General features: G+C 32.1%; 1 protein-coding gene across 1 annotated transcript; it reads left to right on the forward strand.

Moving 5' to 3' along the window:
- The first annotated feature begins 7,885 nt into the window (after nt 1–7,885).
- Nucleotides 7,886–56,447, forward strand: LOC142326469 (acyl-CoA Delta-9 desaturase-like). The gene is made up of 6 exons (XM_075369074.1): nt 7,886–7,968; nt 21,864–22,019; nt 24,411–24,541; nt 34,431–34,636; nt 48,769–48,954; nt 53,480–56,447. The coding sequence occupies exons 2-6, from the start codon at nt 21,866–21,868 to the stop codon at nt 53,790–53,792; spliced, it is 990 nt and encodes a 329-aa protein (XP_075225189.1). The 5' UTR covers nt 7,886–7,968; nt 21,864–21,865; the 3' UTR covers nt 53,793–56,447.
- Nucleotides 56,448–64,679: the final 8,232 nt, after the last annotated feature.

Consider the following 64,679-nt stretch of genomic DNA (forward strand, 5'->3'; position numbering starts at 1 on the left):
CAATTAGGAAGTCACATTTTTTTATACATCTGTTATTGATATGTATTATTAGTAATGAAGAATAATAAAATTAAACTTTTATTTCAATAAAAAAAAGAGTAATTAATAATAAAAATAAAGAAAAATTCAAATAAAAACAATTTCTGATAAATTCTATAAATCAAATTTTCTACTAAAATATCTAAAAACAAACTATATCAAGTTAAAGTTAAGAAATAGTAGTAAGAAATGAATTTAATAATAACTAACGTATGTAAAACTCGCATAATAACAATATTTTTAGGAATAATATTATGTCAGTTATCATCACAGATTGTTCAGGTACAATGATTCCTCGAGGAACAATAAACACTTACTAACACTCGATTTGGGCATCATCATGTAAACTTACTATTAGTATCACGTTTCTACTTTTTCTGGGCATGTAAGAAACAAGAGTAACTCTTTCTTGAAAACCAAAAATGCTAGAATAGGCATTTTGGTTTTTAAAATTTTTGAATTCTGCTGAAATTTATTTTTTCCTTTTTTTCATAGTTACCAAAAATGAAATCTTCTTTTCTGCTAAGTACTTTACTACATTGTAAGTGAAAATCCAGTTATCGACAGTTATATTCCTTCCATTCCCAAATATTGGGGCAGCAAGCCTTTTAACTATATCTGAGGGGGAGTTGCTAATTTTCAAGGGTCCCTTTGGTTTTTCTCTAGGATATATTTCAAGATTGTAAGTTTAAAATAAACGAGGGTCAGTGAGTCCATAAATTTTGATCCCATACTTATTGGGCTTGGATGGAATATACTAGATGAAACTACAGCATCCACGGAAATTTAGTTTTTCATCAGTAGTGGTGTTTTCTCCAAGAGAATAACACTTCTGGCAGTATGCAATGAAGTTCTCAAAAATCTCTCGGGTGGGAGCTATCATATATAATGCGATCTGAGCGTGTTTCTATAGTCATCAAATCTTAGTGATCTACAGAGAAAAGAAAACTTCTTCACATTCATTACCATTCTAAATTGATCAACTGACTGCTATAACTCATCATGATTCATGTGGTTTGCTTTGAAGACTTCACCCAGATAGAGTAGTCCAATAAAGGCTTTTATGTTGACCAAATTGGTTAACTTAGAATCTCTTGGTCTAGAAAACTTTGCCTGTATTGAAGATATGTATTTATTAGTACAAACCAAAATTTTATTGATTATATAATTGTTAATGAGATAGCTTCACAAATCTAAGATGCTCGAGACATCTTTTGCTGGAGCGATGGCACCTGGGAAATGTATTAAAAATGCAAAAATAGGCAAATAAAAATTAAATTACATAAAAATTAAAAATGCAGATACCTATGTAATGCAAAAAAACCCATCAAAATCCACCCACCCAGTTTTAAAGAAACACATCTACTGAAAATTAATAAATATTAAAAAAATAAAAGTTCGGTTATTTTCTGAACAGACCTCGTATATAATAAAACTTGTAGATACAAGTTGTAGATGGGGGGGTAGATACAAGACACTTGTAAATATACAAGTGATGTGTTGTGTTTTCTACATCGTTTTCTAGTGTTTACTGGTTTTTATTCCATTTTCATTACTCTATCACCTTGCGTTTTTTCTTCTCATAAGCAATGTAAAAGGTTTCATCGCTAGCATCTTCTTCCTCACAGAAATCTTTACTCAACTTCGTTTGAGAGTCTCCTTCCAACTTTTCAATTTTTTCACACTCATCCGTATCACTGTCTTCATCAGATGAAGGATCTATGACAATTTAAAGTATCGTCACGAAAAAGAAGAACATGCAGGAATTGCACATCATCAGGATTCATCAAATTGAATGCTTTTTTCTTACCAGCCATTGAAAATGGAAAAATAAGAATACTTTTAGTAGCACGAAAGGGCACAAGTATCAATTTGATACTGCCTGTTTTAGAAACGGATACAAAAAGAAACCTTGACATCTATTATTATATATTACTTACCAGTCAAATAGTAAAAAGTTGAAGAGAAAAAAGTTTGATTTTTGAAGTTATGAAATATTACACCATCAGGCGCAAGTATCAGTTTGATACAGACAAGCATCTATTTTGAAAACAAGTCACTGACATCTTCGGAGGCAAACATTCGGATGGTAGAAGGAGGACAGTCCGCCTTTCAACTGTGCCCTTTGCAATCAAATTTGCAATCATTGTTCAAATTCTTTTTTCACCCTTTCAAAGTCAATTTAAAAAAAAAAAATAGAATTAGTTTTTAGATATTTACATGAAAATTAACATACAAAAAGTCAACTTGATATCTTTATTTATCGAGAAATTAAAAAAAAAAAAAAAAAAAAAAAAAAAAAAATAGCGGGTTTCATAAAAAAATTCAAAAATTCTTTTTTACTCTTTAAACTAGGAATTTCAATAAAACCTTCCTTAGTGTACGCATTACACCATAAGAAAAACATATAAACAAATCTTCATCAATTTATCTTCAGTAGTTTTTGCTGCGCGTTGATCAATCAGTCGGACAGGTTGCTTTATAGGTACAGATATAAACCGCTGATTTATTTAAAGTTACTTTATTAAAAGAAATGTTAATGTTATGATAAAGAAAATGACTGCTTATTTATTCAAATCCGTTCATAAATAACAAAGTTATGGCAAAAACTCTTGAAGTGAATCACTCTAGATTAAGAAACCAGTTTTCATTTCCTTTTGAATAAAATTAAATAACCGGATACGATCCCAACTGGAATAATTTTATTAATGTTATCATATAATAAAATAATAATATTGAAAATATTACAATAAAATAAAATATTATTGAAATCATGTTAAATAATATTAATTTAATATTAAAATAAGGTTTGAAATGGATTGAGAAATCAGGTTCATTATTTTTGTACAAGTAAACAAACCTCTATGTACCGTAACAGTATACGAAATTTCAGCTCGATAAGAGTAACCATTTCTGAGAAGTAAATTTTTATTTTTAAAATTCAAAATGACGTAGAGTCGGTAAAATAAGCGTTTCCTGACATATGTGATAATTTTTTTTAATTTCGAACTTTGGAACCATCCCCTGAATTCTGAAACGATTTTTATAAACACTCTATAAATAAGGAAATAAATAAATATATATATATACATGTGTATTTGTATATAATGATTTGTATCAGTATGTTCTGTAAGTTTTTAATAATATATATTACTTACATATGTCTGTGTAAGGTATCAGCAAATTCTGTATGTCTTTATAGCTTCTGTGTAGTAAATGGTACAATATAATTACATACTTATTTTATACGTCATACATCCAAAATATTGAGGAAGAAATAAACAAATTACCTTTTTTTATATGCTTTTCTTTAGCTTACAGTGGTTCAACCGTGTCCTCAAATCTTGCAACCTCAATTAAACTCATTTCCCGACGACATACAATAATGAGATTTTACACAGAGCGACGTAAGTCGGGTGATAATAGAATATTACATTGTCAATTTCATATATTTCTATATTTTATACATAATACAAGGGGGGAACATTCTGAGGAAGGAAGCTGTATCTATAAGTTGTAGCTACTGAACTGATTGTTTTTGACTGTCGATTCAGTATGAGTAGATCAGGTGGCTGTTGATGCGTATTTTAATATAGCTAGTGAAAATTTACTTTCTAAAATTTATGTACGCTAATCATCTGATTTAGTTATAAACTTTTGCGGCTGGCCTGCCGCGAAAATGTTATATGATTTATGTTTAACTAGCTCTACTCGCCACGCTTCGCTGTGGCACGTTGTGGTTGCATGGATGAGAAATGAGAAACAAAACAAAGCATACGTTTCATAGAAGTTTAATTTTGCAATACTTGTGGATATACAATATTTTTTTTTGTTTTTCCACTGTCTGCGTAGATATAAAGGCTATCTGGTTTGCCGACTCGGGAACACGCAACATACAGTTGCCCATGTGAGAAGCAATCCGCATCTAAATCTAAACCACACAATTCTAAAGATTGACTTTGAGCTTTATCGATTGTGATTGCAAATGCCAATCGAATTGGGAATTGCAATCTTTTAAATTAAAATGGTGTATCGGTCGGGATTATGGGTATTCGAGGAATGAGGACATCTTCACCTTTGAAAGGCCCCGTTAAAATAGTTGCTTCCACTACGTTATTCATCAATTTCTTAACTCCAAGTCGCGTGCCGTTGCAGAGTTTTGGCTGATTAATATTCCGCAACAGGATAATTGTCATTTTTTTATCGAACCGTTGCTAGAATCAATCTAATGAGGAATCTTTTCCCAGTTCCTCCTGGCGCATCCAAGAAGATGGTTCCCCTAACTCCGTCTGTTCATGTTCTGTTCACGCGTTAATTTGGGAATGTTTGATTGGACATATGACTGAAGATCACCCATGTTGTAACTCTGTTCACGGCGTAAATCCACATCAAATGAAGCAATCGCATCTCGGGTGGGTGCCGGCATTCCCGATTGACTAAAAACTTCATTTGCAATAGCTAAGCACTTGTCTTCAATATTTATCAATGCTTCGTTGTAAATGCCTTCTGTAAATTCCACGGTCATATTGTTATTTTCTAGGCGTACGCTATGCAAAATATCCTCAGCCATATGCGATCGATATCTTCCCATAACTCTGTGGGAGATGAAGGGAAGCAAGCGGTCAATATAATTGCAAATTTGGTTTGGATGTACAGTGTTGCACGCGTCATTAATACATATATCCCACTGTTGGTCGTTTTCTAATAAATTCAGAGCTTGGTGAAAGGCGCAGCTCAATCACGACACGATCACACAAAAGTACCTCGATTAAAGTGAATATTTAATTCAGATTGTACAATAATCTGAATCAGATGCAAGTGGATAATTTTTTTTTTAATAAACAATGTAATTGGGAACAGGTATTGTTTCACATGTGACTGTGGTTGTCGTTAGCTAGTATGGCGAGTGTTCCCCTCGCTTCCGGCAGATGGCGCGGTCACTGGTACACAACTGACCGTTAAAAAAACTGTTTTCTCGCGGTCACGGATATGTGACTGATGCGAAAAATAGATGAAAACAATCTTTGATGCGGGTTATATATCGTGCTAAAATTTGAGCTCAATCGGTGCAGAACATTTTGAGTTTTTGAAGCCGTACACAAACGAACTTAACATTTTTATATATATAGATTACACATGATTTTTTTAAATGTTTTTGCCAACTGTAACTAAATAACGTTCATTAATTTAACGTAACAACAACGAAAAGCTTCAAAAAATTGAATATTTTTAACCGTTTCTTGAATTTTGTTTTTTTAACACAGCTCTAACTCCGTTGTATTCCTTTTATTATCCCCAAAACACAAATGTTAGATATATCGTTCGTATAAAGAAGTACAAATCGTTCGAGCGCTGCGTGCAGTTGCCCAGCTGCCCGATGCAGGGCACGTGGTCCTCTCTGCGCCAATAGCAGCTAATATAAAAATGTGAGCACGTACAGTACATCAGACAAACCAACCAAACCGCGCACCATCGTTTTTTAATAGAAAGTGGCAACTGGTATCATTTATAATAATGAAAATTAGTTATCTAGGCTATAATATAGAATTAAACTGCACGTAAATATTTCTTAGTTTGCTAAAGAATTAAAACAACTAAAAGTAAAAACTTGTCAGTTTAAATACTTGTACAATTAAAAAAAAAAAACAAAAAATACACAGTGGTCATTTTAAAACAAAGACACCGAATTCTCGGCAATCATGTATAATACGAAACAAGCAAAATTCTACAACGATGAAGAAAGCGACAGGGACTCAACGAAAGAGACGGTTAGAGAAACCGCATCAAAAATACCAAGAAAAGAAAGCAAATGAAGATAAAGAAACCAAGCGAGCAAGATTGAATATTCACAATCAATACAAAGCGCAGTTGAGAGCTACCGAAACACCAGAACAGCTTGAAGTACGATTGGCATTTCGACGTCAGCGCGAATTGCAACATCGTCCAATCGTCACCTCAAGACCGCGAAGCTCGCTTAGAAAGTCAACGCCAGCGCTATTTAGAATGTAGGGCACTAGAGACGACACAAGAACATGTTTAGAGCATAGGCGTCAACGACTTCGTGAATGGCTTACTGATCTTAATGCATTGGAGAACGCAATCGGCATGTTTTGTGATAGAATCCGTGAAATTTGTACAAAACGATGCTATGCTAACCAGGATTCAATAAATCGATACATAGTAACAAAACCATCATATCTGCCAAAAAATTAAAACAAAGAAATCAATCGCTACTGAGAATTACGTTGTGAAATTCTTACATCAAGCCGAGAAACGACAACACCACTTAAGGCCTATTGGAACTATCTTCAACCAGGGCCAATATCAAACGTGATTGAAATACTCTCGCTATCAGAACAGCGATTACTGTCACGCGTAATACCATTCGTCAAGGTCATCAAATCGATACTGTTTTCAGGCAGTATAGCTTCAAAGGACAAAGGGCAAAGGTCGGGCGAATCATTATACACTCATAGACTTCCGACTGATCAGTATACATACCTAATCTCTTAAACAAATCACAAGAACAGGTACATTTGACTGGCTGGAAAAGAAATATATTACACCGCAGGAATACATTTACACCGTTGTAATAGGTTTTGTCCTATTACAACGCAGTTCATTTCAACCGATTGTATTTCCCCAGTTTTACGGATTAGAAGAATGAATACTTCTGACCAATCGGTAAGAACTAAATTTAAACCGATCGCAATACATAATTCCGTTCACTGATCGTGATACTAAACGATGTTACTGCTATATCCTAACAGATCAGAAAATCATTTTTTTTTTATTAATCGTAATACATAACTTTCACGTATGGTTTAATCATTCAGAAAACAGAAAATTTCGACTGACCGCATACATTATCTTGATAATTACTAAAGTAATATTTCCGGTAAGAAGAAATAAAAACCGTCTTCATTTCAGTACGCTCATAACTCGTTAGAATTTCGTTTACCTTATAAGTCTCGAAATTTAAAACACGAACACATATAAGTGCACGCATAAATTATGTCTTTTTCTTAGTTTAAAGCACGACGATACGGTGTAGTAAATCTTAAGTTAACATTTCAGCGGATTGAGTTTTCTTTATTCCTTACTTTGATTTTAAGTAAGAGAAATTTGATTACCTCAGGGTTTTTATCGACATTTACTTTTTTTATAAGTAACCGCAGGCAATTTATTTAGTTTAGGGTGTAGGAAATGTAAAGTAGATTTTATGTGTTAATCGCATAAAATTTTTAATTTTACCTTTTTTGTTTCATGAACCTCAGAAATCTACTGGAAAATCGATATTTAACTTAGTCATTTACCCGAAACGGATGTTATTTGCACAGGAGGTCAAAGATAAATTACCCATGTGACTTGCAAATTTTTATCGCTTCGACGTTCTTATAAAAAATTGGAGCTAATATGGTGGCAAAAAGTGTAGTCAAATTATGTAAATATACATGTAAGCGCACGCGCACACATAACACACATGATATTCATACATTGTGAGAAAAGCTGACAGGGAAATTACAGTTTTATGAGCATTAATTTTTTAAAGTTTTTTAACAAGAATTTAAAAAATATTTTACTTAATACTTATTATTAAATTTTTATTAAACAATAGAAACATTTTAATACTTTAATAAGTTTTGTTAAATAAAGTCAGTTAATTTCAAAAAGGACACACACACACATACACACACACACACACACACACACACACACACATATATATATATATATATATATATATATATATATATATATATATAAGACAAAAACTAAAATTATAATGATGAGAACTTATTATTATGCACCTTCATTGTTTCATGTTCAGTACTAGTAATTCAAACTTCAGCCACCAATGTTTGTATACGAAAGAGTGCTTGGTAGAATAGAGAGGTGGAATCTGTAATATCTTTCTTCTTTTTACAAGTAAGTTAGTTTTTATTTTGTAATGTATTTATTTAAATATTTATTTTCAACAATATATTTCTTAAACATTTTATTTATTTTATTTCAGTAAAAAGAAATTCAATCTTATTGCACGATTTTAATAAAATATATATATATATATATATATATATATATATTAGAGTGGTCCAAATAGGGCAAAATTTTTGTCGAAAAACGTGCACCCCCTGATTTAAAAGTACTCTCAAAAACAAAATTTTTGACGCGTTGATGAACCCTTTCCGTTCGAAAAAAGTCATCCCCCACTCCACTTGAATTTTAAAGGGGATTTAACATGGGTTTTAGGTTATTTTCAAGTCGTGACGATATAGCACTAGCATGTTTCATCACAAAACTTCAAAAATAACGTATATAAGGGTTTTTGGGGTCGGAGAACACGAATTTGAAGTCAAAAACTTATTTTGGCACATTGTAACTGTCAAAATCGCTGTCAATCAATTGACAACTAGCGTTCTTATGAAGGAAAATCAATGTTAGACATTACAAACAACGTTAATTAGGGTTTTTGGGGTCGGAGAACACGAATTTGAAGTAAAAAAACTCATTTTGGCTAGGTACGCTAGCTCTTTTTGATGAAGACATCTCAACTGAATTAAAACTGAAAATGGTTGAAAAACTAGCAATTTCGGGTGAAACTTACGAAAATTTATTATCTGCGACAGATGATGATTGTGATTATGATAACGAACCTGCTCACACGAAACGCTACGAAACTAAAAATGTTAACGAATTTTTAAACAAAGAAATCGACTTTTTTGTCAACACGGAGTCCTTGAATTTTTTTAAACGATTCGAACTTGCGACTAGCTTTCTAGAAATTGATCCATGTAAGTGGAGCGAAAACGAAGATTATTTGGCTGCTTTGAATCGTGTTAAAAATCTAAAGGTCGTCAATGACTGCTCAGAAAGAATGGTTAAGTTGGTGAAAGAATTTAGATGTAAATTCACTAGAGATGAAAGTCAATTGCAATATATACTACAAATTGTAAATGATCATCGCAAAAAACATCCAAATGTATATAATTACATTACATATGTAACGTAATATAATAATAGAAATAGAAATCATAAAATTTTAACAACTTTATTTGAATAATTATATACACGAATATAAAATTTTTTAAATAAAATGAGAGTTGATCTTTTTGAATCTATCCTTCGGAGTTTTTTTAATTGACAACGACTTCAATAGTTTTAATGTGTCAAAACAATTTTTACACTTCAAATTCGTGTTCTCCGACCCCAAAAACCCTAATTAACGTTGTTTGTAATGTCTAACATTGATTTTTCTACATAAGAAAGCTAGTTGTCAATTAATTGGCAGCGATTTTGACAGTTTTAACTTGTCAAAATAAGTTTTTAACTTAAAATTCGTGTTCTCCGACCTCGAAAACCCTTATTAACGTTATTTGTAATGTCTACCATTGATTTTTATACATAAAAACGCTAGTTGTCAATTGATTGACAGCGATTTTGACAGTTACAATGTGCCAAAATGAGTTTTTTTTACTTCAAATTCGTGTTCTCCGACCCCAAAAACCCTTATATACGTTATTTTTGAAGTTTTGTGATGAAACATGCAAGCGCTATATCGTAACGACTTGAAAATAACCTAAAACCCATGTTAAATCCCCTTTAAAATTCAAGTGGAGTGGGGGATGACTTTTTTCGAACGGAAAGGGTTCACCAACGCGTCAAAAATTTTGTTTTTGAGAGTACTTTTAAATCAGGGGGTGCACGTTTTTCGACAAAAATTTTGCCCTACTTGGACCACTCTAATATATATATATAATTGTTTTCTAATTATTAAACTTCTTTATCAGTTTATTAAACATAAAACAGTTATTTGAAGTTTTACACGAGCAATTTTTTACTTGCAAAACAAATAGTTATGCGGAGATTTATGTGTACGAGATCTGTAAATAAGCTAATGAGACTCGTTCAAAAAAACTTTTTATTTACAATCCAATTATACATGGACTCTATCACCTTCGAAATAGTTTTTTTTGGGAAGCCACACAACGCTTCAAACGGTTTTCCATTCTTCATAGCAGTGTTGGAACTCAGAAACCGGAATATCCTTCAGATGGTCGGTTACATTTTTTAAAAATGTTTTCTACTGTTCCAAAATGCTTTTCTTTGAGGTATTTTTCTAAAGTTGCGAACAGGAAAAAGTCGCAGGGACTTAAGTCAGGTGAATAAGGTGGTTGAGGAACTACAGGAATGTTTTTCTTTGCAAAAAACTCATTAATTGAGAGTGCAGTGTGACAAGGTGCGTTGTCATGATGTAGCATTCAGTTGTCTTTGATGGCTGGTCTCACGCGAGCTACTCTTTTCCGCAGTCTTTCAAGAATTTCTCAGTAAATATATTGATTTACAGTCTGTCTTGTAGGTAAACCCACCGGGTTGGTCTAGTGGTTAACGCGTCTTCCCAAATCAGCTGATTTGGAAGTCGAGAGTTACAGCGTTGAAGTCCTAGTAAAGCCAGTTATTTTTACACGGATTTGAATACTAGATCGTGGATACCGGTGTTCTTTGGTGGTTGGGTTTCAATTAACCACACATCTCAGGAATGGTCGAACTGAGAATATACGAAGACTACACTTCATTTACACTCATACATATCCTCATTCATCCTCTGAAGAATTATCTAAACGGTAGTTACCGGAGGCTAAACAGGAAAAAAGAAAGAAAAGTCTGTCTTGTAGAAACCCACCGGGTTGGTATAGTGGTGAACGCGACTTCCCAAATCAGCAGGTTTGAAAGCAGAGAGTTCCAGCGTTCAAGTTCTAGTAAAGCCAATAATTTTTACACGGATTTGAATACTAAACCGTGGATACGGTCTTTGGTGGTTGGGTTTCAATTAACCACACATCTCAGGAATGGTCGAACTGAAAGTGTACAAGACTACACTCAACATATCATCCTCATTCATCCTCTGAAGTATTATCTGAACGGTAGTTACCGGAGGCTAAACAGGGAAAAGAAAAGAGTCTGTCCTGTAGGCAAAAACCCCTTATGGACAATGCCATTACTATCGAAAAAACAAATTAGCATGGTTTTAATTTTAATTTGCTAATTATTTATTTTTTGGGATGTGGTGAGTTTGAGGTGTGCCACTCCTTGATCTGGCGTTTTGTTTCTGGGTCATACTCAAATATCCAAGATTCATTACCAGTAATAACATTTTTTTAAAAATCAGGATCAGCTTCAATTCGCCCTAGTTGTTTCACTTCCACCCTGTTGTTTTTCTATTCAACAGTGAGGTTACTTGGGACCAATTTTGTACAAGCTTTTTTCATGTACAATTTGTTTGTCAAATTTGATGGACTGTGATATGGTTCAAATTCAATTGTTCTGCAATCATTCTGACAGTTAATCGTACTGTATCAAGTCTCTGATTCGCTGAAAATTGTCGTCACTTTTTGACTTAACGGTTTTCCAGAGCGTGGATCGTCCGCAACTGATTCCCAGCCGGTCTGGTGGTAAACGCGTCTTCCCAAATCAGCTGATTTGGAAGTCGAGAGTTACAGCGTTCAAGTACTAGTAAAACTAGCTATTTTTACACGGACTTGAATACTAGATCGTGGATACCGGTGTTCCTTGGTGGTTGGGTTTCAATTAACCACACATCTCAGGCATGGTCGAACTGAGAATGCAGAAGACTACATTTCATTTACACTCATACATATCATCCTCATTCATCCTCTGAAGTATTATCTAAAACGGTAGTTACCGGAGGCTAAACAGGAAAAAGCCATCTGAAAATGCTTTAAACCACCTGAAAACTTGGGCTTGTGACAGAGGGTCATCTCCGTACGCCCTTTTCAAATTTGAAAAAGTTTCAGTAGCATTCTTACTGATTTTAACACAAAACGTGATTGCACAACATTGCTCATAATTAGTATCACTCATTTTTGTAAAGCACAACAATAATTTGTTTCACGAAAATTTTGTTTACTCTAACATGAAAACAATGGACTAAAAATATTAACACCTAATACAAATCAGCTGTTTATATAACCATATGTTTATTAGTAACTTTACGGCATTGCCACTTTGGTTGCAAAAAAAAAAATAGTCTCATTAGTTTATTTACAGACCTCGTATAATATACAATATGAAAAAATTAGTTTAACTGACCAAATTTAAGTATAAAGTTGAAATTATGTCATGATTGTTTTGCTATTGTTTGGTTTTTTGAAGAACTTTTCCTTTGAAACAAGGAAAACTCTCTATTAATATGCTTTTTAATTAGTCATACACCTATTTATATTTTGTACATCTGTAAGAACATTCATTATCTTCAAACAACTTTAATAAGGTCCATTTCCTGTTAATGATAATTCATTTATAAGACAAGTTTGCTTTTGTTTAAACTGTATTATTTGCTAATTCTGTGTATAAATGCATAAAAATCTACAACACTTTTTGTTTCCAAGATGTGCTAATCCTGTTTATGTAAAAACTTCTTAAATTCTAGTTTGCAAGGATTTCTATAGCCAGAACCTCTAATTGGTCACATAAGATTGTAGTTGTGTACAGATAATATGATTTAAGATAAATAATGATTTATGGATTTTTAATAAATTGAAGATCTGTTACAATTAATCTATTACTATTAAAATTTACATTACCATCAGAAAGTTTCTTGTCATCAGGATAATGACCTCCTATGATTAATATTTTTTTTTCGGTTGCTTACAAAAAATTGAAGCATATTTTTTAACTGGCAAATTGGTAGTTTAACATCAACAGGCCTTATGTTAGTGGACTTTTCTGTTATACTATGGAACTCCATCAAATCCAAAGAAAAATTATAATGACTTTTTTAATTAATTTTAATACTGCAATTAATGTTATAATATAGGGATGGCATTCAGTTGACTGTACTCTTTTAGGACCAGTCGGTACCAACTGGATATATATCAACTGAGTTTCGCTTACTGCTAATTATAAAACTACATCATTATGATAATAAAAATAAATATATTATGTAGATTGCATTAAAATATTTGATAACTGTTGGTGTCTTTTTTTAAAGAATTTGTGTTTGGTGTTTACTTGATTTTAATTTTATTATTAGTTCTATTATTATTATGTTTAGGAAAATTTTGTCGCCATCAGACCATAGTTATTAATCTGAGATTACCACTGAGATTGTCTGAAGCATCCTAATTTGGTGGTAGTAAAATAAAATCTCACAGTAGGTGAGCTGTTATAACCTAACCTGGAAACACAAAGAAATCAGAAATGTAACATGCCTTCTTTCATTTCTAGCTGTATTAAATATATTTATATTTTGTTTCTATCTGATGTTCTTTCACTGGCTGTTGTTTTCTTGAATTTTGAGTTTTTCTTTCTTTTAGACATGGTGTAAAGAATTTAGATTTATTTTTAATCATTGTTTTCTAACAGATCGATGTTATCTAGAAAGTAAATATCTTGAAAGACCTAATTACCTGAAGTAAAGGTTGAATAAATGTAGATATAAACATAAAATGAAAATTATTACTTTTTCCAGCCACTTCAAATCATAAAAAAAGATTTCTGGATTGTTTTGTAATAATCAAAATTTTATAGCTAAAAAATTTTATTTTTAGTTTTGCAGCCGGTATGATCAGTTTGCAGTTGTGATTGATTGTGTAAATAGAGATATACTAATAAACCTTAAGCAATAATAAATTAAGTCTGATTTGAACTGAAATGCTAAGAGCATAAATTTTCTTTTGAATTGTGTTTAGGGAATAGTCAGTTCCCTGAATGGGTCTTTCCTCTACTGTAGTTTACTGAAATAATAGATAATATAAAGATTTACCTGGGTAAAATGAACTTTAATAAATAATGTTTCAACAATTTCTGATCATGGACGTTCAGAATAAATTACTTCTTTAAAATAAAAATTCTGTGTTCACGTCTGCAATGTTTAAAATATTTATAAAATTGTCCTCTTCATTCAACAATTTTATATTTAGAAGTGGTTTATTTCTTTTTAATTTTTTATTTATAAAGAATGTTTTAGTTGTCCAGTTAGTGTAGTGTCTTCTATATTACATCTTCTGGATAAACTGGTCTTGGGATTTGATTCCTAACAAAGATCTTCAAATCTTTTCATCTATCATTTCATCCATCCTTACTTATGGAAAAAATCTTAAAAGGAAACATTCTTATAAAAAATGCATGTGTAGGTATGTCTGAAGTCATTTAAAAATAATATGCTAATAAAAATTAACAAACAATATTTTAATTATATAAGGTTGAAAGTTTTATTGGAATAGAATGATTTTATCTCCTAAATATCGATCATTCTGCAGGTAGATTGTCAGACTGTTGTATTTAAAGGATGGTAAATTATTTAAGCTGACAGATTGTTCTATAATAACTGGGAAAAGAAATGAGAAGCTAAGATTTAGGAAAATGAAAGTGTATGGGTATGAAGCACATACATTTGTACCATAGTAATATACTACACACACTACAAAATAAAATAATGTGAAATACTTACATTTACAGATGAAAATATTGAAACAAATTGGTTTATTGACCACTTGATGTTGTAGTTACAATGAGAAAATGAAATAGTGCAAGATGATTTTAATGAGATTTTTATTATTTGGTAGAAAAGATGAACACAAGAATTTTACATGAAGACTTTAAGAGTTTTCTGGACCAAATAAAACAAATGAACTCAATGAGTTATAGATATGAACATTTTTAAAGCTTTTTATATTTTAGTTTTGATGTTTTTTTAAATAGCTTAGATGAAACATGAAAACTGAAATGTATTTATAACAGTATCACAAATTCTTTCTTGTATTCACTTTTATTATCCCATGCAAAAGATTAAATCAAATACTTTAGTTTATTGGATAGCATTTAGAGAATGAATTTGAAGTTGAAAATGACTAAAAACCTTAAAACAGCAGAATTAATGGCAAAATATAGCTCTGCTATTGTGAAATTATTATTGTCATACTATGCTATTGTCATACTTATAGTGTTTAAAAACTCTGTATCACTCACATCTATATATATTTAATAAGGCAATTTGAAACGAAAAATTTGTAATATTCATGATTATTTTATTGTGGTGGGGCTGTGACAACCAGCTATCAATTTATTTTGCTTTTATTAAGCTCCATAACTTTTGTAATGTAATTCAATAATAAAAATAAGGAGTATTTGTGTTGAATTTTGACTTTGTGTACATAATATGAGTATATCCAATATGCATATGCATGTTCTTTTCTTTATCTACTAACAGTGTTTTTCTGGTGAGATTTCACATAAAAACATTAAATTTACTCCCTTAATTTGGATCCCAAGAATTGCAGCTTAGTTTAATTTTACCAAAAGTGCAAAAATCAGGGTGAAATCTTTCACCACCTGATACTTACTAATGAAGCATTTCCTAATATATTTTTATATGAACTTTCTTCTTTATTTTCACAATAGAACATGTCCTGAAAGTTTATTACATTCTTTGTGAATCACTTACTTAAAATCATACATATGATCACTCATGCTGACAAAAATTCTAACTCAGAAGGAGGGCTCAGGAAGGGAGGACTCCTCAAAAAACCATAAGTACCTTTTTTGTCCTCTTCCTCCCATAATTGATGAGAAAATTCCTAGGTTCAAAATACAATTTCTCCTGAGGATACAGTCTTCGCAGACATTTTTGGGCATGTAGAAGGAGGCCTAAAAAAGAAAAATATTGTGTGACCTTATTTATCAGACTTGTCAAGCAATTTCAAAAAAATTGTCATATTGAGTGTGCCAATATGAAAATAAAAAAAAATAAAAAAAATAAAAACAATTTGCTGAAATATTTTATAATACATAAGAAAGATCAAAAAATTATATAGTGGTATTACTTACATCAGGTGAACAGAAAAAATGAAATAAACAGTTATGGCCAGTCTTGTACATAAAATCATATGTGATCAGTTAATTTTGCATTCAGTCATTTTGATGAAAATTTTGAACAAAAAACAAAGTAAAAAAAAAATGGAGCAAATGGTTGCAGTAGAACTATATTGATGGCACAAGGTATGTTCTAGAAAAAGGTATCTAGAAAGAAGAAAAGGAATAGGTGGATGCATTATAGATGTGGAAAAAGAGTTAATTATAGTGTCAAATGGGATAAATTGATAGAAATATCAAGCTTATAAAGTGTAGACTGGAATAATAGAAGATTAATTAAAGAATTTTATCTGAATAAAAAAACAGTTATGAAAATAGATGATATACAATTAAATGATGCACAATCATGCTAACTAATATTATTAATATATTATCATAATACATTTTCATATCACTAATCTAAATTTATAATTTTCAGACTGTTTTCCTTGGCTTTGTACCTTTAACCTCAAGACTACATTTATTGTTGTCATTTTATTGGTGTTTATATTATTATTAGTTAAAATTGTATAATTTAGGATTTTTCAGTAGAAAATAATAAAAATATTAACTAAAGTATTTCATTATTAATTCTACACAGGATGTAGCATGCTAATGAAGAAAACCTAAGAATGTAAATCTAATATATTTGCATTCTTAGGTATAAGGTATATATACATATATATTTTTTCTTCGTATATATTATATGAAAAAAAAAAAAAAAAAAAAAAAAAATTATATATATATATAAAAAAGTAGTATTAAGCATTGTTCAGTGAAATTCAATTTACATAGGTCAATTGGATGGAAATTATCATGATATAGTAAAACTGATATTAAATAATGCTAGAAAAATGATTTATGCTGGAAAAACTTCAGTTTTATTAAATATGAGTGGTGTTTTTACTTATTCATTTTTTATTTGGAAATTAAATCTTTTTACTAAATGTGAGATGGAAAACAAAATTTTGACTATTTTTATCTAGCTGATAAAGATTTTTACCTTTGTAGACATATCAAGATTTCAGCTACTACTACAGCTTAAGTAAAAGCTGTATGTTGTAAGTTGGTGTTTACTTTGTTGGCGTGGTTGGGCACTTCAATAAAATGTTTCATTAGGGTATACATTTATGGTAACTAACACAAGCAATCCTTCATGAACCAAATTTTTTTTTTGTCTTCAGTCATTTGACTGGTTTGATGCAATTCTCAAAGATTCCCTATCAAGTGCTAGTTGTTTCATTTCAGTGTACCCCCTACATCCTACATCCCTAACAATTTGTTTTACATATTCCAAATGTTGCCTGCCTGCACAATATTTTCCTTCTACCTGACCCTCTAATATTAAAGCGACTATTCCAGGATACCTTAATATGTGGCCTATAAGTCTGTCTGTTCTTTTAACTATATTTTTCCAAATGCTTCTTTCTTCATCTATTTGCCGGAACACCTCTTCATTTGTCACTTTATCCACCCATCTGATTTTTAACATTCTCCTATAGCACCGCATTTCAAAAGCTTCTAATCTTTTCTTCTCAGGTACTCCGATCGTCCAAGTTTCACTTCCATATAAAGCGACGCTCCAAACATATACTTTTAAAAATCCTTTCCTGACATTTAATTAATTTTTGATGTAAACAAATTATATTTCTGACTGAAAGCTCGTTTTGCCAGTGCTATTCAGCATTTTATATCGCTCCTGCTTTGTCAATCTTTAGTAATTCTACTTCCCAAATAACAAAATTCTTCTACCTCCATAATCTTTTCTCTTCCTATTTTCACATTCAGTGGTCCCACATTCAGTGGTATTATTTCTACTGCATTTCATTACTTTCGTTTTGTTCTTTTTTATTTTCATGCAGTAGTTCACGCATAGGACTTCATCCATGCCGTTATTTATTTCTTTTAAATCCTTTTTACTCTCAGTTAGAATTACTATATGATCAGCAAATCATAGCTCTTTATCTTTTCACCTTGTACTGTTACTCCGGGTCTAAATTGTTCTTTAACGTCATTAACTGCTAGTTCTATGTAAAGATAAAAAAGTAACGGGGATAGGGAACATCCTTGTCAGACTGCCTTTCTTGTTACGGCTTCTTTCTTATGTTCTTTAATTATTACTGTTGCAGTTTGGTTTCTGTAAATGTTAGCAATCGTTCTTCTATCTCTGTATTTTAACCCTAATTTTTTAAAATGTTGAAAAGTATGTTGGTTTGTTTTTCTTTAATCTTCCTTCTACTATTAATCTGAGGCCTAAAATTGCTTCCCTTGTCAACAACACTTTTTCTGAAACCAAACTGGTCTTCTCCTTACACTTCTTCCACTCTCCTCTCAATTCTTCTGTACAGAATTTTATATAAAATTTTTGATGCATTGCTAGTTAAGCTAATTGTTCTGTATTCTTCACATTTATCTGCTCTTACTTTCTTTGGTATCATGACTATAACACTTTTTTGAAGTCTGATGGAACTTCCACTTTTTCATAAATATTACACCAGTTTGTATAATCTATCAATTGCTTCCTCACGTACACTGCACAGTAATTCTACAGGTATTCCGTCTATTCCAGGAGTCTTTCTGCCATTCAAATCTTTTAATGCTCTCTTAAATTCAGATCTCAGTATTGTTTCTCCCATTTCATCCATCCTCTTCAACTTCCTCTTCTTCTCCTATAACACCATTCTCTAATTCATTTCTTCCATATAACTCTTCAATATATTCCACCCACCTATCGACCTTACTTTTCATATTATAAATCCGTGAACCATCTTCGTTTAACACATTATTGGATTTTAATTTATGTACCCGAAAATTTTCCTTAACTTTCCTGTATGCTCCGTCTATTTTTACCAATGTTCATTTCTCTTTCCACTTCTGAACACTTTTCTTTAATTCACTCTTCTTTCGCTAGTTTGCACTTCCTGTTTTAGTATTTCTTAATTTTCGATAATTCCTTTTACTTTCTTCATTGCTAGCATTCTTATATTTTCTATGTTCTTCTATCAGCTGCAATATACCAGCTGAAACCCAAGGTTCTCTTTGTTCCGCCTAAGTTCGCTTCTGCTGATTTAAGAATTTCCTTTTTAACATTCTCCCATTCTTCTTCTACATTTTCTACCTTACCTTTTTTACTCAGATCTCTTGCGATGTCCTCCTCAAAAATCTTCTTTACCTCCTCTTCATCAAGCTTCTCTAAATTTAACCGATTCATCGGACACCTTTTCTTCAGGTTTTTAAACCCCAATCTATATTTCATTACCACTAAATTATGGTCACTATCAATATCTGCTCCAGGGTAAGTATTACTGTCGACGAGTTGATTTCTAAATCTTTGCTTAACCATGATGTAATCTATCTGATATCATGCAGTATCGCCTGGCTTTTTCCATGTGTACATTCTTCTATTATGGTTTTTAAACTTGGTGTTGGCAATTTCTAAATTATACTTTGTGCAAAACTCTATAAGTTGATCCCCTCTTTCATTCCTTTTGCCTAGCCTGTATTCACCTGCTATATTTCCTTCCTTGCCTTTTCCAGTGCTTGCATTCCAATCTCCAACTATTATTAAATTTTCATCTGCTGTTACATGTTTAATTGCTTCGTCAATTTATTCGTATACACACTCTACCTCATCATCATCATCATCATGGGCACTTGTAGGCATATAGAAATTTCCAAATATTATAAATTATTATAGACGTATCCAAATTTTATAAAACAGAAATAAACAAATCCTCTACAGTATTGTTGATTTCATTGAGAGTACAAAATGCATACATATCCAACATTTGAGCCAGAGTAATATGATGTCTTTTCCTGTTTGTAGGTTTTTCAGTTATTCCACTGGGTTGGTCTAGTGGTGAACTCATCATCGCAAATCAGCTGATTTCAAAATTGAGAGTTTTAAGATTCAAATCCTAGTAAAGGTAGTTACTTTTATACAAATTTGATTACTAGATCGTGGATATCGGTGTTCTTTGGTGATTGGGTTTCAATTAACCACACAGCTCAGGAATGGTCAACCTTAGACTTCATTTACATTCATACATATCATCCTCATTCATTCTCTGAGGCAATACCTTACGGTGGTTTCAGAAACTAAACAGAAAAAGAAAGATTGTTCAGTTACAATCTTTGAAAATAAATTGCATGCAACTGTTACAACTATTACCATATATAAATTTATATAAATTCATAAATTTGACAGAAGTTTTAATACTTTAAATTAATTAATCTTGAAATTAACTTTGTGTTGTGGAAAAGCATGCAAGTAATTCTGACCTTGCCCAACTAATTTCATTGCGTTTATGCAGTATCATAATTGTTTCCAGTTGAAAACTGCATACCATGATGCATCTATATAAAAAGCTATAAAAACATCATTCATTACCATTATTGTTATAACTATTGTATTATTAATTTAAATGTTATTTTGTTGAAGGTTTTGTATTTACCTATACTAAGTATTTTTTAATATAACAAATTATATCTTGTGCTAAAAAAAACCTAGCAGCTATTTTGAGATAGTAACTGATTCATTATAATTATTTATTATTTCATAGTTTATGTGACTATTACTAAAGTACTATTATTAAGTTACTATTATTTACTACTATTGAATTATTATGTAAGTTTACTAAATAGTACTATTTATTTTTCTATTATTAACGAATTAGATTCATTTAATCTGTATTGAGTATTCCTTTAATATGTTGATTTTTCAAAGAATATTGTGTATTTATAAATTCTATTTCTTTCAAGAGTGTTGAAATGTAGGCTGCTTATATGGGAGATGAACACATATAATTAAACTAGATGACAAGAACTGTCCTAAAATATGTAATTTACCCGTTGCATTTGATAGATTTATTTGTATCCTTTAATCACATTTCTTGATAAAAAAATATGCAGCTTTTCCCATATGTTGATTGCCCAGTGCATTCATTCTCATTAGTCGATAATAAAACCGAAAGTACAATAAAATATTTATTTTAGATTAATAGCTGCCCATCTTTTTTTTTTTTTTTTAAAAAGGTTACATGAAACATAGAATACAGAATGAAATAATGTGCTCACAGCCATTATTTTTTTAAAAATAAGTATTAATGGATGAAAGAGATTGGTGTTGATTTAGAAGTTGCATACAATTTCATATGAGCTAGAAAAGTTGCTTGGGAATATTTATTTTTAACATATTGAATTTTTTGCTGTGGTATGACTTTTGGTTGATTTGATTTATGAATGTTACACCAGTATTATCTCCATGAATAAATTGGCATAAATCCGATCAGTATAACATTGTTCATTGCGTAACATTCATTGTACCGTATAACTTAAGAGTAGTATTTAAGTTCTTAGATGCAGAATATTTAACATGGTCATTATACGAGTAGTATGGTGTATCACTGAGGCTGGAAGTAAATTAGCAAATTGTTTTCCAGCTTATGTACATATGAATAAAAGTTTGAGCATAATTTCTTACTGATTTGAACAGCATGAAAAAATTTTATAAAAATTATTATTAAAACTTTTGAATAACTTGCTTTCAAATTACAAGGAAATTGCTTCTTCTGTAGGATGTTTTATTTTCTTTATGAACTTTTTCTTGAAAAACAATTTCCATGTTATGTGAAAGTATTCAGTATGTGTTACAGTAAAAAATTTATAAAAAAATTCGATTAAACTAACTAAACGTACTTATCAAGGTACATTTATTTATGTGTAACAGATTATGACTATTATTTTTTTAAACAATTCCAATGAAAAATGAGAAGGTTCTCATTTTATAAGGAATTCATTTTCATGATGAGTTATCATGAAAGTAAATTATGTGCGTGTGTGTGTGTATGTATATATATATATATATATATATACATATGAAATATGTAGTTTGAAATGTTCTTTGTTTATTCTTGAAATTATTAAAAATAATTTTCTGTTTAAATAATTAGAAATGAGTGAAGAGGAGCAGGAAAAGCAGAAGTGTTCAAGAGTGAAACTTGAAACAAACTGGCCAAATGTTCTTTTCTTTATTTACCTGCATATGTGTGCAGCATATGGCCTTTTCCTTGTCTTTACTCAAGCTTATCTCAAAACAACTCTATTCAGTAAGTTTAAAACAGATTAATATTTAAATCAATACTTTTCATTATCAAACAAGAAAAAAAACACTTTAATAAGAATTTATCTGTAAGAGAAAAAGATGTTTCTTAAAAATTCTTGTTGTTAAAGAGTGTTTATGGATTATGGATTGGAGTTGTACAATTGTTATGTCATGTATTATATTAGCTGCTTATTGGAGCATAGAATATAAATGCTGTGTTAAAATTTACCTTTGTTGAGAAACTGAAAAACATGCCAAAAATGATTCTACATAGTCTAAAAATGAATCTAGTAAGATGTTTATTAGGTTCCATTTTTCAGCAAAGAACCTCTAAAATTTATCTAATGGCTATATTCTGTATCTTTTAATAACTTTCTATGAGGCCTTTGTTTCAGAGCAGTTTTAGTTAGTACCATATATACTATCTCTGCAGACCAATTTTGGTCCAGTAAATTCAGTTCTTTTGCTTGAAAAATCAGCATTATCATTAATTCTCATTCTCATCCCCCCAATGTGTTCAATGTGTCTAATCTCAATGTATTCAAACAGCCATCCGGTATCATAAAATATTCTTAAGTTCTCTTTGTTCAGAGTTCTGTGTACTAAAAATTCTGTTTTATGTTCCCTAAACATTATGTAGTGAAATTGGTTTCAGTTAATTGCTTTAGGTTAAGTAATTTTTTCAAAACATCATTTCTATACAAATATAATTTATAATATAAAAACTTCAGCTTCAAAAAGTGTAAGACATTCTCATTAGCTGTTATAAAAGTTAGTTCGATGTTAGTCTATGTTGAAAGATTAGTGTGTAATGATTTGTTGTAGGTACACCAGATAAGAATTATATGAGTAAATATCAAAAGTGTTTAAATGTCATGAATCTGTTAATATTATTTATTTATTTACAGAGTTAAATATGAATTTACAATGTGTATTTTAAAGGTGAGGATGAAATAAATGAATTGACAAAGAATGGTGGTCATGAATATGTATAAATGAAAGTTGCTTGTATTTTTTCTCTGTAGGATATTAAATAACAGCAATAAATTTACTAAAATTATGATATATATGACAAAATGTAAAAAAAAATTAACATAATACATACATACATTTAAAATTAAAATTACATAATTTATTTTGTAAAAACAATTAAAAATTACAATACAATTCAAAGTTGCATACTTTATTCTTTAAAATAATTTCATTTGAAAAATACTAACTGCTATTTTAACACATTCATATCGTTGGGGAATTTAAATAATGCCCATTTATATTTTTTAGAAGAAATTTTTTATTTAGAAAAAATATGTAATATTATTTTAATACTTTACTGATCTATTTTAAGTATGTCATTAAAATTTAAAAAAAAAGAGATGTGAAATTGCTTTATTACTTTTTAGATTTATTATTATACTTACTGGCTTCATTTATATCTTGTATCACAGCCAATCCCATTTTCACACTTTTGACACGTGTTTGTTCAGTGCTAACCATGGTGGAATGCACTAATAATGCACCAGTAAATTGCCTCTATAAAACTGTAAGTTGATATAAATATTTTGGTTGGTGGTTATAAGTGAACAACATCAAATGGATGTTTATTTATTATTTTTCTTCCTCTCAACAAATACCAAACACTACATAAAATGTATATACTATCACAATAAATGATAATGTTGACTCATATTTTTATGAGTCGTCTACCTCAAGTGACTACCAAGAGGGCTTTGCACAAGTACTGGTGCTTGGTCAGCTCAACTTGTATGTTCAGATTTAAATACAATAGGGTTTATTATAATTTTAACCCTTTAAAATCTCCAGGAGTTAATGGCAATTGTTCTACTACCTTTTTATAAATGATAAGACAACTGTTTCAAATTCAAAAAGATTCTAGTATTTGGATATATTCACTTATGTGGCAATTCAGCAGAATATTTTCATTCCAAAACCTGGTAATGATTATCACACAAATCCTGATGTGCTTGGCCTCTGTCATTGTTCATTCTCAAAATACTATAGTGGTAATAGAATATCATATAGTTAATGGAATCTCAGCTAGGACTACTATTAACTATTTTGAAAATGCCTATGAATCTGGCATTTCCTGTGAGATGGCTTAAATTACATTTTAGCAGAACTGAAGAATCATTATCTTCAATTCTAAGAGCTTTCTTAACATTCAGAGGGAATTTGATTTACCTCCCATGAACATAATGGAGATTGTTAATAGGTATTTATTGTAGAATGATAAACTTATGTTTCAATCATGTCATGATTGTTACATAACAAAAAAATTATTATCTGTTCATGTCGTGTTTTTAATAGTTAAATGTTAGTCATTAATATAAAGAATTAACTTTAATTGATATATAATTTTTCTTTGTTTTATTTTAAGGTATCCTCTTAGTAATGCTTGGAACTCTAGGAGTAACTACAGGATGTCATAGATTGTGGGCTCATAGGACATACAATGCTGTTTGGCCTCTAAGGTTGCTTCTTATCACGTTACATACTCTAGTATGCCAGGTATGTTACTTATGTACTACGAATTTTATATTACAAGGTAATCTTTTATTTAATATACGTCATACTTACATAGTTTACAAATTATTTATCTTAAGTTTATTTTTTATTTGTTGAAACTATTAAGTCATTAGAATTCATTAACTTACAAAAAATAAAAATAAAAACAGGTGAATCCCAATTGCCAGATTCTATTCTTACATTAAAATTATAAACACAGTTTGATTTTCTCTTTTTTGAATGCCTTAATAGAACAAATTTTTGAAGTGTGATTGTTTACTAGGTGGCAAATTTTTTTTAGAGTTTATACAATATTCAATATGGAAACAGTGGCCATTGAAGCATAAAGTGAATTTGTTCAGGAATACATATATCATAAGAATTGTGGAAGTTTACATCAGTTAATCTGTCACTTAATTTTTACTTCTGAAATACAGTATTTTTTAATAATTAAATAAAGACAAAGAAACCATTAAATTAGATCTTGTTTTCAACCAAATTACTTAGAAAAAAATGGTTTCAGTCAAGATTTTGACTCCATGCACTGCAGAAATGTTTACCTGAGGACCAGTTGTTTGTGTTAAACTCATACATATTTTTCCTGTTTAAGATTGAATTTACAAGTTGAAAGTTTTAAGAATAATTTTTTCCATTATTTCAAAGTTATTTAAGTTAATTTGTCTATTATTATTTATATTTAAATATTTGTGTTTTTCTTTTGTCTGTTTTTAGTGTTCAGTGTTTTAGTACATCTTATTTCATTTAAAATGTTTGTTTCTTTTTGTTTTAGTGTATGTCTTTCTGTAGTTAATTTTAAGAAAATATTTAATGTCATTCTTTATGTTGTATTTGAGAACATTTTAAAATTGAGTACTCAAAATTGAGATCTCTGACCTGTGGGAAAGGGTGTTCTACTCGGTCTCTCTACATTTGGGAAGAAGGAGGCTTTGGTCATATAAATACAAGCCGCCATTGACTTTGATATGGTGAGGCTGAGGAAGGAGATCGATTCTCTCAAGAGAATTTGGGAAATGTTGTCTCTTGACAGTAGAAATCTCTGCATATCTCTTGAATGTGTCAAGTGCGGCCGGTGTGCAGGAGTTTCCATTGGTTGTCAAATCAAGGCACGTTCTTGCGATTTGGCTGTGTTGACTCCCATCGATTCTGATTCTGAATTGGGACAGGAAAAACTTGACGGTGACGGCTCACTGATGTCAAGTCAAGAAAAAGAAGGCAGCTGCTACTAAGCCCCATAAAGTTCTTTTGCTTGATGACAGCCTTGCAAGAGACTTGGCTGACCTTGGATTAAACTACTGTGTGAATTCAGTGGTTAGGTCATAGAGTACTCTGCCTTTTGTAATTAATGAGGCAGAGGATTTATCAAAAGATTTTTCTTCAGCTGATCTTGTTGTCATTATTAGTATATGAATGCCAAAGATATTGTGCCGGCCCAGATACCTGGTGTTGTGAAGGAGATCGGGAGGTTGAGCTGTATAAGGGTGTTATTCATACTGATATCCTTGATACTTTGATGTTTGAGGCAACCCAGTGGAAAGTGAACAGTCGCATGAGAATGTCATATTGTTCCTTCATAGATCCATATGTAGCTCTCATTCCCAGAATATACACCTGCTATGGGCTACATTTACATTAAAGTGGTAAGGCAGTTTTGTGTGAAGCCCTATCATTGGCAAATCTGAGGAACAATTTTTTTTATAAATTATAGGGAAGTATCCTTTTTCTGTTTTGGAAATTATTTTCCCCTTTAACTCTTCACATCCACCATATACTCCAGATAGAATTCCATCTATTCCTAATATAGCAAATAATATTAACAAGCATTTGGCTAAAAATATGATGAATTTAATAATATAAATGCATTTTATAATATAATATATAAATATAAATGCATTTAATAATATAATATATATGATGAATTTAATAATATAAATTTTATATAAATAATATAAATGTTTTAATAATTTAACTCTTCACATCCACCATATACTCCAGATAGAATTCCATCTATTCCTAATATAGCAAATAATATTAACAAGCATTTGGCTAAAAATATGATGAATTTAATAATATAAATGCAAATTTCATCAGCAGCCAAACTAATCTTAAAATAACAAACGCTAATATTTCCTCTCTGAAAAACATTAACCACACTAATTTTAAGATTTGCCAATAAATTTTCAATGCCTAAGAAATAAGATGGAGGTGATTGAAATAATTCTTTCCAATGAGTCACCAGATTTATTTTGCATGTTTTTCAGAACATTGACTGATCAAGACAGAAGTAATTTCAGTGAGCTCAGTAATTTCAAGCTTGCTGAAGGTTTTTTATAAACTTTTTATTAAAACGTTGGAGTCTCAATTTTTGTAGTCTAAAGTTAATATTGGTGCTAATTTATAGAACTAGTTATTTTGAAACTTTTCAATGTAAGCTAGTGAAAACTCTTTTTAAAATTCCTAATACATTCAATGCCATTGCAAGTGGCGATTTTAATGTTAACTTTCTAGACAATTCTAGTCTTGAGATGAATGAACTCATTGTTAACTCATTTTGATTTAAAAAATCTAAATATTTCAATCTCTCAACCAACTGGAATTACAAGGACTTTGGCCATCTGTTTAGACAATATTTTTACTAATTTATTAAGATAATTTTTGATCCTTTTCTGCAGATCACGTCCTTTCAGATCATAATTGTCAAATTATAATACCATAATTTATTAATGAAAATGTGCAGTGAGAAAATGATTACTTTTAATCTTTCAAGAAGGCTATCAGTAAGGAATCAATTATAGAAGCTTTAGAATCTTGCTGTCAGAAACAAACTGGGAAAGCAATAGCAAAAGTAACTAGGATAAAAAATTAAACAATTTTCTTGAGTTTCAGAATGCTTTCATCTAGTTTATTCTTTAGTAAAAGAAAAACAGTTTAAACAAAAAAGAATATGCATGTATTACTAAAGGAATTGTAAAAATCTAGCTCTATGGGAAGACGTCTTCAAGAAATGTCTAAATATAATTTGTCTTATAACTTCCAAAATTTTTTGAAAAATTACAATTGAATTTAAGGTGAAGTTATTCATATTGCTAAAATATTATATTATCCTGATACACATATGGAATTGCCTTGTGATGATCCCGGTTGCTACTTTACTCCCTGTGGAACTCCATGATCACCTGTAGAAGCCCTGATAGACTTTACTGGAGGTCATCTTTTAGACCCTCTAAACTTGATAACATAACACAGTCATCAGTCTGGCCTCTGTCAGGATGCCTGATGCATATGCCTCAGCAGACATTTCCTACAGTGTATTTACACAAACTACTATCGCCTTCATATGGCCTCTTCCAATGATGACCACCTACCATACTGTAACTTACAACCCTCAACTATTAAATTAACCAATTTGTGGAAGCACAAACCCCATCCCTTCTTCTAACACAGAAGGTTTCACACAAAGGCTCTTCCTATATCTAACTTCAATTAGACAATGCACTCAAATCATTACTTGATTGTCTTTAAACACCAAAAATACTATCTTTATACCAACAAAACAAGTGTTGACTGGAACAACGACAATTTTTTCTACATTCAATTTACTCAAAGTCCTCTTGGTTTACTTAAAAATCAAGAAAAAAATTCACAAATTTAATAAGCCTCTAAAATATGCCCTATCTCTCTTTGGGTCGCTTTTGGGAGCAAGATCAATGTCTATACCTTCCCACTCTGCAGCTCTATCACAGAGTGCACCGAGTGCACCACAAATTTATCTCATCCAAATAGTAAATGTATAAGCTAACTGGGGCTTGATACCAAAACGCCTAACTTGTTGAAGTAAGCACCCGGACGGCTCCCCAGCCACCCGGGTTGCTATTCTATCTCTTAACAGCATCTGACTCCCTCAGCCATTCTCTGCAGGGATAAGAATCTAAGGAAACCAGCAGCTATGTTCTGTTCCCTTTCAGTTTTCCAATTAACTTGCAGATCAAAACCACAATTGATCCTTGCTAGCAGTCTGGCTACTTTGGTACATTCAGCTTCATACTTGGGGCAGACATATAAGATATGGCGCACATCATCATCAATGACCCTACACTCGGACAAAACCTGAATTAATCAAACCAAATCTGGCCAACCTATCTCGAAAAGCACCATCTCCAGGAAGAGACTGTGTAATATGCCGATTGGGAGAAATCCACCAAACTAGCTGCATACTTCTCACATCAGGGAAAATTCCATGTGTGTAATGGCCATTGAGCGATTCAATCCAGCTAACCTACCATAAATGGAAACCCCGGTTGTCTATTTTTTTATGCGCCCAGAGGTAAGTTGACCTACCTTCTTAGCATCATAGTGTAATTGGTGCTTAGTCGCAAGGATGTCGATGGGCTTAATACCAAAAATAACAAGGACTACCTCTCAAGAGACAGTTTTATAGATCCTAATCACAGATAACAATGGGAAACGCTGGGCTCTCAACAAAATATTCCTGTAACATTTGTACTTTATTCGTTGAGTCCAGACAGGTGAAGCATATATCATTATAGCTTCACATACACCATTATATAAAACGTGCATGGTTCTGAAATTAAGCCCCCAGTCTGTGTAACCTGCTCTTCGAACACTGAAGAAAACAGAACAAGCCTTTCTGACAGCATATTGAAAGTGCTCCTTGAATTGAAGATTCTCATCAAGGATAACACCTAGATACTTCTGCAGCAGGATAGAGCTAATTCAATGACCTGCAATTCATACACGAGGTCGTCGTGTAACAGCTAGTCTACCCTTGAGCAACATCATTGCTGTTTTCTCTGTGCTAAACACCATCATAACTTGCAAACCCCACAACTGGAGTATCTTCCAAACTGGGTTGCCCTGAATTCAATCTCATTCCTCAAATATTAAAAAGCCTATCGTCTGTATATGTGATGACATGGCATCCAGTGGGTAACCTCAACCACATCAAAGAATCAAATTCTACAACCCAGAGCAGAGGTTCTATAACACTACCCCATGGACAGTGTAAATAGCATATTTCCTATTTCTGAAATGCTGTTTCGAAGAATGTCTCGATTGTTGAAATAACTGTATAACACATTCAGCTCATTCTGCATCTGCATACAGTCACGGTTCTGCAGCTGAATCAGAGCAGAGGGTTACCATAAATTACTAAAAGCCCTTGATATATTGAAAATGATACCTAAGTCATAATCAGACTCATTAGAAGAAACAATGTTCATAACATTAAGACTAGTAACTTCTGTGCCCCAGCATGGGCGAAAACCATACTGATCATTCATCAACTACTTTCTAAAATTAAATCTATCAGTAATGCTGAGATACAAAACCTTTCCAATAACCTTTCTCAAAAAAAAACTTTTGAATAACTGGCAGGAGCGTTAAAAGCCTATAAGAGAGCACATTCGGCCCTTGTCACCACATTTGAACAACAATTTTATAACCTTTTTTCCAGCAAACAGGGAATAAGCATCAAAGAGCATCCTGTTAAAAATTGTGTCAAAATACCAACACAAATTCCATTTCCATTTCTGTCTGTTCGACAGAACAGACAAGGAGCTCCATCGAAATCTGGGGCTTTATTCCTACCAGAACCGCAAATTACCTGATGTAACTTTACCTGTGTAATTTCGACAGTTAAAACATCAGAGCGAAAAGCAGCAACTTCCTCTTTGACTTGCAGATGATACGATGTTGCATTAGTCACATTCTGACCCCTCCCCCATAGGGGAAGACACCTTCCACCACCGTTCCTTACCCTTATGAGTTTACTGGAGTTCATCTTTGAAACCTCGGCTTTTGACATATTCCAGTACGCCTCGGCCAGGATGCCATCGATGTGAATGTCACTCCCATCAGTGTATTACTATTTAATAAACTCAAAAGAAAACATATCTTATCAAGTCTTAAGTAAGACTGAAAGGACTTAACTGAAAAAAGGAAATGAACTACCTATCCGTAGAAGGTAAAGGTGATTTCAACACACAACACGAAACAAAAAAATATTACACGAAGCAATAACAACAAAGTAATATTGAAACAAAATAAAACGAAGGACAAAAACAACAACAAAAACATAATTTATAAAACAAAACATCAACAAGACTAGAGTAAAAAAGAAATCCAAGCAGGGCTCTAGATCCCCTGAGCAATCCTTTCCTTTACCAAGTAAACTACAAAACTTTCCACTATTGCCAATTCCGCTTGGCTCCTCCAGCTTACTCGGAGATTCAACGCCGACCCAATAAGATCAAGACGACAGATGGTCTTCGTGCGCATCAACTCGTACTTCGAGCACTCATTAAGAACATGGTAGGTGTCATCCAATTGTCTGCACTGTGGACACACCCTAGAATCTACCAGGCCGAATTTTTGCAGTCTGTCCTTAAAAGCATCATGGCCGGAAAGAGATTGGGTCACATATTTATTAGGGTGTACTCAAGAGGCATCCCGCAAACTAAGAACATCTGGGAAGAGTTCATGCGTATAAGGTCCATCCTCTGTCTCATCCCGTCTGACCTGCCACAAGACATTGCGATGTTGTTAAATTTCTTGAACTTTATCCGAATCAATTCACCTGATTTCTTAGCAATCAAGTCTATCAGTCTCACGCCTGCAATCACCAGTACTGCCTGTTACCATTCACTTGTTACCATTAACAATAAATATTAGGCGTTGAGCCCTTAATAATATGCCTCGATAACTTTTATATTTTAGTCTATCCGCCCAAACAGGCGTCGCATATAGCATAATAGACTTGTACACGCCTCTATAAGGATGCTCATGGTCTTAAAATTGAGACCCCCAATCAGGATTGACCACACGTCGAATACCGAAGAAGGCATTGCAGGCCTTCTCCGTGACGTGTTGAAGGTGCTTCTTAAATTGCAGTTTCTCATCAAGAAACACCCCGAGGTAATTTTGAACCTGAACATAGTTTATACGCTGGCCTGCCATCGAAATGCGGATTCGCCGACTCATTGCCAAATGGCCTTTGAGGAGCATCAGTGGTCTTTTCCGGGCTAAATGTCATCTTGTGTTGATGACAGCTCAAGCATCCTGCAAGTTTGAGTGGCTAGGAGTTCAACCTCCCTCCGCGAGCATCCTTCGACCAGCAGGAGCCCATCGTCAGCATAAGCCACGATGCAACATCCGCTGGGCAACCTCAGCCGCAGTAGATAAAATCAATCTCCACTCCCCACAATAAAGGACCCAACACGCTGCCATGGGAACATCCCGTGGACAGCTCTTGTCAACCTCATGGCTGCCCTTGCGGAGCAGAACATCCCTGTGGCTGAAGAACGAGCAACTCTGTATAACCTGAAATTCACTAACTGTACATTCTCTTTTTTGGAGTTGGTAAATAGCAAAAGGCCACCAAAAATTGTTAAATGCTCTGGAAATGTCCAGGAAAATTCGCACGATATATTCCGTCTCACTGGTCGTTACCACACTCATCACACGAAGTATAGCGTCCTTAATACACTTTCCCGGATGAAACTCGGATTGTTGATTCTCCATCAACAATCTTTGTGAGGTTAATCTCTCTCATTTATACACAGATTCAGAACCTTTTCAAAGACCTTACCAATAACCGGAAGTAACGTGAAGGATCTATAAAAAGAAATAACAGCAGGATCCTTGTCGCCAACTTTAAACAACAATTTTACAATCTCCTTCTTCCAACACACAGAGCAGTATCCACCAAACAACAATTTATTAAAAATTCTTGTGACAACGCACACTCACCCCAACTGAGCGAACAAGAAGCCGCCGTTATTTCATCAAAGCCTGAGGTCCTGTCCCTAACTTAACTATAAACAGCTTGACGCACCTTAGCCTCGGTAATCTCTAAGGATACTGCACCTCTGCGGAACTAAGCGACCTCTCGCCCCACCCGCGGATGATATGCGGTCTCCCCAGCTTCACTGTCATCAGGCAGTAAATCGTGTAGTATCGTCTGGCAAGAAATCATTCAATAGATATTTTTAAATCTCGGCTGGTATCAAAAATGAAAGAGGATTTGAAAATGAAATAAGCCAGATAACTTATACAAAAATACCAAAGAACTCGACAACCGTTATCTCATCCCTTATTCAGGTAGTAGAAAAATTATATCTTTTCTAGTATTTCAATGAACAATAATATTGATCCATTTCAAACAAAGACATTCACTTGGAATAATTTTGTTGATGAATCAGTATTTTTATTTCCAGTTGAGACCCAGGAAGTTAAAACTTGTATTTCAAATTCACATATAAGGTTTAATATTCCGTGGGTATTGATGATATTCCTGATAGTATTTTAAAAGTAGGAGATGCTATTATTTTTCCACTAACAAAATTTATTAATGATCTTTCAGCATCACAACCCCCGTAGGGGAAGACATCCATCCGCCTTGTGATGATTCCGGTCGCCAAACCACTCCTCCCCGTTCCTAGCCCTAATGGGCTTTAACAGAGGTCGTCTGTTGACCTTCTAACTGATTACAACTCACAGTAATTAGCAAGACCTCGTTGGGATGCTCCCGATGTAAATGTCTCGGTAGATATTTACATCAGTGAATTTTGACTCAGCCTTTGCCTTTGCTGCAGGTTGCTTTCGGACATCTTGACTGTTCTACTTCGTTGTCCTCTGAACTAGCTAAACTAGTTCGCGGAAGCACGAACCCCGTGCCTAGTTCTACATTTTAAGTAAGCTATCAGTGAATAAACTGAAGGTGTTATAGGTCTGAATATCAATTGCATTTTGGTGTGTTTGGCTTACTGATGTGCAACAGTAAGTCTCCTTACTTTCTTTAGTTGCTTGGCACATAATTGTAGTTATTCTTGAGAATGGCTGTGGTGTATTATTCAATGACTTGTTATTTATGTATGGTCGCCTGCAACTATTATGATTGTGTGACTTACAACACTGTGTATAAAAGTTATTTTGTTTTCAGATCATTAACATTATCAACTGTTGATCGTGAAGATATAACTTGAGTTGAGGAAAGAGATAGTCAGATGCTTATTCTAAATATATCTAACTAATGTGAGCCAAAGAATATTTATTTGACCATGAAACAATCTTATTCAAATTTCTCAAGATATTCCTTGGTCCTACATTCATTACAATAATTAATGTTCTGGTGCAGATGTAAAACTTTTTGAATCAAAAGTCCTGTTTGATTCTTTGGTCACAGCTCAATATAATATGTAAGAATGAGGTTAATTGTAAAGAAAAAAATATTTACAGTATTTATGAACACTAGGTTTTAGCAATAAACCTGTGTTCCATTTTACATGTAGATTAGTTTAATAAAAATCAAAGCAGCCTAAAGACTAAAGATATTCAAAAGAAAATCAACATCTCATGATGGTGTTTTCTTATGCACCTCTTAGTTACATTGTTTAGTTATTAATGTTTAATAACTAAACATAGTTGAGTTGCAGCTCAACTAAACTAATGCAGATTTTATTAGTACCTTTTACTGCAAAATAAAAAATTCTAATGGTACGAAGAGTTCTAATGGTAGAGAAAAATTCTAATGGAATAAATGGTCTAATGGTAATGGTCTCTCACTGAAATTCTGTGTAACCTTCCTTATTCCTTTGAAATATTTTTGCATTTAGGTGTGTAACAGAACTATTAATTTAAAAAAAAAAAACAATTCAAAATGTTTTCACTCTCTTTTTAATTTTGTCATTAAAAATATTTTCTAAATAAGATAGATGGTCAATTTATTTATTTCTTTCTCATTTTAGTTGTTAAATGATTTTAATCTAATAATTCAGACATGAGTATCATCTTTGGGTGATGCACAGTAATGCTATATTTTAAATAGAACTTTATTTAATTAAAGTTATTTTTACAGGGTTCTGTATATGACTGGGTCTTAGATCACAGGATTCATCATAAATATCATGGAACAGATTCAGATTGTTACAATTATAAACGAGGGTTTACATTTTCTCAGATCGGTTGTCGTTGTGTTACATACAAAACAGAAATAGCAGATCTTTCAAAAGAAATTGACACATCTGATGTTGAAGCAGATCCCCTAGTCATGTATCAGAAAAAGTAAGTATGCATTTTTCATTGACTTTTTTGTTGGTGGTTAAATTAGTAACAATACAAAAATTAGTTGATAACAATTTAGAAATTACTCACTTCTACTTCTTTTATTATTAAATGTTACTGGCTGCAGCAAAAGTCTTAAATCTAATAATTTAATTTACAAAAAAAATGCAACAATCAGAGGAAGTTTACATTATAATAAACCAATTAACCCTGAAATATTGAGTAAAATTTATTCATATTCACCATATTTACTCTACATTCAACTTCCATCACTCATTTTTCCAGCAATGTTTCTTTCATTTAATTCCATTCACAACTTATTTATTAATCTATGGGCATGTGTTGTTTATTTTTCTAAATACTATTGGCATTATGGGAAATTACCATATTCATAGAAAAATATATGTTAAAATTTTTTTTTTTTTTTTTTACTGTTTGTCCACAAAAGTCAGCGATGATAATAATTTAAAAATATAAACTTTTGCAAATACAAACTGAACAAATTTTATAATAAACTTTTTTTAAAGACTAAAACTGGCAATTTTTATTAGATTGGCAGGCACATATTTAGAAAAGTTGGAAAGTGATGAATTGGAATTGTGTCTATTCATTTGGCATATTATTGTTGTGTGTTTTTTATGTTTATACATTTCAACATCAAATGTGTTAAGATGGAGGACCTTCTTTGTGTATAAAATATCAAGGTTGTTGTCAATGTCAGTGGATTTATGATTTGTGTCAATGAGATGCTTGGCAAACATTGAATATTTGTTGCTGTGGAGGGTTTTAAGTGCTCATAATAATTTTGTTTGAAACTGCATCTCACTTGATGGTTTAGAGTAGTAGCCTTACTTATTTTATTAAAGTTATCTTCAAAGTTTTTTTTATTTTCTTCAAAATTCTTTTCTAATATTATTTATATTTTGAGTATTTGAATTAAAAGTTCAGCTTAATTCTTCTTGAATATTATTGTATTTCTTGGCTACTTTGTCTAATATATTATTTGGTAACTATTGAGTCAAACTTGTCTAAGTTCTTTCAGTAGTATTTTACTTGGAGTACTCCTTGGTCAAGCTGGTAGGTGTTTAAACACAGTTTTGAGAGCAATGGTTTACTACAGCTTAGACATTTGGGGTTGTAATAACAGCATGACAAGTGGCCCAGTAATTTTTCTTGAAAAAGACTTTTTAATTGCTGGTAAACACACCAAACTGTATTTTGTACATTGAAACCAGTATGTGTCCCTAATATATTCATATTTTAAAATTCCTTTTAAAAAATATGCAATATGTGCTCTTACATATCATGATAAAAGTATCCTTATATTTTGGTTAAAAATATTATAAAACAAAAGCTTTTGGTTATAGAAATTGAATTAAAGGTATAATTTAAGGGTAAATTTTTACAGAAAGAAATTTTACACTAATAAGCTGGTTCTTTAAGGTTAGAATGGAATTAATATATCTAAATGAATATTATTTTATCGGATTTGTCACATTGTATAATTTTAGTTTGTATAATCTTAAAGAGGAGGGAGTGGCACATTTTATTACTGTTTGTCTAATGTTATATGAGATAAAGTTCAAACACTTAAAAATTTTTTTCTGACAATGACTTATTTAATCATTTAAGATAAATCATTATGAATCATTTAATGTTTCTTAAATGATGTAAATTGGACAGAATCTAAGTAAATATTATCAGGAAGCATGGAAGTAGATGTATCATTTAATGCTTTTCAATTTTTTTCTATTTATGCAAATTTTTTAAATATATTAAACTTCGAAATTATAAATTTCTGTTCATTTATTTTGTTTATGGCATTCGCTTTAATGGTCAAATGATGATGAGTAGTAAAATTAATATTATTATTTTTATTTTTTAGAGTGTTAAGGGCATTGACTACTATGATCATTAGACTTTATTCACCAAAAAAGACAGTATTTCTTCCTTCTTGATAAAAACCACTAACAACTTAGTGAGAAGATTAGTCTAAGTAATCTTCTCACTAAGTTAACAGATCATCCATAAAAAACTTGTCAAAGGGTATTAAAAGCTCAAAAAGAAACACAAGATGACGAGAGTGTAAAGATCCCTTTTCACTTAAAAATTCACAAACTATTTTTAATAAAACGTTGTTAAAACTTTCAAAACAACTTCAATGTCATACAAAAATGAGAAAAAACAAATCTTTTCATTAAAATTTGTCAAAAGCACATAAAAACTATTTCATTTTTTAGTTCTCTCGCCTGGGTTTACCCTTAGACCATCCCATTTTTCTTCTTTTTTCCATCTTTCTTAAGGCCTTAATGTCGAATTCCAAGGTATCTGAGGAATCAGAGATGGATACTTCTGTTCTTCTGCAGTAAAGTATGGAGGATGTCTTGTTGTTGGCATCAGATGATACTGGCTTTGATGATGCAACCAGCAATGCATCAGAATTGAGAGTCTATGGACTGCCTGCTAAAGTGTTGGGGATGGCTGAAGTGCTCATCCTTTCACTCAATGGTCTCCGTGCTTACGGAGGCTCCATTGTTGGTCATTCAGAATCTTCTTTTTCTAGTATCTTTACTTCGAGCTTCACAGTTCCCTGAGTGGGGATTTTCTGTATTTCAGATTTTACTGTCGGTGCATTGAATTCAAGTTTCTTTGGTTGTTCAGCTTCAGTTTCCTTCACCTTTTAACTGGTTGACGGCTCATTCCTAGGTTGTGTAACAATTTTTGCTTTGGAGACATCTGTTTTTTTTTTTTTTCATCGATTTTGAACACTTTCTTGAGATGGTCAACTCTTCAATTTTTTATTGATGAAACGCTCAACTATAGTAGCTAGGGTTGCTGGTGCCATTAGAGCAACTACGTCTTCTGGTTTGAAGGAAGCTGCAGGAGCTGCAGCAACTTGTGCATAAGACGCAGTCCTTGACATTTTATCGAGCACAATTTTTCTAGTTTCATAGTAGCTGATTTTTTTATTTGTTTTAATTACTTGAACAGCTATTTCTTGCTTATAGATAGGGCAATTCCATGACCTTGTCGAGTGGTATCACAGGTGCATCACAGCATGGATCATGAGGATGTAATGGCTTGCCACTGATCTGTTTCTTCATATACCATGCTGCCTTATTTGAATATCTAATATCCAAATCACTACAATGGCGTAAGATAAACAGGTGGTGTACGTCCAATCTATGGAATCCAGTATTTATTTTCTCTGGATACTTTGGCTTGTTGAAGATTAAAAAATGCGACATAAAGGGTGTAATTTCTCGTTGAGTCATGTGTTCAGTCGTCACACTAGAACTCCTTGATTGTGAAGTTGCTTGATAATTTCCTCCTATATGCAGTTTAGTAAGTTCCTGTACACAACACTCCTTTTGAGGCGTTTAACATTCCATGCAATGAAACTTCAATGTCCAAGACTTCTTCGCTTTCAGCAGCCTTAATGATTGTGAATCGTTGACTTTTTCTACAAATAATCCAATATTAGCTTTTCCTTTCTCCTTTAAAGGTCCTATTGCAACTTCCGTGTCACCTCGTGGTGTCACGAAAGGATAATCATTGAGAAATCTCCTCCTTTTCTCTTGATCACTAAATACTTTGAAATCGATCCGCTGTTCTTCAATCGAAACTTGGTTCGATCCTTCTTTTCTATGTCACTGAATTCTACACTCTTCCTTTGCTTCGCATGTGAAGACAAAGGCTCTCCTGGACAAGGATTTTTACATGACCCTCTGCCACAGAATTTGTGGAAGTTAAAGTTTCCATAAGTATAATTTCGCCAGTCAGTATGTCACAAGAGAAGATGATTGGGCATGCCCCATATCATTGATCCTCCCTGGGTTCCCTCAGTCAGCCACCTCCCACAGACTAAACTCGAGCCGGGGAGTTAAGTATGCTTGACCCACTATAGATATTTCAGGGCTCGCCCGTAGCTGAAAGGGCTGCGATAATTTTACTCATATTACAATCCCTACCAAGAGGCGAAGTGACTGTTACTGAGAGGCGCAAGACTTCGGCACAGCGAAGCCCACAATAACCCATCTCCACAACCAGGAAGAGAGATTGAGCTAAAAATTCAGTTGGCGGAGTATTTCCCGGAAAATAAAAATGATTTCTCGAAGATGCGGGTACTGAATCCATTTAGTAAAAACGTTGCTGCAGCTGCCAAGTTACCAGTTGAGATTCACGACCAGCTCATCTAAATGTCCGCCCATAAAACGTTACAACTACAATTCACACCTGAAGATTTGGACGTTTTGGCTTACTCGTCGAAACAAATATAGAAATTTTGTCTCAGAAGCATTGAAAATATTAATCCCTTTTGCTCTGTGAAAACCTCTATCTTACCTCTGTGAAAAGTGTTTTCGTTTATGTTTACGTAAAAACTAACATAGGAATCGTCTTGAATCACTTGAAAACAATTAATATGCTTTTGTGCGTTTCTAACAAAGATCAACGTAAGTGAAAAACAAGTGCAACCATCTCATTAATTTATTTTCTTTACATGTGTACTTATAAATGTAAATAAAATATTTATAATAAATTACTTTTTTTCTCATAACAGGGTGGCGCACGACACGTTGACACATTTATAAAGTCTGTTATAAATAAATGTTTTTTACCTGCTGTTTCATATTGTGTTTACGTAAACCCTATTTCTTGGAACTGCTGGTAGATGTTGCCTAGTCTTTGTATTTGCTTCTGATACCGCAACACAATTTATTTTTTAACTATGGCCGATCACCGACATTTGTCTAATTTATAGCGCGCTAAAGTTGCGCTTCTTTATGCTGAATCAAAAAGTATTACGGTGATTCAGCGACAATCTCGAGCTCATTTTAACACTTGATGGACTCCAGCAAGAAACACCATTCTCCGTCTATAACGTAAATTTGAAGAAGAAGGTAGCATAAAAGAAGAGAAACGACCTAAAGCAGCTTCCATTCGTTCTCCGGAAAATATCAAAGCACGTACCATACAACGTAGTCTGGGAAAGTCTTCACGGCGAGCTTTACAAGAAATGGGAATATCTCGTCGTATAGTACAAAAAAATGTTACATTGTGTTCTCAAGCTTTGCTATACAAATTTACTATCGTGCTATCAGGACATCTTGACTGTTCTACTTCGTTGTCCTCTGAACTAGCTAACCGAGTTCGCGGAAGCACGAACCCCGTGCCTAGTTCTACATTTTAAGTAAGCTATCAGTGAGTAAATGTCTCATAATATTCGAGGCAAATTCAATAAGAAACATACCGCAAGAAAATGTTGTTCGCAACAACGGAATTTATTCCCTTAGTAAAACTCAACTTTATAGATTAACCCTTAATTTAATTACAACTACGGACTACGGTCTGGTCTAACAGGGAGAGGAGGACAAACCTCCTACTCTCACTCAGCTCGCGTGACATTTACTTTATCACGTAAACTACCATCGTCGAGAAGGCGCTACACCTCACGGCTGCATGGGAATCCATGACCTCGGCAGTGCAGTCACCATCTCGCCGACAACGATGCTTGATCATTCATTAACTGCCCTTGTCAAAACGACGCTACACCTCACGGCTGGCTGCCTGCATAACCATACCCTCGACAGTGCAGTCGTCGTTCCGCCGACAGCAAACATAATAATAATCACCATACTTATTTTAATTAACCGTGGCTCGATGCCAACACGCCTACCTCCAAAAAAAAAAAGAATAAATATAAAAGACATGGTCTACAGTTCATCGACCTACAGACCGGGTAGAAGCTCGAATCGACCAAACCAAACCTAGCCAAATTTTTCCTAAAGGCACCATGTCCCGAGAGGAATTGAGTTTTGTACCGATTGGGAGAAACCCACCTAATAGCTCGCAAACCCCTAACATCTGGAAATATACCATGCGTGTATCGACCAGTAGAATATTCATTCCAAATAACATGCCAAGAGTCAAAACCTTGTTCTTCAATTTCTCGCATACGCCCAGGAGTAAGAAGTTCCTCCTTCTTAGAGATATACCGCTTGCTACGTTCCGTAGCTAGGATTTTAATTGGTTTCATGCCGGCGATCACAGACTTCCTCTCGCGAGACAGTTCTGTAGCCCCCGACAACAGCTAACAATAGAAGACGCTGGGCCCGTAATAAAATATCTGAAATATAAATATAAAAACTGAAATTGTAGACGATGAGCTCAGACAGGCGCAGCTTACAACATTATGACCTCACAGACACCTTTGTAAAAAATACGCATGGTACGGAAATTCAACCCCCAATCGGAATGAATGACTCTACGAACACCAAAGAAAGCATCAATAGTCTTCCTTGCGACAAACTGAAGGTACTCCTTGAATTGAAGTCTCTCATTAAGGATTAGACTCAGATGCTTTTGAACAGCAACATAACTAATAGGAAGGCTGTCCATCACGACCTGAGGGTGACGAATCGCCGCTAAACGACCTTTAAGAAACATCATAGTGGTTTACTCCGCAATAAAAACCATCTTAATATTGAAGACACAACAACCTTAGTACCGTACATATTTGGGTCGCTCTGAACGCTATCTCAACCCGCAAGTTTTCCTCGACCAGCAACAACCCATCGTCAGCATAAGAGTCGATGCGACAGCTATTGGACAACTTCAACCGCATCAGAGAGTCGAATTCAACGATCCAGACGAGAGGATCTAGAACACTGCTCTATGTAGGATTTTTTGACAGGGTCTTTCTTACTTCCGAACAACCTTCCCTGCGGATACGTCGATGATACGAGGTCTCGCCGAACTCAGTATCTTCAGGAAACAGGTCGTTCATCAGAATATTGAAGACACGATCTTTATCTATTACAACTCCATCTTGGGTCGAGAGAGCCGACAGAAGAATGTATTTTTTTCTTCTTATGCCCAAGAACTCCATAAACGACACCCCATTGGTCCTTATTTCCCTGCCCTTGTACAGAAGTGCGCGAGAAATGATGCTTAGAAGACCTAACCTTATGAAAATACTCGGTCCTTTTCCGACGATAGTCCGCAAGCAGAGCTGCACGACGATTAGGATCACCCTCACGTTGTGCGACTCTCCTGAGCCGACCCACACTCCGCTTCACCGCAGTTAAGTCCAGAGTCCATCTTCCAGCTACTCTCTCCCGATCCGTACCTCTAGGAATAGAAAGATCAATGAGTTCAACTACTGCAGAAGAAAAATCCTGTGCCAGGTCTTTTAACGGGAACTCGTCCAGTCTTCGAGCAAAAACACAAAGAAGAATACTAGAAAACTTGGGCCAGTCCGTCCACTTGTACAGAAAGCGCCCCTATTGAACAGGGACGGACCCCTATAAACATCGCGTAGACCACCTACCAAATCAAACACCATTAGTCGAAGAATCGCTCGCGCAGTCATCGACTACAGACCAGTTCTGAATCCTGCTAGGGATATCCTTACCAATGGTAACATCGATGCTGGTACCACGGAAGGCCCTCCGCCCTTCGACCGCGCCGGCGAAAGTAGCCAATTCACCGAGAACATTAAAAACATCAAAGTTATTCTGCGCGATGAAACCTTCGGTCTATTCGCCGCCATCATCCGTAATCCAATTGTACCAAAGAGGCGATTTGGCATTTGCATCAGCACCGGACATATAAGAATCGGACAACCAGCTACCAGCCTAACCATTCAATCCTATCTCTCCAAATGCTGTTCAGTGGGATCCCTGTACTGAAAGTACGAATTAACAACGACTAGGTCCTAACCACCCACAGCAAGCTTGACAACGACATGATGCGTTTCAGAGGTCTGCCGTATGAAGACACTATCTAAAGACTTCCTGCACAGAACCGCAGATTTATTGTCACCAACGAAAAACTTCTTCCATCCTGGGAAACCTGACAATTTACCCTTGACCACGTACGGGTGCTGTAGAAGAACTACATCGAGACTCCGTTTATCAACAACCTTACCTAACTCAACTTCGACAACATATGCACCCTGGGCATTTAGTTGACGGAACCTAACCTTGGAGAGGGTTGAAGTATATCTAACCGCTCTCAAGTAGCAACCACACTCCTTACTATTAACGGAGTGCCTATGACTCTTGCGCAACCTTTTACAGTTGACGCAAGTCGGAGCCTCTTTCTTTTGCGGACAGTCGTCACGCTTGTGCCCGTTCTCACCACAATGAGCGAAGACCGACGTATACTTACAGAATTTAGCCCTGTGGCCGAAACGACAACAGTTGAAGCATCCAAAGTTGAAGCACGTCAAGATATTCCTTGACGCGACAGGATTCAAAATCAACGAAGATCCTACCTTCAGACACGAATTTCTGGTAGACACGATTTCTGGGGCATCACGATTTCCGGGTTTGAAGATCAACCTACTCATTATTAGGCGCGCAGCCTCATCCAAATCGGTGTTCTAACTTATGCAGGACATCTCAATTTCCCCCCCCCCCGAAGGGAGAAGAAAACCCGCATTGTGACATTGCCGGTTGCTATACCACCCCTTCCGTTCCCAGCCATTATTCACTAAATCGGAGGACATTTTCTAGTCCTCAAACTGATTAACATTCCATAGTAATCAGCCGGCCTCAGTGAGATGCCACTAATGCGAAAATCTAGAAAGACATTCCCATAAGTAATTCCGCCCTGTCTTAGCGTTCTCCAAAAGCATCGGATACCTAATAACACTACCACGTATCCCTATGGAACTACTCTGGTCTATCAAACTCGCGGAAGCACGAAGATCCCGTGCCTAACTTTGCTAACATCTAAACGTTCTGCCACCTAAATATGCCACTACAGAGCCAGTCATTTAGTAAACCGCCGATTGCTGCGATAGCAATATTAAATGATGTGTGCTTGGAGGGCAAACAAACCGAAAACATAATCCCAGAGGACCTCAGGTTTGGTCGTCCGGAAGCTGAGTATAACCTCTAGTCTCCCACTTCACCTCCAATTTTGAGGCCCCCTTGGACAAATCAAAGTTGATCATAACTGCGGTCCGTTTTGCCTTCGTTTTTGCTGTCAACAAAAAGCGAAGGCTGAGTCAAAATTCACTGATGTAAATATCTACCGAGGCATTCATATCGGTGGCATCCCAACGAGGTCTGGCTAATTACTGTGAGATGTAATCAGTTAGATACTTGGCATTTATAGACGTAGAAAAGGCATTCGATAACGTAGACGGGAATAAAATGTTCAGCAGTTAAAAAAAATTAGGGTTCAAATACAGAGATAGAAGAACGATTACTAACATTTACAGGAACTAGTCAGCAATAGTAATAATGGAAGAACATAAGAAAGAAGCTGAAATAAGAAAGGGAGTCCGACAAGGATGTTCTCTATCCCCGTTACTTTTTAATCTTTACATTGAACTAGCATTTAGTGATGTTAAAGAACTATTTAGAACCGGAGTAACAGTGTAAGGTGAAAAGATCCATATCATCAGCAAATCGTAATTTTCTGATGATATGGAATTCTAGCTGAGAGTAAAAAAGATTTAGAAGAAACAATGAATGGCATGGATGAAGTCCTACGCAAGAAATACCGCATGAAAATAAACAAGAACAAAACGAAAGAAATGAAATGTAGTAGAAATAATGAATATGGACCACTGAATTTGAAAATAGGAAGAGAAAAGATTATTGAGGTAGAAGAATTCTGTTATTTGGGAAGTAGAATCACTAAAGATGGACGAAGCAGGAGTGACATAAAATGCCGAGTAGCACTGGCGAAACGAGCTTTCAGTCAGAAATATAATTGGTTTTCATCAAAAATTAATTTAAACGTCAGGAAAAGATTTTTGAAACTATATGTTTGGAGCGTCGCTTTATATGTTATATGTTGCGTATGTGGTGACCGAAATCGTTACAAGATGGGTGTCTTCCCCTACGGGGATTGGGATGTTCTGCATAATTTAACACCACCTAGGAAGCAAAAAAGATTGGAGTTGGCACAGTGATCGGAAGGGAAAAATGTTATTTTGTTCAATTGTTGGTTTTCAGACGCATCCTATTTTCATAATGATGAGACAGTTAACAAAGAGAATGTCCGCTTTGGGCGACAGCAGCACCACAAATCGTGCACGGTAAACAACAACGTGGGCCGAAAGTAACCCTTTGGGGAGCTTTATCGAGTTACAGAATGATAGGACCAGTGTTTGTCGACGATACGGTTAATTCTTAATGCTATTTGGATATTAAGAATGATTTTCTACCCAAACTGCTTGCTACTGAGTTGCCTGTAAATACTCAATGGTTTTTGCAACCCCTCAAACCGCTAAAGTTGTGTTGTATCTTCCAAATTCATTTTTTGATAATCGCGTAATTTCAAAATCGCTATCCGGGCCGTCACCATGGAGGTTTCTTTTGGCCACTTTTAAGCTCCTTATATATATATAACATCATATATAACATTATAAGGTGTCCTTATATATATATATATATATATATATATATATATATATATATATATATATATATATATATATAATATTATACAATATAATTTATAATAATATATAATATAATAATATTATAATTTTAATCCTTCTGATTTTTTATTTTTGTTGATATTTAAAAGAAAAATTGTTCCCGTTAAGACCTGAAAATCTTATGAAAATGCGTGTTCGGATAATTCAGTTGTGTGAAGGTTAGGTGTTACTCGCCGTGCGCTTCAATATAGCTTTCTTTAGGCAGCCTGACTTAGAAGCCTTTGATGAATGCGTCTGGGTGATAGTACGTTTATGTAGAGGGCTTAATCTTCTTCTTGGGGACCAATATTCAGTCCTGATATTAAACCTGAGATCATGTCTGAGTATTTTTGTAATTTAGTTGATAAAATCGTCATTAGTCTTATAACTATGTTGTCACTAGTGATATGTCCCAAATATAAAACAGGATAGTAAAATTTAATCAGTGTGGCCTAATTTTACGATAAGAAGAAGGCTATATTGAAGAAGGATATATTGTTTAATTTTATGGATTCTTTATTAATTCATTAAACTACAATAAAGGCTAGTGTAGTGTTTATCTGTCATCTGATGCTAATGAGGCTGCTTTTGCTTTTAATAATATCCTTTCTTCTTTTATACGAAAGTGTATTCCTTTATGAAGATTCAAACCTAAAGTACGCGCGTTTCGACAATGCCTAAAAAAAGGTAATCTTCAGTGTGTGGATAATTATTGTCCAATTTCCATTATCACTGTCATTGCCAAAGTATTCGAGAAATTGGTTTAGCAACATCTTAATGTTTGATTAGAGAAGATAGTTCGTTCGATTCAGCACGGGTTGCGCGTAGGTAAATCTACGATGAATAATTTAAGCGACATGCTGCTGTTTGCTATTTCAGAAGTGGAGTCTTGTAAACAAGTTGACATCATTTATTTCGACTTTCATAAGGTGTTTGACCTTATGATTTACTTCTGTTGAAACTTGGCCGTTTGGGTGTTGGTACTACGATGTTGATATGGTTGCTTAGCTATATTACAGATAGATTATTCTATGTGAACATTTTAGGGAGAAATGAGTTTGAGTTGTATCTGAGATACCTCAGATTGGATCGGAATTCTTTGAAGGCATTATTATATATTCTGACGACCTTAAAATCATGGGTAGGGTTAACAGTTATTCTGATCAAGAAGTTTTGCAATCTGATTTTGGTACTTATAATTCATAAATGGTCAATTGATAGTAGAATGCCACTTAATTTTGGCAGCAATTTTTCCAGTATTCTAATACCAGGTAACCATAGTAAGACTATGGTTAGACCTACTCTTGAATATTGTGCTATCATCTGCATTGTAGGTTAACAAACATTTAAGAGTATTGTTAGAAAAGGTGTGGGTTAGATATCCATTTTGAGTTAAGATTTTAAAACGTTTAAGTGGGGAATATGATTTGCCTTGGATCAATTTTGTTGTGAATTTTAAACTGGAAGAAATTCTGAAAGTTATCAAGATAAGAATGGAATGTTGGTGAATTAATAAAAAGTACAGTAGTTAAAAATAATTATTATACATAAATCAAGATTGTGAGAATGGATGTATTAATAGTAAGTAGCAAGCAGTTTGGATTAATAAAACAGATATTTAAAACAAGAGTTGAATAGATATATTTAAATAATTACAGTTTAATTAGAAGTGCATGGTTATATTTGTTTTGTAATAGGGGTGGTTTGGAGAATGTGGCATGTTATCTACCAGAATTTGGGATAAAGGTTTTAAAAAAACACATTTGTTAAGTAGAGAAGAATTAAAAGTCAGTGGTGAGAAATCGACAAGTTTAAGCTTGTTTTATATATTTGCCTGGAGATGCGAAATTGTTTTGACACAAAAATTCATTTTAATATTATTTTGCTTTTATATATTTTTATTTTTTATAATAATTTTTACTTTTATGTATTCTTTATTATTATTCTTTTATTATTGTACTACTCCTCTAACAGCAAGAGTGTCTGCAATGTTTTTTTTTTTTAATTACAAAGAATAGACTTTTATTTTTCAACTACTTTCACATTATGTTGTAAGAGTTTTGTTAATAATTACTTGAATAAAGATACTTTTGTTATTGTTTTATTATATGAACAAGACTGGCCCAAAAATTGGTTGCAATGTCTCATAACCGAAGAGGACTAAGCCTTTTCAATTAAGCTATTTACTTGATACTCTGTTTTAATGTATTGTACTTTGTTATTTCAGTAAAAAGGAAAGAACTTTAATGATCCTCAAAGGTCCTTACCCTTTCTAATTTATTCAATAAATTTTGTAATTATTGGTTATAATATCAAAAGTTTAGTTAAGTCTAAGAAAAAAAGCAATTGTTTTTTACTTGGATCTAGCTTTGAAAGAACAATTTTAAATGAAACTGTTAGTAGTCATAACTGTAAACCAAAAGCCATACTACCAGGCAAAAACAGCGTACTTCCATCACAGTATTTCACTAAATATTTGGTTATTAGTTTTTTAAACAGTGAAATAATTTGATATTATTTTTTAATATAGTTAATTTCTTAATAATCTTAAACAAGAAATTAATTAATCTTTTTAAAAAGTTAATTCCCTTTTTTGAACAATTGTTTTGGATTGATTTCATAATATTTATTTTAAGAGCATCAGCCTGGAGACCAGTTTTAAAAAAAAGGAATTTGATTAAACTACCTTAACTTAAAACTGAAGTGACTGAAAATAAGTGATATCTAGCTAATAATCCGATGCATTGAAACAAGAAAAACTGAAGGTTAAACATTACCAAATGATTACATTTTATAATATTTAAAAAAAAATTGTTACATCATTGCCAGATATGTGTATTTTAGTCAATGCTTTTAATCCCAGTAATGATTAATTACTCTGAAGTTTCTTTCTGTAATTTTTTCTACTAAGATTATTATTGATTTGTATAAGTTGAATGCAAAAAACAATAAAGATTGGACAATATATAAAATTGTCCTACCTAATAAAATTACATACAATGTAGAAAAAAATTATTTATAGATTCAATTAAACGTGGCTTGAGTATGAGTCTAGTTACCAAATTAATACTTAGCTTCCATTCAGATTTCTGTGTTATGTTATTGGTTCTTTTACTCAAAATAAAATAAAATTAAAGTAAAGTAAAGTATTAAAGTAAAGTATAAGTAAAGTAAAGTAAAGTAATTAAAGTAAAGTATGTATTTTGGTTCAATTTCCGGCAAGAGTAGAGCTTTTTTCAGCTATTATTTCATTCATCTCATCTTACATGTTAAAATACATATAGAATCATGTCCAAGATTTCAGTAGTAAAGTAAAATTTTACTTTTACTCTTGCCGGAAATTGAACCTGAGACCAGCTACCTCGAAGCCAGTATATTGATCACTTTACCTGCTATTTAGTCTATTGCACTTTATCTAACTATAAAAGAAAGGAATATGTATTTATATGTAGGAATATTATATCCTTCTATTTTTGCTGTCCTGTAAGATAGCTGACTGGATAATGCACCAGATATTATTTAGAACTATATTTAAGATTATCAGCTGTACTGATATTGTTATCAGTTATTTTTGTAAATAACTGGTGTTTTGAAAAGTAATAATCCAAATTTGTTTATTTTTTCTACATTCTATATATTTCCTGTATTTTTTTATTTTTTAGTTCATATCACTGATGATGCATTTTTACAGATTGTACTGGATAATCATGCCGATAGTCAGTTTACTTCTGCCATTTAATGCACCAGTTGAATATTGGAATGAGTCCATCCTGGTTTCCATCTTTGTAGTTGGCTTTTTGAGGATAACAATCCTTCTTCACTGTGCGTGGCTCATAAATTCAGCATTCATTGTTTGGGGTCTAGATCCTTTAAACAAGTGAGTATTGCACTCTAAACAAAATATGTATATATATATATATATACACATATGGGATGTGTGTGTGCATAGGTGGGTGGGTGTGTGTGTGTGTGTGTGTTTTAGTGCTTTTGTGTAATTAGTTGCTACTTTGTTCATTACAAGCACCTACAAGGTATTATTGAACCTTCCTCGTGTAAAAGGAAAGTGGCTGACATAAATTAAAATGCTAAAATGTTTACAAATGAATTAATAATATAAAGCCGCATCTCTGTGGAATTAAAAAGAAAGTAAATTCAACCTTCTCATTTACTCAATCTTCTAAATAGTACTATAAATTTTTTTTTATAGAATGTTTACTACGTTATTTACCTATAATTTTTCTTTCTATTTTTTTATTGCTTCAGACAATATTAGTATTATCTTTATTTAGTTTTAAGGTAGCCAACCTTTTACACATATTACATTACATGTTTCACTTATAATTCAAAGATTTTACAATTGCATTAAAAATAGCATTAATAGAATAAAAAGCTAAAACAGAATTTAAAATTATTCCATTGATAATTACTCATTAACTCTTTTCAACACATTTTATGTGTTGTCATCCAGGATGAATCTGACACTATATGAAAACATAACAATTTGATATCACAAAAAACGGGCAGTTAGTACAGTGATACTCCAGTTATGATTATTTAAACAAAATCTAAATATTCTTGAAGGTTTTCTTAAAATAATTTTACCTATTTATAAAAACTTTTACAATAAAAGTTGATTTTAAGGTGCTAAATTAATCTACTTTTTACATTTTACAATTTTACCTATTCTTCTTTCCATGTACTTTTTCAGCAAAGTTATTTGGATTTTTGATTGTTTGTTCTTAATTCTTTTAACACATTAACTGCAGATGTGCCGCCGTCGTCAAATGGCGGACCTTGAGAGGATGCTCAAGTGATACCAGTGGCCCATCCCACTATTCATTTGTATATGTCTCAGTCTTCAGTCAGTTCTTGTGGTGTGTGTTTTTTACGTTGTGAGAGTGTTACATATAGATGTACTGTTGTGTTTGAGCCCGTTGTTCCTGGATCGCAGCACTTATGTTCATGTGACACCGACGTCCCAGACATTGTCATGAGACTTACACATTATTATTTTTTTTTCTGTTATTTCTTTGAAAATGTTTGATCTTTTATTAATTTATTTAGTGTAATTTTAGTATTAGTTTAATGTTATTACTTGCCATTATTACCATTATTATAATGGCGACTAATGAGTCAGGAACTTCAAGAGCAGCCCAAGACAACTTATTGTGTGAAAATGAGGATAAATTTGACCGTCCGGAAAGCAGTTCCAAGTCTGAGTCTGAGTTTGATGATGATGATAATAATATTGTTTGTAATCCAACATGGTCCACCAAAACTTCTGGCTTAAAACGTATTACATTTATCAGTAATAGTAGATTGAATGTGCCAATACCCAGTAATTGTCCTATTGATTTTTATAATTTACTTGTAGATATTGTTTATTTACAAATGATTGTAAATGAAATAAATCAGAATGCAGAAAAGATATTTTTATAGGAAAATATCCGAGAAAATTCCCGCATTAGTTGATGGAATCCACTAACAGTTGACAAACTAAAAACCTTCTTAGCTCTTGTGTTGCATAAGGGAACAATCAATCTACCTTGTTTTCATGGTTATTGGAAGACACACACTGGTTGTTTGGTTTACCTGCTTTCAGAGCCTATACGAGTCATGATTACTTTTTATTAATTCTTAGGTGTTGTATTTTTCTTCTGAGCTAAAAACTGATGCTGGAAAAAAGAGTTATACCCACAAAATACAGGCTGGAGAAGACAATTTTAATTCAAAAATAATAATAACATAATTTGTATATATCAGCCCGGTAAACAACTTCTTTAGATGAAGAGATGGTACTTTGGCATGGGCGATTAGTTTTTGGGCAATACATTAAAGGAAAGAGGCATCAATATGGTTTAAAAATATATACCTTAAGTGAGCCAGATGAAATGATTTTATGTTTTCATTGTTATGGAGGCAAAACTGACATATCAGCAGCTGACATGTCTCAGAAGTAGTAATGTATTTAATGCAGAATGCACTGAATATAGGCCATTCATTGTTCGTGGATTTATTACAATAGTTATTCATGTAGTTATTTATAGCATTAAAATTTCTGGTTAATAATACCTACTACACTGGTACTTCAAGAAGTAATCGAAAGTGATATTGTATCGGAAAAATTGTGTAAAGGAGAGACTACAGCTCAGTACAGTGATGGAGTTATGAATGGAGCCTGGAAAGATAAAAAGAAAGTAACTTATATATCAATAGAATTTGAAAATGAGATGGTTGAAATGATTGATAAAAGGGGTCAAATGCAGGAAAAACCTCTGCCAGTGGTGCAGTACAATGCTCACATGAAATGGGTTGACAGAGGAGACCAGCTGATGTCTTATTATCTCGACGAGAAATAACCATCTGATGATATAAAAAAAATTTCTTTTATACCCTGTCCATGTACGTTAACAATGCTTTACATTTGTTCAATATGTATCCTGGTAACACGAAAATGTCTATGTATGACTACTTCAGGCTGGCTATACTTGAGCATTTTCTGCCTTGTCCACCTGGAAAAATGTTAACTTTTCCAAAGCTTGCCCAAAAACTTACAGAACATATAATTGATGAATGAGATGACCGTGGCAGATTGAAGCGGAAAAGATGAAGAGTCTGTCACTCAAATAACAAAGAAAGAAAAATGATGTATTACTGTGAAGCATTTCCAGTTCAACCTGGCCTTTGGCCAGTTTGTTTTGACAAATATCATCAGAAACTGTAAAAATACAAAACTGGGTGGTGGGAGGGGTTGTAAACAGGAAGTTATTTAGCTTTTATTTAATTTTATGTAAGTTTTATTAGTTATAAGAAAATTATTCCTTATGTAGTAACATCAGAGAATACAAATGAAAACATGAATGTAAATAAAATATTTCTAATTTTGTAAGGGAAAATAATTTTAAATTATACTTCATTATCATATACTAAATAAGTATCAAAAAAAGAATAAAATTGGTGGAAAAAAACAAAAAAAAAACATTACATTAGACCCGACCAAGCTCTCAGTGCTCATGGGACGCTGGCGGCACATGGAAAATCTAAACTTCCCTACGTAAGAAAAACTATCAAGAAGCAAAATTGAACATCATATACAGGTAGTAAACACCAAAAGGTAAGGGAAATTGTAATAAAAAAATTTAGGTTCTAGGGTAGGTATATGGTTAGTAGATGAGCAGTGAACGTGTTAAACACCTCAAACATTCATGAACTCACACATCTCATAATTCTGTAGATTTGACTTTTTAGCTTCATTTTGATAAGTCTATCAATAGAATGTTCATAACATATTTTTAGCATTTAATAAATAAATAAAGGTGCTTGTTCAGTCAGTTTGATGTTTTTTTATATTTTTTCAAAGAAATTTTCAGAAAACTTTTCCATATTTTTTTTTTTTGGAGAAGTCTTTCAATTAAAAAAAAATATAACATTTATCTCACTGATTAAGGAGATATTTATGAGTTAGCAAATTTATTTTTCAATGCAAGATTAATTGTGGTATCAAGTTAAGCCAGATCTAAAATTATTTCAAGATTTTGAAAGTGAAAGTTAAAAATCTTGAAAGAATTTTTCTGAAATTTAAGTGGTTTGCCAGTTTTCAGTATGATCAAACTCATTATAGGAATATGACTATCAAACGCTTTAAGCTATTAAGGAAAAGCTGCATTTAATGGTAAGCTGTAATGGTTTACTTTTTGGTTAAGTTATAAATAATGTGTAATAGATTTAATTTGATTAAAAAATATCCATTTTATCCAGCTACTTAACCCCAACATTTTTTCTTCGTAAATGTATGGATCGAGTAACATCATGAACTTCAAAGAAAATTAAGCTATAAAATTCTAATCTCAGAAAACTTTCATGAATTTTATGAAAAAAATTGTGGTGACACAGATAGAGCTTTTTGTCTGAAATAAATTGACCATTAAAATAACTAATTATTATTTCAAAAAATAGAGGTGTGTGTTATCTCTCATAAGGGTATGTGATAAGGTAATATATTTATCATATATTTCACTTAAGTGAAATATAGGAGGAATATTATCTTACGGTAAAAGTAAGTGGTAATGAAACAGTAACAAACACATTTACTATAAAGTTTGTTCTTACAGAAATGTCACAAACATACTGTAACTTATGGAAGTTGTATTACAACAGTGACATTTGGAAATTTATAGTGTATGAAAAATGGTAAGTCTGACTAGAATCCTTGATTCCAGGCATACAGTCTGCTAAGCCTGTATGCTTGGAATCAGCCTACAACCTTCTAAATGTAAGGGAGATTCTAAGACTCACCACAGAGGTTAGTGGTATGTTGCCAACTTCTGCGATCTCTATCTTATGTAGAAGTTTTTACTTTTTTATATTAAGTTTTATATTTTTCTTCTTTTTTTTGTATATAGGCGTGCAACTGATACTAATCTTATATTTGTTGTTACGAAGAGTCTTTGGCCGCAATATCATTACATATTACCATGGGATTATAAATCAGGAGAATATGGAACTTATGGTTCAGGTTGTTCAACTGCTTTTATCAGAGTTTGGGCTGCATTGGGACTTGCTTATAATTTAAGAAGTATTACTACAGAAGGTGTGAAAAATGCTCTTGCTGAAGCAGCTGATTCTGGGAGACCAGTAGTTGACTGCTTAAATGAAGCGCAAACTATATCAACTATGGCAGATGTTTTGGACAGAAATAAGCACAAACAATTTTGAAAATAATATTTTGTGATAAAATAAATGGTCTTAAACCTACAAGACATATACAAAATGTAATATATATATATGTGTGTGTGTGTGTGCATTTCAACTATCTGTTTTATTTTTTTGTATAATAATAATTTAAGACATTTCTGGTTCAATAATGTATTTTTGCTTTCATACAGCAAAGTTTTGATTATTAAGATGTGTATGAGTAATTGTAAAAAACAAATCATCTGCTTATTAATGTATAGTAACTGGTAATATGTTTATAATATCAGTGAATTATTTAATTCTAATATTAAATAGTTATAATGTACAGTTATTAATGAAAAAAAAGTACGCTAATCTTTAATATTGATAATTTTACAAACAGTAAGTATTCGGGGTTGTCCATGAAATATAGGGTATCACATTAAGAAAATATAACATTGTTACAAAATTTTACATCTTGTCAGATTCTCTATTTCCATTATTTCATGATGTAAATCCAAAATGTGAAATTAAACTAACTAAATATATTTATATAAAGAGATTAGGTAAATTAAATTTTTTTTATTGAAGCACACAAATTTACTTGATGTAAAATACTTTTACATTAAGCAATGTATAAAACATTTTATATGATAAAGTGATTGCATTTACTGTACATATACTTATAATTTATTAATTCCCTACTGAAAAGAGGTGAATTTAAGGCATTGATTCATAACAGAAGTGGATAATTCTTTCATTTTTGTTGTTTTATTCTATCAGTTTCAACTGCTTATTGCCTGTGAGCATATTTTAAGTCTACTCAATGAAGGCTTTTTTAAACAAGACTTATGATCTTCTTCAGATGTAACCTTTGTCTTATGTACTATATATATATATATATATATATATATATATACACACACACACACACACACACACACACACACACACACACACACACACACACACACACACACACACGCACACACACACACACACAGAGAGAGAGAGAGAGAGAGAGAGAGAGAGAGAGAGAGAGAGAGAGAGAGAGAGAGAGAGAGAGAGAGAGAGAGAGAGAGAGAGAGAGAGAGAGAGAGAGAGAGAGAGAGAGAGAGAGAGAGAGAGAGATGTATATATACTCAGACAAATCATTGCAGCAAAATTTTCTTTATTCCTCTTATATAGTAAGTAAAAAAATAAAATTAATGCAATTAATAAAGAAAAAAAGAAAAGTACTTTATTCAAAATTTAAATGATCCAAACAATAAAGACTAGAAAAATTTATTCCTTAATTAGTAAAATTAGAACAATAAATTAAATCTATTGGAAAATGTGTAAAAGAAAGTTATGTTTCTGTAAATGGTTAAAAAAACAGTCATTAGTATTATCATGGTAAGAGTTAGTTTAGTTTATCTGATTACCGATTAAATTTCACATTTTTCTAAAAGCTAAATATTCTTCTATCCATTATATGATTATAATTATATTCTTTCATATCTTCACATTTATCAAACTCTTTCTCTACACTTCCATAAACACCATGACTTCTTAATGGAGAAGTCATGATGTTTCAATTATGGGGCATGTAAATAATGATTTATGTGCCCATAATTTATTGACACCCTTTTTGTTTGCATAATACGATTTATATGATTATTGTTTACAATTTATGATAGTCTCTCTCTCTCTCTCTTCTTTCCCCCTCTCTCTCAGTGTGTGTGTGTGTGTGCTTGCACGTGTAATTTAGTGGGCAGAACTTTATTAGTTTAGGTAGATTAGCTTCGGTACATTATTTAAAATTAAGGCAATGCAAATTTATTCTAAATTATCATATCTGATAGGATTTTATTAAAATCTTATCATTTTACTGTAGAAATCATTAGATAAATCTATGATAAATACTATATGATAATTTACAATCAATGACCAGCTAGTGCAAGTCATTTCCCATTTTGAATGAGAAATGACTCCTAAGCTAAGTTCCCAGCTTAGATGGAACATTTTGCCTTGATTTAAACTTCATTATTACCCATCAAAAAAATAACGTAAATTAAATGATTAATGGACATTACCAGTTATCTTACATTACCAGTTATCTGTCAATGGGCATTATCTATTGTTACAGAATAAATAATATATAATATCCATTTTTTTTCTGTTTAATATGAATTAGTTATTTTTAGTAATCATTAACGTCCTATTGATTCATGCTACCTTTTCTGAATATTAAGCAAAATTTGATTGACATGGATGACTATTTTTTTTTTCTAATAAAGAACTCTTTCTCTTATTAATTGATCATGCTTTTTTATTAAGTATAATTTGGTTTATGCTTATGGTTTAACATTATCTTCCACACTAATGAGTACAATATGCTATGTTGTTTGAGATTATAAATTACATTTATAGATGATAAGAAATAGATAACTGATAAGTCAGTAGGATAGGGAAAAAATAAAATTATGTGTAATTAGAATTCATAAGCTTAGCTGTAGTAAAATATATCACTAAAATACAAATAAATTAGTAGGTTTAATTATTTGCTGCAAAATGTTATTATGACTATTTTACTGATATACTGTAAAACTAATTTTAAATGTATTGTAAAACTAATTTTAAATGTACTATAAACTAATAGAATTTTAAAAAGTTATTAGATCTTTGTTAAAAAAAAAGGTACATGCTATAAGGAATAATTGCAACTTTATTGAAAAATAAAAGTATTTCTTTGGAAAGAATTTTGATTTATTCCTAATGTTAATATTTACTTTTGCATGCTTATGTTACTTAAACCAGTCCAGATATAATATATATGTTACTTTTATGTGTATTTGATCATGAATATGTGTATTTGTTCTTTGGTGGTTGGGTTTCAATTAACCACACTTCTCAGAAATGGTTAAACTGAGACTGTACAAGACTATGGTTGAACTGAGACTGTACAAGACTACACTTCATTTACTCTCATACATATTATCCTCATTCATCCTCTGAAGTAATACATGAATGGTAATTTCCAGAGGCTAAAACAAGAAAAAAGAAGAAGAAATATGTATGGTAATTTGTTTTAAAATAACATGAGAAAAAAATATTCAGTTTTTTCACATTGCTGTTGTGGCTGTTTTAATAATAAAACTAGTCAATTATGTTTCATATGAGACAAAAAAGTGAGTTCTGCTTCTACTAAATACTTTTAAAATAGTTTTAAATAATACCTAGTTTGTTTAATGTATGTGTTTAGTAACCCTAATAACAATATATTTCTAAACCCAGTATTTTTAATGTGAACTCTTCAGTTGTAAAATATAAACATAATGCCTTCCTCCACCCTTTAATTCTACTGATGGTTTATATATTATTCCAATGTCATCTTGTTACTGTTTGTCAATTGTCGTTATATGTTCTAATGTATACATAACTTTGGTCATATAATGTAATTACCAAACTTTTTATAGTTTCTCCCTTTTAATTTTTAATTCTTCATATTAGTAATTTGTTATTTTAATAACAAATTACTAATAACACTGGATGTTATTAATCTTCAACAGCAGCAACAAAAATCTCTGATTATTTGTTTTTATTTTCTTGTTTGTTTAGGTAAAAATGCAATTGAACTAATTTTAAACAGCGAATTGATTACATCAGATGAAACGACACTCGCTTCTGTTTCTCATCAGACATTATATGTAGTGTCTTTCTTAAAAAATCTGTAATTATTTATTTCTATAATTTCCTGCTACTGGCTTAATTTTTTTTTTGAACATTTAAACATTTAACAAAACCATCTAATTGGATGGTACGGTGCTGTTATTCAGTGTTGTACACAGAAAACCCTGTAAAAACAATGAAATTCATTAGATATGTGACATGATATTTTAACAATCAGTAAATGTTAAGAATCCTACAAATATCAAACATTATCTCAAAGCTGTTATAATTAAATCTGCAATAATAACTTCATCATATTCACTTCTGTATGTTTTGTGAAACCATAAATTATAATCAAATTTATATATATATTGTTGACTTCCATAACATATATGAATTTACTGCCTTGGCTTTGTTGATGATTCTGAAAATACACAGGTGTATATTTTCTTTACAATATACTTTTTTTTTATTTTTTCAACAAAACATGCAGTTCTTAATAGTCTTCTCTACATTATTTACGGGCCAACAAACAACTTCTTGCAGTATGTTTTTATTGACACCGATATGTTCATGCAATCAAGTCCCCATACTTTCAAATCACAAGAATTAACAACCAGTATCGCCATAATAAACAGTAATATTTAGTAGTTCATATTTTTAATGATATATTTGTTTAATTTAGTATCATTTTATTATTAATCGTGGACTGTCGGTATTGATATAAATTAATTATATAATAATTTCCACTTAATAACTATTTTTTTTTATTATGTTCAAGCGCTTTCGGATGTTAATCCATCATCAGGAACATTTATGTGTTACGGATTATAATTATTTCCTTCACAAATTAATATATTAAATAAATTTTGTATTTTAAAAACAAAAATTATAAATACAATTGATCGTCAAAAAGATAAAATAATATCGACATTGCGTGTTATGTCAGTAAGCTCTCAATTGTTATGTCATAATTATTATATGTAATCATAATTACAACCCAGGTAATATTATTAATATTCTTGAATATTTCAATAACCTTCATAAAACAAATAATATTGAAAAATGTTATATATACTTAAAAATAAAAATTTGGTAAATGAACAAACAAAATTTGATAATGTATTATTTAAACAAATATTAAACAATAATTTTGATTCTTAGGTTGGTTATACTGATCCATACTAATAAACATAACAGTTGAGAGACTGAGACATAGTGACTTACATGACGGAAACATCAACATTATTTTTACCTTTTGATGATCAATTGTTTTATTTATAATTTTTGTTTTTATAATTCAAAATTCATTTAATATCTTATATATAGGTGTGTATTTTTTAGAAAAAAGATGTAATAATTTATTATAAAATAGAAAAAAATATTAAAAAATCAAAAAGAATAATTATAATAAAAATTTGAAGTACTGAAAAATATTTACAAAACATAAATAATATAAAATGTAACAATTATTACAAATACTGATATCAATGAAACGGTGGACAGCTAATTAAATAAAAGAGCTGTGCTATAGATAAGAACTGTGTTATATATATTAGATGCAGTCTCGAGGGAAGAGACCAGTTCCGGGACAGGGGTAAAAGTTTATTTTCAAGATGGAAAAAGAATACAGGACACGTGTAACTAGAGCAGTAGGTTTTTGGAATCGATACCGCGCAGCAAACGAATTTATAAGTTATGTCTCATGTTGTTGCAGGTTCGATTCCCGAACTTGAGAAAACCTCAGGCGGGAATCGAACCTGAGACAAGCCAACGAGAAAAGATCAGCTATTGAACGAGCAATGACTATGCAGTATTTATATAATTTATCATATCTATGTATTATTTTTCAGAATTTATAAATTATACCTGCTCGATATCAGATCAATCTATGATAAATGTATCAGCTCGATTTTGACAAATAAGAGACAGAATTTTAAACGTCAAGTTTATTTTATTCTGTTTTTCTATTTTATACAACACAAACTGGTTTTTGTGTGTACATCCTGATCTTACCTCTGATCGAATCGCTGGTTAATTTTTCCTGCTCGATTCGGTTGACTAAACGTTTTAAAATGTTGCTCCGCTTAACGAACTCATTTCTAATAGATTACTAGTTGGAATAATATAACCATTTCATTAACTCGGGTGTAAATAAATGAACAAAATTGGTAACGGCGAATCCGTTATTAGGTCAGCATCCTTTTGAATGGCACAAATAATTTTCGACTATGACTTTTCTTTTCCTTATCCTGTTTATACTCATCTGTACTGTTTAATTCTTGCAATCGACATTACAATTGTGTTAAGGTACCTACTTTCAAGTGTTCTTATGTACACACACGCTCGCGTGTATTTACATGCGCATACACACGTAGGTCTAGAAATTACTTTATATTAATACGCGTTTTTTTTATTGTAATAAGTAAGCTCATAACAACCTTTCACTCATTACTTTGTTTGTAAGAAATAAAACTTCTACTCGTATTTACAGTTTAATGATTAAAGTTACTTATAAATCGAATTTTTGTACGGTAGTCTCTTAGCGTATCGTGTATTAATCCCACTTTAAATAAAATACTCATATGCTGGATTTAATCGGCTTAAGTGCTCAGATGGGCGTCAGACACCATAATATGGATCGTGAAGTATAAAGCTTTGTCTTAGGCTAAAAAAGAGGTTGAAAAAGTAATCTTAACCCACTTTAAAAAACGAAAACTTATAAAATAAGGAGAGAGATAGAAAGAAAGGAAAAATAAAATACCGCGTCGTAAATAAAGGACTGTAGCAGTTTAGCGTTTTTAAATGTCAAAACGTAAAACTTAATTTATATAAAATATTATCTGTTTCTGTAAAACTTCAAGTGATAAGAGAGTTCGAAAAGGTTATTTAAATTTATCAACGTAAAAAAAATACGGTTTGTTGACTACGTCAATACTGGAAAAAATCAGGATTTTATATCGGTAGAATTTAGATAAATCGATTACTTTAAAAACATAAACGATATTGTTAAGAAAAATAAGTGGAAAAACATTTTCTGTTGAGAAACGTGTAGACAACAATCGATTAAAAAGCATGTGGCAGGACACAAGATAGAGTACGACAACATTTATAATGCAGAAAAAGCAGGAATGTTTTAAAATTTAAGTCTTGATAAAATCCTTAAAAGTTTTAAAGATGAAAAATATTTAAAAAATAATCTTACTGATATTATTATGCGCTAGCATGGTCGGCAGTGTCAAACCATAGGTAACAATAGAAAAATCAAAAAAAGCCTATATGTTTTAAGATTTGCCTTCCCGTTAATTACAGTATGTAACTAACAAAAATACATGTCACATCTTGTACTTCAGAAAAAGAAATTAGGTTATGGTATGAGCCACTTCAAAAGAGAAAAAAAATTGGCAACTATTTATTTAGCTCATTCTTAGTTGCCCGATTTAACAACTATAAAACTGGTCTTATTGTCGCCAAATTCTACATCTGTTTTAAAAATGATGGATCAAAGGATCATTTTAGAAGTTTTAATTCACACTTCGGTCAAGTATTCGTTTTAGATTAAACAAAAAACGAAAAATCGGCTAAAATCTTTTACAACAAAAATTTCCACGGTAAACGTAATCTTTAAATTTTTCAATAACGCTTGGGAACTCACCGGGTTGATCTAGTGGTGAACTCGTCATCACAAATCAATTGATTTCGAAGTCGAGAGTTCTAAGGTGCAAATCCTAGTAAAAAAAATTACTTTTATCTGGATTTGAATATTAGATCGTGGATACCGGTATTCTTTGGCGGCTGGGTTTCAATTAACCACACATCTCAAGAACGGTCAATCTAAGACTGTACAAGACTACACTTTACTTACATTCATACATATCATCCACATTTATCCTCTGAAGTAATACTTTACGTTGGTTCCCGAGGCTAAACAGAAAAAGAGAGTAACGCTTAGAAACGTGACACAAATGAAAATGACATAACCGCTTTCGTAAAACGGATCTTCCGTAATTTTCAGATATCAGTGATATCTGCTATATCAGTCAAAACTTCCCTTTATCTTATGACTTCAATAAAAACATTTCCAAATGACTGTCCATTTTCAGAAGTTCGCCTAGAATAAATTGTTGAAGTTGACAGCGAAATTGTGACTTCTTGAATTCCAATGAATTATGAAATAATACAGAACATTTCCAACGAACATTTCATCTAATTACGAATCAGATGAAAATACATAGAACCAAGAAGATCTTTTCACGGAAGATGCAGACGACGTTTTAGGTCTTCTGCAAAAGTTTTGGAATCTAACAATTACACTACTGAAGAAGCATTGTAACGGGTAGATGGTATAAGAAACCGTTTCTGATAAATGAAGTACGCTAGCAAAACAAGCAGGGCAACAAACCAAAACATAATTTATTGATTTTCTTCTTGAATATTTTATTCGTTCTATTTATAAAATAGAAAATAAAATCCATTTTTAGTAAATTTCAAAGAATACCTTTCAGCAAAATTCGAATTTCAAGGATTTATTTTCGGGAAATAATGTGATATATGAGATAGTCTTTTTTAACATTTTTGTAGATGTACTGTCTACAAACGGATATAAAAATCAGTCAGAGTCTAATAATAGAATAAGAATGAGAAAAAAAATGGTATAAACTCATTGAGAATCAAACCAAAGAATATTATAAAAGTCTACATCTGGATAACTAATATGTTTATAAATTTAAATATAAATTTGTATTTATTGTGTATGTATTGCTTTCTATAAAAAAAATTAATATTTCAAAAAAAAAGAATAAAGAAATATTGTTTATGTATTCTAACTTACCTGATTTCGAAGTCGAGAGTTCTAAGGTTCAAATCTTAGTAAAGGCGGTTACTTTTATACGGATTTGAATACTAGATTGTGAGAACCGGTGTTCTTTAGTGGTTGGGTTAACCACACACCTCAGGAATGGTCGATCTGTAACTATATAGATTACACTTCATTTACATTCATTCGTATCATTCTCATTTATCCTCTGAAGTAATACATTACGGTGGTTCCGGAGGCTAAACAGAAAAACGTGAGAGTTTATGTATTCTTTTTTATCTATTTAAAACTGTAATATATATTAAAAGATCTTAAAGATCTGAAATTATATAATTAACATTTTTGAAGTATTTGCTTATAATAAATATATGTACGTAAAAATAACATAGAACTAGACTCTAATTAAATATTCTATCATCAGTTCACTTACTTATGTAAGTTATCGTTATTTAATAATAAAAAAAAAAAATAGTTTTATTTTCATAAGTTAACAGATAAGTTTAAGGTAGAATAAACTCTTAAAAATATGTTAATATCTATAAAACGTATTGTTAGTTATAACACGCAATTTATGTTAAAAGATAAAGGAGAATTTTTTTTTACATAATTTTGAACAAATATTTAGGCTCAACTAACAGCGTTAAGCAATGATTTGTTCCAGGTACCTTCTTTTAGTTACATTGACGTAATGTCGATAAATGTTCGTTTATTTAAAAGAAAGTGAATATTTAATAGCTATAAAACCACTTACATATAATTATATTAAGTGGTTTTGTATTGGAGTTGTAATTTTAATAGCTAAAATTATTATAAGTCGTAAGTGAGAATGACGTCTTTTCTTTAATATTTTCACGTTCAAAATACTCAATTTCTGATAGTTAAATATCACTAAATTAATAAAGTTAAAAAAAAAATGGATTAATATGACATATTATTTTAAGATTATATTTATATTGTTAGTAATATCTTTTGAAGTTAATAATTTACTAAACATCTACTAACCGCGTGGAAGTAACTTCTAAATTTAGTTTTGTATAAGTAGAAATATATGAGATGTGTATGGATCATCGCAATGAATATTAGATATTAAAAAAAAAAGAAAAAGAAAAAAGAAAGGTTTTATATAATCAGTATAAAGGGACCACGAAAAAAGTGTTATAACCTTATTTTTCATTCTATTGTTACTCCACCAATCAATTACTCCAGTCTATAACAGATCGGTATAAATATTGCATAGTCTGAAGAAATCATATTATTTTTATCTAATAAAACATAATAGACTATAAAAAAAACTTTTTATTCTCTAAACGTGTGAATTTTTGTTTTATAAGTTAAAAACGAGAAAAATAAGTAGGTCTAAGTTATCTTGATGTGCAAACGTAAAAAAACAGAATTAATCAGTCTGTAGACAATTTTTTATTTTTCCCTTTGTATGGCTAATAAAAACAATTCAGCGGTCTTATTTTATTGCATATTAAACACGGATTTTTTTTGTTTAATACCTCATCATGTACAGAAATAGAAGATGTACAAATATGTACAAATACAGAGATAGAAGAACAATTGCTAACATGTACAGGAACCAAACAGCAACAGTAATAATTGAAGAACATAAGAAAGAAGCCGTAATAAGAAAGGGAGTCCGACAAGGATGTTCCCTGTCTCCGTTACTTTTTAATCTTTACATGGAACTAGCAGTTAATGATGTTAAAGAACAATTTAGATTCGGAGTAACAGTACAAGGTGAAAAGATAAAGATGCTACGATTTGCTGATGATATAGTAATTCTAGCCGAGAGTAAAAAGGATTTGGAAGAAACAATGAACGGCATAGATGAAGTCCTACGCAATAACTATCGCATAAAAAAAAACAAGGACAAAACAAAAGTAATGAAATGTAGTAGAAATAAAAAAGATGGACCACTGAATGTGAAAATAGGAGGAGAAAAGATTATGGAGGTAGAAGAATTTTGTTATTTGGGAAGTAGAATTACTAAAGATAGACGAAGCAGGAGTGATATAAAATGCCGAATAGCACAAGCGAAACGAGCTTTCAGTAAGAAATATAATTTGTTTACATCAAAAATTAATTTAAATGTCTGAAAAAGATTTTTGAAAGTATATGTTTGGAGTGTCGCTTTATACGGAAGTGAAACTTGGACGATCGGAGAATCTGAAAAGAAAAGATTAGAAGCTTTTGAAATGCGGTGCTATAGGAGAATGTTAAAAATCAGATGGGTGGATAAAGTGACAAATGAAGAGGTATTGCGGCAAATAGATGAAGAAAGAAGCATTTGGAAAAATATAGTTAAAAGAAAAGACAAACTTATAGGCCACATACTAAGGCATCCTGGAATAGTCGCTTTAATATTGGAAGGACAGGTAGAAGGAAAAAATTGTGTAGGCAGGCCACGTTTGGAATATGTAAAACAAATTGTTGGGGATGTAGGATGTAGGATGTAT

Source organism: Lycorma delicatula, chromosome 1 (genome assembly GCF_047948215.1).
Source record: "Lycorma delicatula isolate Av1 chromosome 1, ASM4794821v1, whole genome shotgun sequence".
Classification (NCBI taxonomy): domain Eukaryota; kingdom Metazoa; phylum Arthropoda; class Insecta; order Hemiptera; family Fulgoridae; genus Lycorma; species Lycorma delicatula.

Excerpts from the sequence above, each read along its gene's own strand:
- LOC142326469 (XM_075369074.1), top strand. The coding sequence starts at position 21,866 with ATGAGTGAAGAGGAGCAGGAAAAGCAGAAGTGTTCAAGAGTGAAACTT. Across the intron at positions 24,542-34,430 it reads TACATACTCTAGTATGCCAG|GGTTCTGTATATGACTGGGT; the intron begins GTATGTTACTTA and ends TTATTTTTACAG. Across the intron at positions 48,955-53,479 it reads GGTCTAGATCCTTTAAACAA|GCGTGCAACTGATACTAATC; the intron begins GTGAGTATTGCA and ends TTTTGTATATAG.